The 72,089-nt window shown below is 40.7% G+C and overlaps 1 protein-coding gene, 1 long non-coding RNA gene and 1 pseudogene across 2 annotated transcripts; 1 reads left to right on the top strand and 2 right to left on the bottom strand.

Moving 5' to 3' along the window:
- Positions 1-50,704: 50,704 nt before the first annotated feature.
- Ptgs2 (prostaglandin-endoperoxide synthase 2) lies at positions 50,705-58,962 on the bottom strand. Its single transcript, NM_017232.4, has 10 exons — positions 58,767-58,962; positions 57,916-58,032; positions 57,650-57,793; positions 56,889-57,032; positions 56,160-56,341; positions 55,158-55,241; positions 54,786-55,032; positions 54,330-54,616; positions 53,794-53,941; positions 50,705-53,537 (listed from the first exon to the last, which is right to left on the bottom strand). The coding sequence occupies exons 1-10, from the start codon at positions 58,816-58,818 to the stop codon at positions 53,128-53,130; spliced, it is 1,815 nt and encodes a 604-aa protein (NP_058928.3). The 5' UTR covers positions 58,819-58,962; the 3' UTR covers positions 50,705-53,127.
- Positions 58,963-59,187: 225 nt separating this feature from the next.
- On the top strand, positions 59,188-62,896 carry Ptgs2os (prostaglandin-endoperoxide synthase 2, opposite strand). The gene is made up of 2 exons (NR_132640.1): positions 59,188-59,633; positions 62,604-62,896. It is a non-coding gene; the product is annotated as a prostaglandin-endoperoxide synthase 2, opposite strand (long non-coding RNA).
- A 4,651-nt stretch (positions 62,897-67,547) lies between these two features.
- On the bottom strand, positions 67,548-68,555 carry Tmem208-ps1 (transmembrane protein 208, pseudogene 1; annotated as a pseudogene).
- Between the last annotated feature and the right edge of the window lie 3,534 nt (positions 68,556-72,089).

The following is a 72,089-nucleotide window of genomic DNA, read 5'->3' as shown; positions in this document are numbered from 1 at the left end:
ATTGATGAAGCTAAGAAGTGCATGCTGACAGGAACCAGATATAGATCTCTCCTGAGAGACACAACCAGAGCATGTTAAATACAGAGGCGAATGCTAGCAGCAAACCACTGAACTGAGAATGGTACCCCTTGGAGGGAATTAGAGAAAGGATTGAAAGAGCTGAAGGGGCTTGGAACCCCATAAGAACAACAATGCCAACCAACCAGAACTTCCAGGGACTAAACCACTAGCCAAAGACTATACATGGACAGACCCAGGGCTCCAACTGCATATGTAGCAGAGAATAGCCTTGTTTGGGCACCATTGGAAGGGGAAGCCCTTGGTTCTGCCAAGGTTGGATCCCCAGTGCATGGGAATGTCGGGAGGTGGTGGTGGCAAGGGGGATTGATGGGGGGAACACATTTATGTGGGATGGGGAGGTGATAGAGGGCTTATGGACAGCAAACCAGGAAAGGGAATAACATTTGAAGTGTAAATAAAGAAATATATCCAATAAAAGAAAAAACCCATGGAACTAAAATAATAATAATAATAATAATAATAATAATAATAATAATAATAATTTAAAATAAAAAAAGAAGGATCACTGGCCTGTTACTAGATGGCTTACTCTATCTTCTGCAGGATGAGATTATTTCCAACCTGTGACACAGGCTTGGCTGTGGCTTGCTTTGACTAATGAATGTAAGCAGGCAGGAGAAGACTTAAAAATTATGGCATGCACCGTTAAATTCCTTCAAAGAGAATGCATGTCCTGAGTAGAGTCTGCTCCTTAATCCTAAATCCTGTGTACATATCTGTGGCAGATGACCCACAGTACTAAAAATGACATGAGGACATTTTTTTTTCTGGAGCTGAGGACCGAACCCAGGGCCTTGAACTTGCTAGGCAAGTGCTCTACCACTGAGCTAAATCCCCAACCCCAGGAGGACATTTTTAATGGTTGTCATTGCAAGACACAAAGATTCATGGCTTTATTGTCACATCACTAAAGCCGAATAATTACAATTTCCTGATGGACTAGAGTATTATTATTATTAAAAAGCACTCGAACAAGGAAGTAATGCATTTCAGAATGGTGTCTGATATTAATCACCTTAAGACATTCTGGATACATCTCTAATGTGGTTAAACGTCTCAACAGGCCTTTCTCTGCCATGATTCCTATCTCTGAACTATCGAAGCTTGTTTCACAATCTGGTAAAATGGCTTCACTCCAGTTTTTTTAATGGAGTTTTACTCCTATCCTTTCCTCTTAGATAGTGACGCTTCAACACGGTCATTTCCCTGGTGCCACAGTGCATTCATTTTCATATTTTTTTTGCTACTAAAGTTTTCAAATGATCTCTTTAAAGTATAGTGCTTCAGAGCCACCAGACTCTTAATCCCAATACAGAGGGAGAAGAAGCAGGTGATCTCTGAGTTCAGGGTAACCTGGTCTATGGAACAAGTTCTAGGGCAGCCTGGGTACACAGAGAAACCCTGTCCTGAAAAAAATAGTAATAATAATTAATAATGATGATGATGAATATAATAATAGTGATAATATGTGTCATGCTGATGCCCATTGAGAAGGGTAAGGCAGGAAGATTGGGTTTGAGGCCAGTCTATGCTGCAAGGAGACCCTGTCTCACAAACACAGTACCATGTAATGTGCAAATGGATTTGTACAAATTAGTGCATAAACATTCTTAGGCTTTTTTCTGTTTACTAAGGAAGGTCTCTATTTGAGCCCTCTGTGCAACATCAGGAGTCTGGGAAGAGGCTGAATAAATGACCTTACTAATTTTTAAATCATTGTTTGAGAAAAGATGTAAAATGAGAAGATAGACTACAAATTTCAGGACTGGCCACAACAAAGTGTGTGATACGTTACTGGAGAGTCATGGACAGAGATGATGGATGTGATCTGGGAGATTAGGAGACTTGTAGTCCTGCACATAAGGGTGATGGATTCTGGGAAAGGCACAATGTATATCTGGAATTTTCAAGGTATTGGAGATTGGGAAAGACTTGAGTTGATATAAAAGTTGTAGATCTAGGTCATTGACATCCTTAACATTTTTAGGAATGATATAAATAAAAAATCATATATATATATATATATATGATCTCCAGGGTGTTTCGATGTAGCCATGGCTATAATAGAACTCTCTACATTGACCAGACTAACCTTCTAACCTTGAACTTAAGGAGATTCTGCCTCTGTCTGTATATTTGCCTGCTGTTCTTTGAATAATACTCCATTTGGCTGAATCCTACAAGTGTTGTTTCAGTGTGCATTTACACATGTGTTAGCATCCTCTAGGGCCATCCCTAACCATTCATGATCCATATGCAGTCACTCCTCCCATTTCTAATTCTCCTTCATCTGTACCCCAATTCTGACTCCACTCCATCCTCGAGTATTACTCCATTTTACAAACTTACTTTCTATCTTAATGATGGAATTCATATGTAGGCCTTAGATGTGGTGTGATGAAGACGTTTGTGTAGAAGCCACAGTATAGTTTTTAAAGTTGTTTTATCTTCTTTTAAGATCTCATAATCTAAAACCATTTTTTAGTTTATTAAAGTTACCACAGCAAGATATTTACTTTTTCCTATTTCTTTCTGATTTTCTCACTCATTACCACCGATATTTCGTGTATGTGTGCAATTTGGAATTATTGGCCATAATAAAATAGCTAAGTTCTGGATTTTGTACTTGCTTTCTTTGATGCACTGACAGAGAGTTAGCTTGGGATTTAAAGATTAGTAGAATGTCAGTCCATCAAGATTAAATGTCAGGACTGGTAAATCCCATTTAATAGTGTAGAAATGCTTAAAATGAACCAACACTCTTCTCAAGTATATTTGCTAAGTGTGAAATACTCTTAAAGCACTACTAGTAGTACTAATGGTCAACCTTTTCTGTAAGCTCACCATTGAATATTTACTTGTCTTTGAAATATCCTAAGACATTGGGGACTGAACTAATCTGACTCCCCAGTTGGTTCTTGTTAGACCATGTCCTGGAGGCTGGCTACCTTTGGATGAGAACTGTTTGCTGAGCAGTCCCTCTTTGACATTCATTTGGTCTGCCTTCATGGCAGCCTAGGTGCTGTGAACACCTCACAGACATCTTGTAGAAGATACAGGGCAATAAAAATTGGTGATGGCTCTCTGGGCAACATTACAACCATGACTCTTTCAGACAGTTTGTGTCAGATTTTTTTGTTTGCCATGAGAAGCCACAGTGTTCCTACTGTCTACCAGGTCAGAACACTTCTCTGATGCAAGTAATCATCAATATTATGACTACTGCAAATGCAGTCTTTCTTCACATATAAGCCCCCTCCTGGCTATATAAACAGCATGCACAGCTCACTTCTTCAATGAGCTGGGAGACACCTTTCTGGGCTGCACTGTGTGTTACAATGAGTGGTCCAACGTAAGGCTTCTCTCAAGAGGTCTTGTCTATTATGCTTTGTACCTTTATCACGGGCACCATGGGCTGAGCTGGTAACATTAAGAGTAGATGTTAGAAGTGGCGTCAGCTGCTGCCTCCCTGATGGTGGTAGCAGACACAGTGATAGTAAGAGGTGCTGAAGCATCCCAGAGAGCAGCAGGAGACAGAGAGAACAGGACGCACATGCAGTGGAGACAAAGGCTGGTGGCAGAGCAAGGTCAATGCTGAAGGTTTTATGAGAGAGCCAGGGAGAAGATGCTGTAGCCAAATGTTACAAAAGAAATCCCAGAGAGTTTCCAAGTTTTGAGGGTCCTTGGGCCCAGGAGCTGTGACATTAGCTGTATACCGCCTATAACAACATAGGAACAGAAAATTCCAGCACTTGACCCAAGAACTACACCACTAGCAGGGACGCCTTCTTCTGCTTCTATCGCTTACTGGCTACTGCTTTGCAGCTGGAAGCCAAGGATTTCAATATATGCCAAGTACTTGAGTCATTTATTGTTAAAGTCTATAGTAAAAAGCCTCCTTGTTAAATATCAATAACCATCAACTGGCTTCTACAGCTTAGACTTTTAGCCTTAGAGCATTGAGCCCTGTCCTATCAGGGCTTGGAGCTTTAAGTCTTTGGCTAGTTCAACCCAAGGCCTTGGACATTCAAGGACTAAGGCTGCTGTGCTAGTTTTATGTAAATTTCACTCAACCTAGAGACATCTGAAACTTCAAAGGAACCTCAATTGAGAAAATGTCCCGGTAAGATCTGGGTATAGGGCATTTTCTTTCTTTCTATTTGTTTTTGAGGTTTGTTTGTTTGTTTTTGTTTGTTTGTTTGTTTTTGAGATAAGGTTTCTCTGTGTAGAAGTTGGCTGTCCTGGAACTCTGTAGACCAGGCTGGCCTCAAATTCACAGAGGTCCTCCTGCCTCTGCCTCCCTAGCGCTGTGATTAAAGTTGTTCACTACCACTGCTTGACTGGGCATTTTCTTACTTAATGATTCATGGGGGAATACGCAGCCCACTGTAAGTGGGGCCATCTCTGGGATGGTGGTCCTCGGTTCTATAAGAAAGCTAGCTGAGCATGTCAGGAAGAGTAGCCAGTAAGAAGCACCTCTCCATGGCCTCTACATTAGCTCGTGTCTCTAGATTCCAGCCCTGTTTGACTTCCTGTTCTGACTCCTCAAGGATGGACTACAGTGTAGATGTGTAAGTCAAATAAACACTTTCTTCCCCAACTTACTCGTTCATGGTGTTCATTATAAAGGTACAGATCCTGGCTAGGATAGGTGCCTACACAATTCTTACTGGTGATTTTTATCTAGGTAATGTTAAGGTGCCCCAGGTAGCTAACTGGTAATGGTAATTTGGTTTAAAATGTTAAAAATAAAATTATTCATTAACTTGTTATTAAGTAAATGACATTGATTACACCTAACTCATATATGAGTTTACATAGTCTAAAGTAAAGCAACAGTTCGTGAAAATTATAATGTACTTTTTCATTGTGACCCCGTTAAGGTCCACATGTCAGAAGGTCTTCAGACCTTCCTTTGTCCTGGGATGGTCCTCACATTCTCTGGTGAACCCCCTTATCTTTCTTCTGCCTTTTATAGACATCTTGGTGAAATTCTTGATGTTTCTCTTGCTTCTGTACCTTGGTTTTCAACTGAACATTGGCAATTCTCTTATCAGCTTGCCCGGTTTGACTTTGCAGCTCCTTCACAGAATGTTGTTTCTTAGTTCATTTCATAGCAACATGGAGATGTTCAAATAGAAACATACATTCTAGAGCAAATTAGGAGAATACTAGTTACACCTACTTCTGTGATTCTAGGTCTCTGGACTCAGATGTGGATGTTTGAGTTGATGAGGTCAGATCATTCACATTGCACTAGTCGTCTTACGTGGCTTATACAATTGTTCTGGAATGACTTTCTAGCTGCTACAGCTGAGCATTGTCTCTGTGATGAAAATGCTGCTGTTGTATAGTTATGATATAATTCTATTTTTAGTCCTACCCAGTTAGGGGCACAGGACAGCCTGTCCTTTTGGGGATGCTCACTGAAGCTGGTGTACAATTGCTATTTTAGGGCAACCTTGCCATCCGTCAGGCAGTCTGTTTATACTGCTTCTCTGTGCCCTCAGTGACAGAATCCAGGGCTGCTCAAGTTCTCCTGGAGCACACGTCAGGCCCCTTCCAGCTCTGTCTCTAAGTCTATCATCCAAAACACCACCCTGGACTTCTTCAGGGTAGTTCTTATTGCTCTTTGAATTTTAAAATTCTTACCTGTAATTTGCTGTGTACATAAATGACACCAAAAATGTGCAATGCAGGGAGTCAGGGAATGGTTAAATAATGAGATTTCATTTGAATATGATTATTATTTTGTGAACAATGGAGTTAGTTGATTATTTCAAACAATTTTAGGTGTTCTGAACAACTGGTTTGCTGTTGAGTTCCAAAAACAGTAATTTTACATAGTCTACCTTAAGTGTGTGTAGTTCAGTATGTGTTTTAGTGTCCAGAGTCTCTTCTCAAGGAGTGCCATATGCCTGGGTGACCTTTTAATGCCCAGATGAGACCATTTGAACTTTGCCTACAGAAACAGTGTGTCCTCACCTTAACTTTGCTTACAACATATTACCTAGTTATGAACAATAGAAAACAAATAGATTTTGCACACAAACACACACACACACACGTGTGTGTGTATACATACATACACGTGTGTGTGTGTGTGTGTGTGTGTGTGTGTTGATGCAGAGTCTTATTATATAGACCTGGTTGGCTCCAAATACAAAATCGGCTTGGATGAACTAGTGTGTGGCAAGGGAGAGATATTACTTGAGCAAGGAGCAACATAACAAAGACTGCATCTATTGCTATCATAAAGCTAAGTTTGTGACTTAAACAAATTTGGTTTATTTGTCTCTTCCACAAGTTTTGAAGGCAGGCAGTTCATAGCAAATTAGTTAGTATGGAGAAGTCACCAGAAAGCAAGATTCTACTGCCATGGCTTCCATATTGCACTCCAAGATATCTGTTCTCAATAGGGATCAGTAGGAAATGGAAAAACAGTAGGTTTCACACATTACTTCTGTCACATCCCTTAGGCCAACTGCAGTTACATGCTTACAAGTAATTAGGGGGGGGGGGGAAAGCTAAGAAGTATAATCTGGCCTTGAGGCTAGGTTCCAATCACGTTCCTACCTGTTTCAACATGATGGAGGGTATCCTGTGGCAAAGTAAGCTGTGTCAGCGCGGGCCTTTCTGTTTTCTTATAAACCACTACCTCCATCACTAGGTCGCCACCCTCATGAGCTCATCAGAGCAGAATTAGTCCTCAAAGGAACCCCTCCGAAACTATCTGAATATGAATTTAGGATTCAGCTTCCAGAAAGAAGAAATTGACAAGGCAGCCACAAAGGAATGGGCCTGTGATCCTGTGATCCTGTTCCAGATACCAGACACCCACAAGTGAGAAGTTACCATAAATGCTGCTACAGGGCTCATTTGTGTTCCTGGATAATGCTGATTCGGACACAGCCTACAGAGCACTGCAGAAAAGCAGCACCCTGCAAAGCCTTGGCTTATAGGGTGTGTGTGTGTGTGTGTGTGTGTGTGTGTGTGTGTGTGTGTGTGTGTGTAAGGACACCTTTTGTATTGTTGTCCTAAGGTGTTGCTGGCAAAGCATGAAATTCAATATGACTTACTAATGATTCCTCTGTAGGCAACAGAGACGGATATATTTCTGGGCTTGCCTAGTTGCTGGGAAGCAGTGTATATAGCTTGTGGCAATATAAGTCAGCTCCTTACGTGACACAGTCTCTGTCTGTGTTCCTGTCTCTTTCTGTTTATCTGTCTCTGCCCTCATGATCCCTGTGACTGACTCTCTCTCTCTCTCTCTCTCTCTCTCTCTCTCTCTCTCTCTCTCTGTGTGTGTGTGTGTGTGTGTGTGTGTGTGTGTGTGTGTGTGTGTCCATATTTCCTTTCTTTATTAGGGTACTCATCAGGTTAGAATGCCAACCCACTCTACTTCAGTATAGTCTCATACTATCTCATTATCTTCAAATACTCTGTTCCCCAATAAAGTCATACTGTGAGATACTAGGGGTTCATCCTTTTATATAGGAATCTGATACAGGAATTTGTTGGAAGGCAGAGTTAAATCTGCAGCAAACACTTGCCGATTGGAAGTGGACTGCCAGAAATGTAACAGAGTCATCCTGTAGACTAATACCAACCTCCTACAACTGTCAACAGAGATTAAAGATGAAAAAATATACAAAAATTAATATAAACCCTAGAATGAAAAGTGCTCAGTAAGCTGAGACCCCCAATTGTCATTGTAGCATAAAACCGAAACAATAGTGTTCCATTTACTTGTTAGTTGTAGTTTATGAAATCTCATATATGTTAAGTCCATATTAAAAGCAAGAATGTGATTAAGTATGCCTTTAACCCCAGCGCTCAGGATGCAAAGGGAGTTGGATCTCTATGAGTGTGAATGCTGCCTGCTCTGTAGAATGAGTTCCAGCATAGAGAAGTCTATGTAATAAGACCCTGTCTCAAAACAAAACAAAAGCAAAAAAGCAGAAATGTAAGGTAACTATTTGCTGAATGCATGAACTCACACTTTAACGAGGCAGAAAGGCATGCAGACAGTTATGGGTCAGGGAAACAATGGCAAGATGATTCACAGATTTTTGGAAGGACTGGAAGACCAAGGATGGCTTTATGAGTAGTGATAGCCAAGTGCTTGCCCACAGCAACATGCCATTGTGGTGGTAGAGAAAAGGCAGCACGGTGACGATGCTTCTCATCAGTGACTCATTTACTTGTTGGAAATGGGTAGTGAGTAGGCCATCTCTCCCAAAGCTATTGGGTTGTGCTTTTAGACGGACAGTTCTCAGTTCTATCAAGATAAATGACCAATTTCTCTCATTTAAAAAAATCAGAGTCCTGTCATTCCCCTCTCTATTACTCCTCAATTCCTCATTCCAGTATTTCATCAGGGAAACGAGGGGGAAAGGCAGTCTCTAAATAAGGAGGGGAAGGAGATACATACAGAAGAAGGAGAGAGCAGGGAAAAAATAGCAGTCAGGATGTTTGAAGAAGTGACAAGAAATCAGATTATTAACTGTCTATCTAAAACCAAAACCAAACAAAAACAAAACAAAACAAAACAAAAAACCTCTAATACATGGATGTCTGTGTATAAACATACATGTGTGGTTTAACTAAGTTTCCTAATCTGGGCTGACAATGTTCCCACCAAGAGCCAAAGACAACCCCAACACCAGGCATGAAAAGCCCTCTTCTGAGTTGGTCAGGGTTACCAAGAACTGTAAAACATTATAGGCTACTGTTGCTGCCCTTGGTTTTCTCTTCTGTGTCTGGTTCGAGCTTCTGAAACCTCAAAGTTCACCTCCAGTGACACTTTCTACAATGAGGCCACACCTCCTAATATAGTGGCACTTTCTCATAACTGAACATTCAAATGTGTGACTTTAGAGGGCTCATTCCTTTTTATACCACCACCATATATACACCTCAAAAGAAGAATTTAAAATATTTACAACAAAACTAGATGTTATAACAGTACTTGATAAGGATCCTTACGGAGTACACAAGGCTTAGAATTACATGATCTCTTTATATCTGTACAAAAAACCCAAGGTCTTCCTTTTTAAAGGGAAGTTTGTTTATGTGAACTCACAAATAGTAAATAAGGCTTTAGCTCTTGAAATATTAAAATAGTGGATTTATTAGTTATCATTGGCTCCATTTCTTGTGTACTTTAGGATAACTTTTCACCTTTCTGAAATTTATTTAGACCCACCATGTCAAATCACATTTGAGTAGATATGATAAAAGAATTACAGAATCTGAGCATGGTACAGCACATTTTTTTCTCTTCTCCAATGACTGTCATTGCCTAAGGAATGATTCCATTGGTTTGTGCTCTTGAGTGAAAAGGACTGCATTGGACAATGCAGAGTGAGAAGCAAACTCTGTGTATGTGTTAAATTGGAGACTAAACATCCTTAGTCTAAAATTCTGAAATCTGAAATGTTTCAAATTGTGAAACCATAAATGTGATGTTCTACACCAGACTTCATGTGATGGGGTCATAGTAAAAAACGAAGGCACATTAAAAGTATGGTGCTATATTAGTTACTTTTCTATTGCTGTTATGAGACATCATGGCCAAGACAACTTATTACAGAAAGAATTCATTGGGTGACTCTTAACTGTGTCAGAAGTAATTCCATGAGCACCATGACAGGGAACACAGAAGCAGACAGGTAGATACAGTGCTGGAGTAGTAACAGTTTACACTTTTATCTGAAAGTAGGAGGCAGAGAGCTAACAAAATGGAATAGGCCTTTGAATTCCCAAAGACCATCCTTATAACACATTTCCTTTTAAAAGGCCATATTTCCTAATCCTTCCCAAACAGTCCCATCAACTGGGCCCAAGCTTTCAAATACAGGAGGTGCTCTCACTCAAGCTCACAGGGGTGGTGGTGTTAGTGAGATGGGTAAAGATGCCTGTGAGGACCTAGACCAGGTTCCTCTAAGCCACCATCGAAAAAGAGAACCAACTTCTAAAAGTTGCCCCCCCTCCATATGCATGTTTCTTCGGAATTTCTCTCTTCCTCTCCCTTTTCCTCTTCCTTCCCCCTCCCTCTTTCTCTCACTATCTTTCTCCCTATTCCCCTCCTATTCCTCTGTCTCTCTGTCTCTGTCTCGTCTCTCTCTGTCTCTCTCTGTGTCTCTGTCTCTGTCTCTGTCTCTCTCTCTCTCTCTCTCTCTCTCTCTCTCTCTCTCTCTCTCTCTCTCTCATACATACACATTAAAATAAAAACCATGAGGGTAGCCATGGCAAGCTCCCACCTTTTTTAGCTGGGTGTGGTGACATACACCTTTGATGGCAGCACTAAGGAAGCTGAGGCTCCCTTAATTTTCAATTCAATGTGGGTTATAGAGTAAGTCCCAAGCCAGTCTAGGCTGCAGGGTGATATTAAGACCTACTAAGGACTCTCACATCAAAATCTTTCTCCTGATATTGCTGTCTCAAACCTCAGAGGAGTGATTTTTTTCTCTATTCATACTTTTGGCTTCTCAAGGAAAAAGTAATTTTCAATTAGTTTAGCTAAGCTATGTTTCACTGTTCCTCACTTTAACAAGCACATTTAAAAAAAAAACACTTGAACAAGCTTAGACTATGTGTCAATAACTGAGAGGGGTGGGAGCAGGTGAGAGACAGAAAGAGATACACACATATATACAGAGACACAGAAAGACAGACAGAGAGAGAGAGAGAGAGAGAGAGAGAGAGAGAGAGGAAAAGGGAGAGGGAGAGAGAGGAGGAGAGGGAGAGGGAAAGAGAGACAGAAGAAGGGAATGAAAAGTTCTGAGAGGTCCTTGATTTTTGTAAGCTCATATTGGAATTAAGTTCAATCATTTGAAAGAATTGTCATTTTAACTACATTTACATTGGTCCCCAAAACAGAAGATGGTATTTTTTTTTTACAAGAACTGAGCAGTGAGTTTAGATTTTTTCCAGTTCCCAAACTTCTTGCTGTGCCTTCTATGAAGTATTGGCAACACAGGTACTTTGGGAAGTGCATGTGGATGGAGGAAAGTGACAAGGAGTAAGATGATTAGAGATGAAAATATATTTATAGGACTGATGGACTGGAAAGACGGCTCAGCACATAACTCTTTGATTGGACTCCATTTCAGCTCCATTCTTCCAAAAGGTTCAGGTTTAACTCCCACCATCCATGTCTCAGCTGTCTGTAATTCCAGATCTGTGGAATCCAATGCCTTTTTCTGGTCTCAGAGAACACCAGGAACACAGACTTACATGCAGGCAAAATCCTCATACACATATTTTCTTTTCAATTACACAGCAAAAGAAAGAAAAGAAGAAAAGATTGATGTGAAAGACCTGTGCCGGATGGTATAGAGGAGATAAGCCAAGGCACCGTAAGAAAAGTGAGCAGAAAGAATAAGAAATATTCAAGAGAAAACAAAACAAACAAACAAAAACAAAACCAAGTGACCACTAAAGAGGCCACTGACTGCCTTGGTGGAGAATTCATTTCAGCCTTGCAAAGATTTTTGTTTTGTTTTGTGGTGCTTGGAGAGACAAAAGCCCTCAAAGAATAAAATTAAAATTATCACTTTATTTACTTATTTATTTATTTATTTTTATTAACTATATTTTTCTCTTCACATCCTGATCGCAACCCCTCCCCTCCTCCTAGTTTCTTCCTCACACAGCTCCTCCCTCTCACATTTTTCTATTCAGATGTAAACCATTTGGAACCCAGTGTGTGATGGATGCCTTCTAAGGACATCTGTTCACCTAGCGTCTAATGACTATGGCTTCTTACACAAATGACCAGTTTGAAGAAAAACAACCACAGTGTAAAAATGGCCATTCAACAGGACACCGCGTGAACCACCAGCCTCCTCAGATACTGACCCATAGAGGAATTCCATGATGATAAGACCAGGTTAACTCTTCCTTTTGCCTAACTCAAAAGAACTTCCAGCCTCCTAGCAGCGTGACTCCCTCTCCGGAAACTCTCCCTAGAAGCATGTAGTATGCTCCCTAGAAGCATGCTACAATAAATTCGCCTTGGCTATTCATGCACTTAATAGATTATTTTACTACGGGTGTCACCGGTCTTCCCAGAGGGCTCACACAGTCTATGTGAGAATTGAAACCACAGCTTCCAGCATATGCCAGGCAAACTCTCCATGGAGGGTTGTGTCATTGAGCACCATGCTTCCCAAACCACACCTTTTCAAGTATCATCCGTAGACAGACTTGAGAGTGACTCAACAATTGTGCAATGATAGTGATTCACTTCTCTTCAGTTTACATTTCTCTGGGATGCATTTTTCCAGTCCTGTACCTAGACTGCCAACTGGAGGGCAATAGCTCACGCATCTTTGATTTGTCCATATCGCTTTCTTGGTGACAGACTCTTTTACCTAAGGATGAGGGAACTGATTTATCTTGTTCAAGAAACATCTTAATACAGAAAACATTGAACTTAGAGGCTTTGCCTACCAATCTGATCTTTCCCAAGTGTCTGAAATTCATCTACTATATTGTAGAAGGAATTCATGGTTTCCTCCTTTGACAGCCTGAACATCTGACCTGTCCCTTCCCTCCTGTGCTTTCAGCTCTGAAACATCCTTGCCCCTCAATTTCTATTGCCAATGTTTGACAGCACACTAATTTTTACAATGGTCTTCCCTATCCCATGGCTCTGTTTCAGAATATACTCTTGAGTATGGCCATGCAAATGCTTAGAACCCCAGCATTGTGAGAGGACAGAGCCAGAGAGATCACTGGGTCTTGTTAGCCACCTGCTTACTCAGTGAGAGATTCTGGCTCAAGAGAAGAACGTGGAAATTGATAGAGCATGATACCCCCTGTGGCTTCTCTTCGTAAGTATAAGTACACATATACCATCTATAACACACACACACACACACACACACACACACACACACACACACACACAAATAAAATTTTCCCCTCAAATTAACTATCACTAATTTGTCCTTCAGAATCATTAATTTCAAACTCCCTACTATGATTTTGTGTGTGTGTTTGTGTGTGTGTGTTTGTGTGTGTGTGTGTGTGTGTGTACACATGTGTGTGTGCATCTTAAATGTCATTCTCCTTACGACTACCATGATATAAATTTGGAAGTTTTCTTTGTAGCTTTTATGCAGAAAAATTTGTCAAGTCCCCAACCATGCCACTCTGTGCTGTGCCTCCATGTATGGACAGCTTCTCTCTCTCCCTACCTCATCTTACATACCCTGCTCATCCACCTGGTTCTCTTAGTCATGCTTCGACAACTTTTCCACCTTCCCTGTGATTCCCTCCCTGATGACTGACTTTCTCCTCTTCTCTCCTTTCATAATACTTTATCGGCATTGTGGTGATTATGCTATTGTATAACAATTATCTGCCGATTATATCTTATGAGGATAAATAGTGGGAGCCTGAGCCAGTTTTATCTCCCATTTATAATAGGAAACTAGTCTAAGACTGTCTGAGCACCTATGATGATTAAGATTGATTGTCTACTAGATAGGATTTATAATCACTATAGAGACAGATCTCACAGCAAGTCTATGGAACATTATCCAGTTGAGATGGACCACGGATGGCACCAGTCCATAGATTGGGGTACTGTACTGAATAAAAAGGAGAAAGGGAACTGAGTATAACCTCCCCCTCCTCTCTGCTTCCTGACTGTGCATATGCTTTAACCAGCAGCTTCAAGTTCCTCACCGTGGTGCACTGTAAGACAAAATAAAACCTTCCTTCCTTAAGTTGCTCTGGTCAGGTACTTTGTCCTAGCAAAAGGACAAGGAACTAAGATAATTTTCAGGGGACCTATCGTTATGTCATGAGCATCTGTTACAGAAGAACCTACCTTCTATATTGTGGATTTCGTACATTTGGAAAAGTTTGTACTAAATAGTTCTATAGACATTTGTAATAAACATAGCCTTTGTGGCAATGTTGACAGTGGTGGAGGTCAGACAACGTACCTAAGGAATATCTCCCTACCTTTCCTCAACCGTGATGCATATATGAGAACATTTTTGTTTTCTGACATAGGGTTTTATTGTAGTCCATCCTGACCTTGAACTCAATATGTAGTTGATGATGGCCTTTAACTTCTGATCCTCATGTCTGTACCTCCCTAGTATTGTGGTTACAAGATATGCGTGACCACCCTGAGTTATATGTGGTGCTGGAGATCCAACCCAGGGCTTCATCCCCACCCGATCAAAACACTCATGAAATAAAATATTTAAAAGAAAAAAAGAAAGGAAAATTAAGAAATTAAGAATTAAGAAAGGAAAAAATTGAAATGTAGCTGATATTTCTAGAAATCTGCAAATTCCTCACAAAGTAGGTGCCAGAGAGAAGTGTCAGCAGCTCAGAGTACTTACCGCGCTTGCTGAGGACATAACATGGCTTCTCAGCATCTGCACTGGGGAGGGGAGGCTTCCAAGCATCTGTAATTTCAATTCCAAGGATATCAGATACCTGAAGACTCTTCTGGTATCTGCATCCATGTACCCATACTATCTGACCTCACACACATACACGTAAGTCAAAAGTAAAATAAAATAAGGTACACTTTTATACTCTGGACCAGAACAGAACTGTTTATAATCATCATTGTCTTCAAACTAAAAACCAGTGCCAAAACTATGGCAGGGTGCTTGCTAATATGCAGAAAAGATGTGGATTTAATCCCCAACACCAATTAAAACTGGACCTATTGACTTACACCAGTAATCCCAACACTAGGGAGATGTGGGCAGGAGAATCAGGTTAAAGTCATCCAGAAATACACACTGAGCTTAAGAACAGCCTGAACTAGATGAGACTCTTTAAAAAAATTTTTAAATACTATTTAAAACAAACTGGTGAACCTTCAAGAATAGAATAATAAGCTAGAATAGAAATAAGCTCTGAGTGATGGGTTTCCAGGTCCTTGTTGCAGACATTCGCATGCTCCCATGTTCCCAGTGCTGGTTACTACTGCACACTGACTGCCTTTGTTCAGTGATGTAATGGAGCTATCAACTCATTTTTGCTTGTAAGCATAATGTTTTTGTACACTGTGTAAATGTTATCCTTGTGTTATTCAAGTGTCCTCATATCTTGTTTCAATCCAGACAGGGCATTGTAACGTGTAGGTCAAGACTCTCCTCTCTTAAGCTTCTACAAACTATTCTTACCATCTATTCTCTGCCTTGTCATTAAATACTGATCACCTAATGACTGGGGAAAAGACAGAAAGAATGGAAACTTCCACCAGCCAGAGCAAGGAGAGAAGGGGAGGGGATTCAGATTAGCCACCAGAAGGAGAGGGTCTGAGAATATACCATGGAAAGAAACATCTGAAGCAGAGAGACTGGAACAATAGTTAATTGTAAGTGTCATGGGGATAGGAGGTAGCCAGACTAGCCTAGTGGGCTAAGGTAGATCATTTAACTACTCAGCTATTGAGGTGTAGCTTAAAATAAATCTTGGTTTCTCTGTGTGGCTATTGAGGACTAGGAAAGGTAAAGAAATACAGTCACTGGGTTATTACTGCTTACATTTATATTGTAAAAGAATTCATTTTACAATTGGCTAGTTTGAATACATTATTGCCCATTACAGTAAATGTTCATGTGGAGAAATAATTGTGAAAGATACTGGAAAATATATAATTAACCATGTCTGTTCATCATTTTCATGAATGTCTACTATTCTTTTAGTTTTTAATCAACCAAGGCAACATTTGGCTACATTTTATATTTCAAGGCTTCTAATGTCCACAACTTGAAGTTTTATCTGCATAAAAGATGTCTAAGATGAACATTATAAAACAGAAAGGACAAAGGGAGAAGAGAAAATGAGAATTATCTGTGTCTTTATCTAGTCGAACTTAAAACTTTGCCTTAGAGCTTCCTAACATACAGGGAACAAGAAATGCTATTCTGGGGCTTTTTACCCTTACTACCACAGTACAGATGGAACACGGTAATTGTTTAAAGGCTGTGGGAGAAAAGAGAACACCTAGTTGGCTGACCAATTCTGAGCTTCAGTTTGTCACTGGGCTGATAGGATAGAGGTTTGTGAACGCTCAGTAGTCGGGAACCATGACACCATGAGAAGAAAAGTGTATTATTATATAGTTCATTTTACCAGGAACGACAAAGATGTCTCTTGGTTGTTTTGAGGGATTGGAGATATTTCTAGGTCTTTAATTAATTAATTAATTATTTTACTGATTTGGGGATTGAATGCATTGTGTGGCAAGTACTTTACCTGCTGATCCATCTTCCCAGCCCTCTTCTAGGTCTAATTTAAAAAAAAAAAAACACCACACTTACACATTGTTCATAAATAAGTGTACATTTCAGACGGGGAACTAATATTTGCATAGTTACCCAGTTTGATGACAGTTGATATAACCATTTGCCAGTGAGGGCTTTGTTTGTGTGCTTGTTTGGATTTCAGTGTTTCTAGGCAGAGTCTCATCCTCAGTGGCAGGTTGCAGCATCACCCAGTGCTCCAGAGGAATTCTTGGAGTCAGCCACATAGGATTTCCCTCCTTGATTCCTAACGTAATATTTCCTCAGGTTGCATAAGACCAGCCACTTCTTGGGATAAAGTGCTGATTGTGTGAGGGCGTGCACCCTACTAGTTGCCTTGCCTATACAGACTCTGAATGGCCGGGAAGGGCAGGGCACTACACTTGGGTGCCTGCAGGAAAAGGAGACCATATTTCATGAGATTCTTTTTTTTTTCATAATGCACTTATATGTCCATTTCCAAGTTATACGAGTTGTAACAGGCAGTATTTTGAAAACAGGCCCATGGGTATCATCAGCTACTAAGATACAGAGGGCAAGTGTGCTGAGAGCGTCTTTTCCTACCTGGCCTGATGAGGGACATGGGAAGAAGCTTTTCAAAGAACAGTGACACCAACTCCTGTTGCCATGCAGGAATGTACAACAGTAAACATCCTCTGCACCCTGAGGGCTGTTCCTTAAAGGATGTGGGCCTGGAGTGCGCACAACAACCACTCCATCTGACTGCTGCCGTGAGAAGTAGAGGTGCTGGCGTGAGCCCAGGAGACTCGTGTGAGCAGCTAACTTGGCTGGAAGCTCAGGGAACCCAGCTGTAATCACTGATAGTGTGATTTTTTTTCTAATATCTTAAAAAGCGAGTTGTTGGGTGACTTAGAAAACCGTCCTCGTTCATGTAGAATATGTTCTGCTTTTGTAAATAATGGCTAAATGAATAAATGCATGAAATTGATGCTCACAGGTTAAAGGGAGTCATGGCTCTCCCTAGTTTCTTATACTAGACTCTTCAGCCCAACTACCTCAGAATCAAAATTCCTCTAAAGAAGCAATTAATACAAAACATGGTCACCAGGTTGGGTCCTAGTCCAATATGAGTGGCCTCCTCATAGAAAGAGATTGGGAAACAGATGTTCTGTGAGCTCAGCCGAAAAGTCATATAAGGACTTAGCAAGAGGGTACCTTCAGCAAGTCACAAACATCTGCCAACACCCTTACCTTGGGATCTTATAGAAGTATAACATTTCTCTTTTGCTGTTTTTGAAGCTGCCCAGCTAATCATATTTTGTTACAATAACTACTAAACACATGGCATGAAATTTTAGAAATTGCCCACTAAGAATTTTCTGCATTTTCAGTCTCTATGTTCAATATAACTGCTTTAGAGTCTCAATTGTAAACTTCTCTTAAGATGGTCTAAGTTCTATATCTCGTCAGCTTATATTAGAACATCCTCCTGGCTGATCATTGGTCCCTTCAAAAGAGTGTTTAAAGGGTTTTCTCATCTGCATAATGTATGGATAAACACAGTGTTCTGTCCCCAGGGACCTCCATCTCCCAGTCTTTAACCTGATTTTTCATAAAGGAAAAGAACATAAACTCAGCAAAACATGTGGCTCATGTTGTAATCCCAACGTCATGGGTTGAGACAGGAAGAGTGCTATGAGGATACTCTGGATTACATCATGAGTTCTAGATCAGCATGGGCAAGAGAGAGAGAGAGAGAGAGAGAGAGAGAGAGAGAGAGAGAGAGAGAGAAAGAGAGAGAGAGAGAGAATCTAAAATCTGCTTATCAAAGCTTTTCCAATTAATTTGCATCAAGAATCTAGAAGAATTTTATTGGTGATGAAAGATCCCCGAAGAGAGACCCTTTCTAAAGTCACGGGAAATCGCGGACCCCAGACACAGAGAGACCATTTTGGATGTAATAAGCAAAGGCGAGGTTTATTACGGAGATCTATTATGGGGATCTCCGGGTCGACACGTATCCTGCGCAGGAGACAGAGGTGTCGACCCCGAAGCTCAAAAGTCAGGGGTTTATATAGGGAAGGCTAGGGGGGTTGCCGCGGTTACACACAATTGGCTAATTTCTGGCGCGGCTATAAGTGATTGGCTCATGTAAACATGGCAGTGGGATTACAGCACAGCAGGAGAGTACGTATTGACTGGAGCGTACAGGATTTTAGAAGCTAGGGGCGTATCAGGGTTTGAAGGACATCTGGTTAAGGTGTGACTCTGAGTAAGCTGGGGGAGGTGCCTTTCTGCCAGATGGTTTGGGTCAGTCCTGATAACTCGGGCTGGTTCCTGCATTCCTTTTCTTTATCTCTATGGTCTGTTAGTCCTAGCGGCAGGGCGGGGCTGCCTGGACTTGCTTTTCACAATGTTTAGGCCTGAGTCTGTGAATTTTGAAACTTACTCTTTTAATTTCATATTTTTAAGCCTTAAATCTGTATAATTTTCCTTTCAGTGAGAACATTTCATCATTGGGGTATTTTTGTTATCAATTCTGCAAGTGTGGCATGTGACTGCTGACAACAAACAATTCCCTGATTATTAATAGACATTTACACTAGTAATTCATATGATGCCAAGTACTACTTCCCACTTTTTGTTTTGTTTTATTTTGGTTTTTGAAATAGGGTTTCTCTGTGTAGACCTAGCTGTCCTGGAACTTGCTCTGTAGACCAGCGTGCCCTCAAACTCAGAGATCCCCTTGCCTCTGCCTCCCAAGTGCTAGGATTAAATGCCTGTTTCCATTGCCTGGCTACTGCCCACTTTTGAAGACCGCTGAGCCTTACACTTTTGACATCATTTTGGTCTTTCTTTTCTTTTGGCAAGAACAAATATGCCTATCTTTCTGGCTTTCCCTTCTCCAATCTTTAACAATGCCCAAGTAATTTACATTAAACAAGCACCCTTACTGACATAATCAAACCATAGCCTTTATTGTTAAAAGTATACTCTATGTTATGTAACTCAGTTTATGGAGTACTTGCCTATCATGTCTGAGGCCCTGGCTTTGATCCACTGCATGATTTAGACCAAGTGTGATGGGGCATACCTGGATGTCCAGCACTCAAAAGTAGAGGCAAGAGGACCAGTAATTTTCCTTGGTCACACAGAGAGTTCAAGGCCAGTATGGGTTATAATATAACCTACTGTGATGGTTTGTATATGCTTGTCCCAGGGAGTGGCACTATTAGGTGTGACCTTGTTGGAGGAAGTGTATCACTGTGGGAGTGGGCTTAAAGACTCTTCTCCTAGATGCCCGAGAATGTTCAGTCCGTTCCTTGCTTCCTTCAGATAAAGATGTAGAACTCTCAGCTCCTCCTGCACCATGCCTGCCTAGATGCTGCCATGCTCCACCTTGATGATAATGGACTGAATCTCTGAACCTGGCCAGCCCCAATTAAATTTTGTCCTTTATAAAACTTGCTTTGGTAATGGTGTCTGTTCACAGCAATAAAACACTAAAACAGAAGTTGGTACCAGGAGACAGGTATTGCTTTGTTAGGCCTGACCATACTTTTGTTTGGAAGAATGTGGATTTTGGGACTTTGGATTTGGAGCACAGTGGGATGCTTTAAATAGGGCTTAATGGGCTATCTTAGTAGGAATGCGGAAGATTTTGTTACTGAGAGTAATTTGAACTGTTCCATCCCGGCCCACAATTGTTCAGAGAAGAAGGATGTGTGGCCTAGAGACTGTTTTTGTTGTATTTTGGGGAAAAATGTGGCTGCTTTCTGCCATTGTCCAAAGAGTGTGCCTGAGGTTAAGGTGAAGAGATTTAGATTAATTGCTTTGAAAAAGGAAGTCTCAAAACAGCCTGGTAATTTCTGTTGTGTCATTACTAAAGTTCATGCTTATGAAGAGCATTTTAATGAAAAATAGGAAGCTGAGAAAGGAAAAATACAAAATATATGGTTCGAGTATTAAAGTGACCCCAGGAAGTGAAATGGAACTGAATCCTGTGTTCAAAGGATATTAAATTGAATTAAGGGAGTAAAGACCTTGAGACAAGACCCCATGTAGCTAAATTAGCTCCAGGCAACTTAGTACAAATCTTTAATCCTGGGAGACAGGCTTGGACATCTCTAAATTCAAGGTCAATCTACAGAGCAAGATCCAGGACAACCAAGCTTAGGTAGTGAAGGAGTTAGAAAAGAGAAAGCTAATGATAATGTAATAGAACAAGGAGGCCATGTTCCAGCTCCTGCAAGCAGGAAAACTCAGCTGCTTCGGCCATGTGTCTCTGGCTTTATATTCAAGAGGAGAAGGAGACTACTGGGACAACTGAAGCTGGTTACCTGGAGCTAAGAACTTAGTGGTGATTAAGAAGAGACCAGGATCACTGAAGTGAAATCTTCTGGAAAGAGCAGAAAAAAGCTGTGTTCCAGAGATAGCCAAGGCTGTACCTCATGCTGCAGCTGTACTTGGTAATGTGTAAGAATTACCCTTGTGGTACTAATTTTGAAAGGGTCATGAAGAATAGCTGAGACTTGGGGTTGTGAGAGGCCATGGAAGGCCATAGGTGAAGGTACAGCCTCAGTTGCAGTTGACAATCCAGGACTGAAGGGGTCAGGCAAAGGATATGAAGCTTGGCAACATGAAGGGAGCCTATTTGAGGCTATTGGCGAAGCCTAGTTGCAACGGAAGACCCCTGTGTGTTGGAGATGCCAGTACCATAGAATGCTCACCAAGAACAGCAGCAACAGTGTAGTGGATCAACCTAAGTTAAACTGCTACAGAGGGCAGAGCTGGAGAAGTGAAGCCAGCCCTTTGGAGGATCACATGTGGATCCCAAACATTGAAACAAGCTGTAACATTGAAGCTGCCTTGGAGACCCAAAGATATTAAGATGCCAGAGGGGTTGGTTAGCTATCTGCTGAGGAAAGCTGCTACAGGGAGTGTAACCAGCTCAGGAGAAAGAAGTTTGTTGTAGTCAACAAAGTTGAAAAAGGAGTTGAAGCTCTGAAGACCGCTTTGATATCAGACATGGAGATGGCAGAGTTTGGAGTTTATCTAGCTGGTTGCCTGTCTTAATTCATGGATTACAGTTAAGTGATTGGATGGATGCAGAAGACACTTTGAAATTTGGACTTTTAACATTGTTGATACTGCTATAGACTATGGGGACTTTGGAAGTTGGACTAAATGTACTTTTTTATTATGCTATGTTTAGGTATGGCCTCCATAGACTCATGTGTTTGAACAAGCCTATGGAGGCCAGGGAGTTGAATGTGATGGTTTACATATGCATGGCTCAGGGAGTAGCACTATTGGAAGGTGTGACCTTGTTGGAGGAAGTGTGTCACTGTGAGGGTGGGCTTGGAGACCCTCTTCCTAGCTGCCTAAGGATGCTCTGTCTGTTCCTGGGTTCCTTCAGATGAAGATGTAGAACTCAGCTCCTCCTGCACCACACCTGCTTGAATACTTTCATGCTCTGCCTTGATGATAATGGACTGAATTTCTGAAGCTGTAAGCCAGCCCCAATTAAATATCCTTTATAAAACTTGCACTGGTAATGGTGTCTTTTCACAGCAATAAAGCACTAAGACATCTACATTCTAAAAAATGTCTTTAAGTCTAAAATGTAGGTTTAGAATAAGCTGCTTCTCAGTGGATATGGATGGAGACCTCTCATTTCCTCATTTGTTTTCTCCTGAAACTTCAGAGACTTGGAAGTTGAGCAATGATGGTTCTAAAACTCTCATGATTCTTTTTGACGTATTTTAGTTATTTGGGGTTTTTCTAAATGTCTGGGTTATACTTGTCGAGCATTACTAGTAGATAGAAAAAGAGATTACTATTGGCTAATATTTCCAAGCCAAAGCTGGCTTGGATATTACACTAAGTTTTTAACTGATTGATACAGTTGGGTCTCAACTTTTTTACTCTTCTCTGTAGGTCAGAGTCTGAGACTTAGCCAACTATCTTTCTCATTCTCCTTTGCCATCTAATTACTTAATAAGGTCCGTCAATGAAAAGCATGAGAGAAGGCTTAGATGTACAAGGAAGGACAAGAGTTTATTTATTTGTTTAATTCCCATTTTACTTATCACTTCAGTAGCAGGAATGAAGAGACCTGTGGCTTCAGTTCCCAGCTTTTTTTTTCCTCTTTCACATCTGTACTGTGCTGGTTAAGAAAACCCATTAATTGCCAGCCTTTATCCCACTGTGTGGTTGCAATCATAGTTATTCTGCTGCATGGATCGACAAGGCTGTATTCCCTGGATCTCGCAGACATCTGCATATCCCAACTCATCTGTAATTTATGCCTTCATCCTGAGGAGCTTCCACAGCTTAGAGTGGTTGGTCTAAGCACTATATCCGCTGAGCACTTGAGGCTAGCTCTCACACCTTTGCTTTTGATTCACAACATTAGAGGAAAGTTAATCTCCTTTTTGCTCTTCCGGCCTTTCAATATTCCCATGAAAGTTTCCTGAGCCAATCAGTTTTTCATTGAAATGCCTAATGTAGGAGCAAGATTAGACTCTCAGTTACCTAGGCAAAAGACTAATCCTTAATTATTGAAGCCAGAGATTGAGTAGAATTGGTCAAATGAGGGATATAGGCCAACCTCTGTAGTTAAATATATAGTCTTTTACTAAAAGAGACATAGGTAGGGAGGATTACCCTAGTAGACAGTCATGAAAGGAAGGAATATAAGCCACAGTTATTACAGTAAAACCTTTATGATTTTTTTTCATGCCATCCTAGTCTATTTTTACTGCTACAACAGGCCTGGGAGTGTATATTTAATACTGAAAACAAATGAATGTAGGTTCTAGAACCTCTGAAATCTGGGATCTTGTGGCCGTGATGTAGCAACTGAGGTATAATGGGTACTATGGTTTGAAAGAAGTCTGTCTTGCTCAACATATGCTGAAATGTCCCCAATGTAAAGGTGTTGGGGAGTGGGGCCTTTAAGAGGTATTCAGAGCTTGACATGGTAGTTTATACCTGTAATCCAAGCACTTAACAGAGTGAGGCAGGAGAATTGTCATGAGTTTAAGACCAGCCTGGTTTACATATCAAGCACTATGGTAGTCTTAGCTAAAGTTAGACCCCAACCTGGGGTGGTGACACATGTTTGCAACCCCAGCCTTTAGGAGGTGGAGGAAGAAGGTTGGAAGGTCAAAGTCATTCTCCATTACATAGTGAATTTGAAGGCATCCTGGGATACATGAGGTTGTGTCTTGAAACAAATCATACTAAACAGAACAACAGAACACATGCTTCTGAATTTATTCTAGCATGGAAATAGTCATTTGTCTTATTTCCACATTTAGATTTGTAAAAATCAGTCATAAAAGAGTCATTTCCATGCACAGAGCACAGAGTCAAAGAGGTGTGGTCCTGACACAGCAGTGACTGACTAGGCCCTGCTAACTTGTAAGAAAAAGGAAGGTTATGATAGCTATGACATCATCTTTCCTGTTTCAGAACCTCAGGAAAGGTGATGTTCTGCGTATTTATGCATCATTTTTTTTCACAGCCTTTCTTCCTTTCCATTATGTTAAAAAAAAAAGTCTTGACAGGACCACTCTTTTTGCCCCATACCCAACTTCTTTGGCTCCCTTTCCTCACAGGCACCCAAATCTTAACTACATTTAGGATTAAGGCAAGGATCCAGTGTGACCTGACTATAGATATCTTGGTTGTAACCACCATTTTGCCTGCTATGTGACTCAGGCATACATATGGGGTGTCCTCTGCGACACACCAGCTGCTTAAGACAGTCACCTGGGAAGTTGGTGTGCGGCTCAGTGGGAGAGTATGTGCTAAGCTTGTGTGAAACCCTGGATTCAACTCACAGCCCCCTTCCACCACTACCAAAAAAGGAAAAACAAATACAAATTTGGACATTTGGACATGTTGCAATGGCTACTGTTGATTGGGATGTTGTTTTCTCTAACACTGGACATGTTTATAGCTTTTACAGAAAGAGTAGATACAGTTTATCTTAATTAGTGTTCCCATTGCTGTGAATAGACTCAATGACCAAGGCAACTCTTATAAAGGACAGCATTTAATTGGGGCTGGCTTACAGGTTCAGAGGTTCAGTCCATTATCATCAAAGTGGAGCATGGCAGCATCCAGGCAGGCGTGGTGTAAGAGGAGCTGAGAGTTCACCATCTTTATCTGAAGCAAGCCAGGAACAGACTGGGCATCCTCAGGCAGCTACAAAGAGGTACAACTTTGGCCCTTCCAGAACACAGTTTTTGTTTTTATTAATTGATTGATTGATTGATTGTGCTCTTAGAAAACACTTCCCAGATTTCACCAAAGTGATACTGGTTTCTTCTTAATCACTGTTAATTTCTTAACTCCAGCTAACCAGCATCAATTGTCCCAGTAGTCCTTTCTATTCTTGACTCTAAAGCCAGAGGCACATAGGTAATGCTGTCAAGTTCTGCTGCTTGCTAGGGCTGGAATATGACCTCCTTGTTCTATTGTATTATGACCAGCTCTCTGTTTTGCAATTTGTTCAATGCCTAAACTTAGCTGTCCTGAAACTTGCTCTGTAGATTGACCTTGAACTCAGAGAACTGCATAACTCTTGCCTGAATATTGAGATTAAAGGCATGTACTACCATGACTGGACTTAAACTTTCCTTTACCTAGAACTTGCTCTGTCCCAGATTGTTGTTGAACTCAGAGATTTGCTTGCCTTTGTATCCTGGGATTAAAGGTGTGTACTACCAAACCTGGGCCTAAGCTTCTAATAACCACTGTTCCTCAAGATTGAGGTCAAAAGTCTGTGTCTTCCAGCCTCAAAATATGGATCACAGAGATGTCCTCCATTTCTGGATTGTAGTTGAATCCAGATTAAAAGGCCAAATGAAAACAATAGCCAGGTAATAATACTTAACATTACCTAAGCATTCCTTGTTCAACTCCAAACACAAACAATAAGGTTAGCTGGGTGGGATCTTGCCACAATGTTATCACTCCCTTAATCTATTTCTCTCTTTTAGCACAGGATTCAGTTCCATTCTACTTCTTAGTGTACCTTTATTACTTGAACTAAACATTTTCTATTTTTCTTTTCTAAGATTGCTACACTTGATCCAAGCTCTTCATGGGGGCAAATTTTATGCTAGGCTTTTCTGAGACTTCCTTTGTCAATGCAATTAATCTCATTCTCTTCACCTTAGACTTAGTCTCAGGCTGACTTTTCTGACAAGGGCAAAAAACAGCTACATTCTTCACCAAAATAAGACAAAACAGTCTCTAAGCCACATACTAACATTCTTCTCATCTGAAATCTCTTGAACCAGGCTCCCGCAGTTAAAAATTACCCTCAGCATCAATGTCTTTCATATTCCTACTAGGATGGCCCTTTAAGCCCTCACTTAAAGCATCTTACCACTTTCCAAATTCAAAGCACCCAAATCCACATTCCTCCAAACAGAAACCTGGCCAGACCTATCACAGCAATACTCCTGTCCCTGGTACCAACATCTGTCTTAGGGATTCCATGGCTGTGAAGGGACACTATAACCAAGACAATTCTTCTAAAGGACAATTTGTTTTTATTAAATGTATTATTTATTCACTTTACAACCCCTTATCAGCCCTTCTTCTCTTCCCAGTAACCCCCTCCCCCAAGTACTCCTCCAATTCCCCAACTCGAAAGAGAAGGGGAACTCCTTGCTCTGGGTGCCTTTATCCTAAGAGCAATCTTTCCAGCAACAGTGTATTATTTTAATCAAAAGGCAATTGAGGAGAGTCTAATAGAAGCTTCCTATCATCCTTTTAATGACCAACACAGGGAATAAATCACTAAAGGTCTTTTCTCCCAGCTGTATTACGATAATCAGCAAAGTGATTAACATGCCACCATCACAGACAAATTAGTATGCACCGTGGCAACTGTAGCACTGCACTATGACCATTTTAGATAACCCTTGATATCTTGAGTCAGGCTTGTTAAGTAGTTAGCTTTAGAGAAAATGTTTTTGTTTTAGAGAAATGGTTGTTTTAGTTGACATTTTTATTATTGTCATTTTTGTTTTAATAGATTTTAAAAAACAATTTTAGCTTTCTGAAAAATTGAGGAGAAGGTACAGAGATATAATATGGTTATCTCTTCAAGTTTTTAAATTAAAAGTTTCAGTGTGGTATGTTTTTAAAAGCAATTGGGGGAAACTTAAAGATGTGTAGTTGAATTAACAACATTACACCAGTGCCACTATCTAGGTTTCAATAATGTTATATATTTGCATAGGAGGCCTCTATTCTGATACTGAGTTCACGGGTATCTATATACTGTTTTATGAGCTATGAATCTGAGGTTATGTAACATAAAAATATTTTAAAAACTAATTTGAGAATAATTAGGATTATGCCTAGAATAATACAATTTTTACTTATTTTCAGTCTCTTATCCAAAAACTAACCCGTTTAGCTTTTGAGATCACACCTGTGTAGGTTATTCAAGGTGATTTGCCTGTAGGCTTTTCATATTTGCATCCTGCTGTTGTAGGGGTAGAGAATGGTGAGGATAGATATTTTGGGCACCAGTGATTGGCTCTCAGTAGACCACTGAATTTGCCTTGCTCTTGCTTCTTCTCTGACCCTTCTAGACTGATTTCAACTGTTTTGGTTTTTTTACCACCTCTGCAGAATTTCTGTTCTGGAAGTTCCATTTGTCAGTGATGTGCCATGACTAACCTTGCACTGACCACCAGCCCGCCTGGATCTGAGGTGACTTCATTATTGCTTCATCTCTAGCAGGCTGGATAAAGGGTCTTGGCCTGGCTTGGCCATCTGACTGTGCTATTTGCATACTGTTCCCATCCTAAGTGATATTTCCTTGTAGAGCCCTCGCCTGCCACTCAAGATTTATTCCTTCTTTTGTTTCCCCTCAGATCACAGACATGTTCTACCATGGTGCTAACAAGTTCATAATTATATGTTCCCTTAGTCGTTAAATGCCCAGCTCCTCTCTTGTCTCAGCTCAATTAGGACAGAGACTAATGTGATGCTGTTTCCTTCCCTGAGTGGAGAGCAAGCTATAGGCATCTGGGAGAAGAACACTGTGAGTCAGAGGGAGTCCAGGGCAAAGCATAGATAGGGAAGGGCTGTGAAGAACAGTGGGGACGGTGACTTCAGGGCAGAGCAGACATATAATGACTTTGCTTTTCTTGGGTGTGGACTTGATAAACCTCTGCAGCATTTTGAGCATACAAACATGATCTGACTGGTTTAAAAGGTATTTCCGTTTTCTTGAGTCTCTCTGTGTAAACAGTTGAAGAAAGAAAAGAAGGGTGTTATCCATCAACTCCCTAAAATCTCATTGTAGTTTCTCTCTGTTTCATGTTTTATTGGTATTTTTCCATTGGTTTTATTAGTTATCCGATTTGAAAAGGGAAGAGGAAAAAGTATAGTGAATTTTAAAATACATGAGCCACATTCATACAAACCTATGTACCTATCAACCCCAAATACCTGTGCTATGTGTTGCCCCAACTCTACTTCTGGAGTTTAAACCTGAATTACAGTAGAACAGAATAAACAATATTATGGTGATACATGTAATCCCAGGAATTGGGAGCCAAAGCAAGAGGATGACAAGTTCTAGGCACCATGTGCTGGAGAGCCATACCCTGTCTCCAAAAGCCAACTAACCAACAAACAAAAGAGTGGAATAAGAAAAGGATTAAAAGATACATACATACATACATACATACATACATACATACATACATACTACATACATACAGACTGAGCAGGCTGTATGTGTGTATTTTAATATCTGTATTTAGAAATATATATAGCATGTGTGTATGTGTGTGTGTTTGTGTGTGTGCGTGTGTGTAGGTAACAATAATTACTAAAAAGAAGTCATGAATATGAAAGAAAGCAAGGAGAGGTTATATGGGAGGGTGTGGGAGGGTATGGCAGGAGGAAAAGTTAGGGAAAGGTAAATATATATATATATATATATATATATATATATATATATACATATATCTCAAAAACTGAAAGGAATAATTTTTTAAAAGAGTAAGAAGAAAAGGTTGCCAAAGAAAGTGGGTATAGCATGGCTACCCCAGGGCTGGGATGGGCATAGGAACCTGGCCTGTCAGTGTGACTCATCCATTTCTACAGTTTCAGTAATGGAGCCAACATTAACATATGGTCCCAGGGAGGTCCACCAGAGCTTTCCTTTTGGATCTGTTATTAAAACCAGAGCAGTGCATTCTTTTTTGGTCCTGGAGATGCAAGCATGTAATCAGGAAATGCCATCAACTATCTTTTCTTCCACAAGAGAAAGTCAGTTCACGATGGGGAATATTAATAATTTGGGCATAGCAATCTTCCTTCTTAGTCATCTCAGGAATGCTTTGTAATATAACCCACAGCAGGGGTGGAAAAAGGAAATGCATGCTTGTTTTGCATAAACCCATCCGTATATTACTATTAGCCCTAAGGTAGCCAAGGGAGTAGAATCTTTCTGTCAGCAATAAAGTTTTCTAAATAAGATTGGCCTTTAACCCAAGGCTTTTTTTGTGCGTTGACAGGGAACGGACCCCATTCCAGCCTGAAGATTTCCTCTATTCTTTTTGTCTCCAACTCCACCCCCCTCCCGCGCCCCAGGAAAGTCCACAAACATCAAGACCTTTTCACAAATACAACACTACACTGAGAGCATGAAATGCACACCTGTAATTCTGGCACCCAGGAGATGGAGACAATTGGATCCAGAATCTTAGGGCAGCCTGAGAATGAAACGCAATGAAAAACCAACAAAACAAACTTAGAAACGACAAGACGGAAGAGAGACCAGACTATAATTTACAAGAATCAAAATGGTGGATGGATTCAGCATGCATGATTTACTCTTTGTCATACTTCTATCCAAAGTCTCTGGAGAATTTCCATGGCTTTTAGGAAGAATCCATTCATCCATAAGTCCTGTGGTGCTCTGGGTGACTCAGCATATAGCTTCCTCTGGGAGGTCACTGTAGTTCCTTTTGTCCTGCTCACTCACATTCTAACCATCTGGCTTCCTTACTGATGCCCCAAGCATTTCGGAGGCAGGGAAGTAGGGTGGAGACTGAGGCTCACCAGGCTTACACAAAGTACGGGAATAGAAAGAAGCTGAAGTGCTCAGGAATGTCTGAAGGTGACCCAGAACTTATTACAATACTAGAACACATCGTGGGTGGATATTTAAGAGCTATTAGTAAAGTAAATGATATAGCCACCCCCCCCAAACTTACACAATGTGACATAAAAGCTCCAATTACTTACAGTGGGGCCTGCAGAGCTGTTAAATTCTCTACTCTAGCCTACTCTGCCCACCATCCCACCTAGACGTGTACTTTCTTTTTTCTTTCTTTTGTTTGGTATAAGTCTATGTGTATATGCGTGTTCATGTGTGATGGTACAGGTCTGCACATTGGACGTGGTTACACATGCACATGTTTGTATAGGGGGCAGAGGTCAATCTCAGGTACCATTCCTTGGGAATTGTCTTCCTTATTTTTTGAGACACGGTCTGTCATCTGGCCTAGAACTTACCAATTAGGCTAAGTCAACCCTTGTGATCTGTATGTGCCCACCTCCATAGCACTGGGATTACAAGCATGTTCTACTATGATCTGCCTTTTCATGTGAGACCTAAAAATTGAACTTAGGTCCTTGTTGTTGCACCATAGCACTTTACTGACTGAGGTGTCACCTAGCCCAGTAGTGTACATTCTTTTAACAAATTGTTCCTGCTTTTGATACCACTCATGTGTCTCTGTTCAATTCCTTGTTCTGGGACACAAAAACCTAGAACTGCTCCAGGCCTCCAACTCAATCTCTACTCCAGGATGTTTGCTTTTTTTCTTTTTTCTTCCTTCTTTTCCATTTTTCCTTTTCTCCCACCCTCCCCTCTCTTTTTCTCAATCTATTCCTTGATTACTATTTTCTCCCTTTCTCCTTCTCCCTTTTCCTTCCTTCACTACTTCCTTCCTTTCTTCATTCCTTCCTTCCTTCCTTCCTTCTGTCTTTCCTTCTCCCTCCCCTCTCTTCCCTCCCTTCCTCTCCCCCTCTCTCTTTTGGTCCCTGCTCTCCTTTTCTCTGGTTTTATTTGGACAGGATCTCATCCACCTGAAGTTAGCCCTGAATGCTTAATGTAGTCAAGGTTCAATATTCCTGTCTCCACCTCCCACTTAGTGACATTAGAGGCACATGCAGACATTTTAGGTTGATGTGCAACGTGGATCCAACGTAGGACTGCGTGATGTTAGGCAAGCTCTCTATCCACTGAGCTATATCCTCAGCTCTATTTTGTTTTGTATTGATACACATTTCTTTTAGGCGTCCACAGGATTCTCTTTTCTTTTATGTCTCTGCTGCTCAGCTTGTCTATCTTCAACCTTTCAGAACTACATTGACTTCCCTAAAGAAAATGACCTACACGAACCTCTATGGTGTTTTCTGTAAAGCAGTTACCACCATCTTCATTTAGGGACTGTCTGTCTCTCCCCACTGGAATGTAAGCTATATTAAACCATACGTGTGTTGTGTGTGTATATATTCTTGACTTAGAGACCTCACAGAGTCCCTAGTAACCCTGGTGAATGGTAATGTATGTATGAATGCATGCATGTATGTATACCATGTGTATGCCTGTTGCCTACAGAGTTCAGAAGAGAGTATCACATTTTCTGGAACTGAAGTTACAGACAGACCTGCCAAGTAGGTGTGCTGGGAATTAAACCCCGGTCCTCTGGAAGAGCAGCAAGTGCTCTTAACTACTAAGCCATCTTCCTAGTTTGCTTTGAATCCTTTATTTATATTAGTTTCACTAAACAGTTCCATTTTCTAAATTCAGTTATGTATACATATGTACAAAGTACTATAACTACTGATTAGTAGATAAATGTGATAAAATCTCTTTATTGATCAAGTGAAGGATAGAATTGAGAGAAACAAAGTATAGAAAGAATAACAAGGGAATTTTTTATTGTTTTACTTCTTGCTTGTGATACAAAGTCTCTCAGGTTGATAGTATCCTCAAACTTATTCTGTATACGAGGTGATCTTGAACTTCAGCCTTCTTGCCTCCGCCTGTAGGGTCAAAGACATGTGCCATGACTGCCTGAAATTCATAATTTTAATGATAAAAGACTGACCAGGCAAGTGGAAATGAACAGTGGCATATATCAACAAACATTTAGGTATTCGTATCAGAAAGGTAGTGAATTAGTGAAAAAGGAACAGGCAAATGTGAATGTAACCTTTATTCTTCACATTCAGTTGTTGTCTGAGAGGCTTATTTCTGAGTAAGCTCCCCGTTTCTAGCTCTTTCTGAACTTGGGCTGGCCTGTTCAACTCAACTGTTCTGGCTGAAGTACCTCTCCAAGCTGACTGATTCAATCTGGCTTCACTCAGCTTCTCACTGAATTGCTCCACTTGACCTCAAACTAACTCCGGTAATATGTTCTAATCTTCCGGTTCCTTTTTTCCCCCTGGTTTCAACTGCCTCTGCTGACCTGCACTGAACCCCATGAACTCAGGAACAAACTCCACTGCATCTCACTGCACTCACTGCACTGAATCCCAACAGACTGACACAACTCCACTGCACCAAACTCAACTAACTGAGCAGAACTCATTGAGTATCTTTCCCTGTGCTGCTCTTAAATAGCGTTTCTCACCTCTACTGTTTTCGTGAGAGTTGGCCATATCCTATGTGTGACTCATTCTGTTACATCTGTCTCTGTCTGATTCATCAGTTTTCCCTCAACTAGATGCCACTTTTAAACATAGCTGTCTCCTTCTACAAACTAGCCTTGCATACATTGTTTCAGATTAAAGGTATGTACTAAAGGCATATCTATATTCCAACCAGAGTAGTCACATTGATGGATTAAAATTCCTCTATGGGCAAAGGTGACTCCAGATTTCTAGATAGAGGTGAATAATTTATAATGATACCATCAATTCACAGATAATAACAGAAGGGTAATTACCAGTTAAGTAGGGAAATATCTACATAGACTGGCTGAATGGGGCTGGAGACAGGATCCACAGAGTTGTGCTTATCCACTCATGATCTGAATCTATAAACATGAACAAAGGAAACCTTCACTGTCCCTGAAAAAGAAGCTCTGGTGTCCCCAGTCCTCTTTTGGTGTTATGTCTCTGATGGCATCATCAGGTTTCTCCACCTTTTGAGTAGGAAGATATACAGAGATAACGTTTCAAAGTCTAATAGGATCTTTCTGAAAAAGTACACAAAGTTTGACTGTCTGACTTTGTGTGTGTGTGTGTGTGTGTGTGTGTGTGTGTGTGTGTGTGTGTGTGTAAGTAGGGATAAAACACAGGACTTTGAACATAGTAAACACATGTTATATCTTCCCCTCACTGTCATATATATTCTAGAATAATAAAGTCTGTTCCCTGTCGCGCCCACCTCGCCCGGCAAGGAAGACGCAACACGGTCGGATTCTTCTCAACAGCCTTTATTGCAGGACCACCTCATTGCTGATACGGGGACCTCGAGCGGCAAAAGGGCTCGCCTTATATACACAGCAGGCTGAGACTATGCTAATTGTCCTTCAGGGATTGGCGGAGCATGAATCCCTCATTAGCATATTAATGTGAAGACCAGCCTAAATCTCAAGGATAAAGGCTGAGGAAGCAAAAGGCAGAAGAAGTAAGTTGACCACCACCCATGTGTGGTCCAGGTTTGTCAGTTCCACATGCATCAGCCGGGCTCAGCAGAGGTCATGCAGTGGAGACACGGGTGTTTACTACTTGGTCTTTTCTTCCTGTGCTGTAAATACATGGGAGACAATCCCATGACTTTATGGCAATAATCTTAATTGTATCCAATATGTTCCCTACAGTTCCCTGTATAAATCCCTGTATAAATCACTATTTAAACTCCTTCCATGTTCAATGTTTTCATTTAAATTAGTTTTATTTTCCTAGACACCTGCCCATCATCCTACCTTAGGATCAGGTTTTTGGTTCAAATTAAATACTTACATGATTATTTTATAATTACCAGAGCTAAGTAATGTAGAATGATTAAGTAGCCTTTTTTGTTTAACTTTTCCAACTTTTCCTTCAGCTAAAATTATTTCTTTCATTTGCAGTATTTTAGAAATATAATTCCTTACAATTGTTCTAGTGTGCCTAATAAAGTATTAATATTGAAACACATGTTTATTAATAAACTGATAACATTAATATTATGTTTCGAAATCTCAAAAGTATCCTATACTAATCCCTCAATTACACACACACACACACACACACACACACACACACACACTCCCTTAGGGTTCTGCTGAGTCACTCTCTGGGTCTTTCATCCTCATCATCACTGTGAACTTTCTTCACTGTGTACTATGAAATAAATGGTTTAACAAGACCACTGTGTGCTTTAGCTTTATATCCTTATGTTACCATAGCAATCCCCTCAAGGGTTTCTTTAGCTTCACTTCGATTTTTAATACTTGTGCAATCTGAGAAAGTTGTTCCAGGCTTACACTTGAGAAGCAAGTGAGCTGTCAACTTCACTGAAGAAAGTATTTTCTAGGAGTCTAGGTTCATGGTTACCCTAATTCACTGTTTCTGAGAACAGTATTTCATTCTTTAGATAACTTATTCTTCATCTTTGCTCTGTTGGGTTCTTTTCTTTATCCAGAAATTCTGTAGCATTATTGTGTCTGTTTTTATTTTAATTTATTTCTAGGCTGAAATATATTAACCTTTTGTACAACATGACAGCAATTTAAACAACATTTAAATCCAACAAATGTTCCTTATGTCTTTGCTGTTTTGTTTTTCTATATTGTCTGCATATTAAAGATTGTACTTGGCTTTGTCCATTTTTTTAATGTTTTTGTTCCTCCCTCCTTTCTCAAATTTTAAGGGTACATTTCTATGACTTGCTGTCTATTCCTTTGAGGCCAGGTCTCTCCCTGAACCACTCCACTTTCTTATTAAGCTGACTTACTTGATACCTCTGTGTCTTAAGTCATACACCCAATTAGCTGGATCAATGAATTCAAGGTGAAAGAAGATGACAATATGTGGGAGCACCTTTGAGATATGGCAAGCAACCTTTTAACTCTAAGAAACTTTAAGCAATCTCCTACTGACTTGCAGGAAGTTTACGATTATTTACACCCCTCCCATGTCTACCCTAGATCTTGCTGACACATTTCCTGATTTGATAAAGTTCTCTTGGAAGGCAAGAAAGCACCGGCAAGATTAGTCAGATACATTCGGAGGCAGTTACTTAAGAACTCATTTTATTTATGATCCTTTATAAACATTTTTACTCCTACCTTTTACCTTAATCATTCACGCCCCCTCCACCTCCTGAAAAGACAGTTATGGTATAAACAAACTTGGCTCTCCTTGGGTGGTTTGGGTTGTGATCTGTACCAACAATTATTGGGGATTCCAAGACAGGGTTTTCTTTTCCTTTCATAACAGCAGGAAAAGTCATAAACATAGTTCCTTCTAGTTCTGAAACCCAGTTATTTTCTGAGTCCCCTAGTGCTTTTTATTTATTCAGGCCTTTTATTTTCATGTTTTACTTTTATAAGTCTACATACCAAGTTTGTGCCTGTTAACTGAGGCCACCAAAAGAGGGTGTTAGATCCTCTGGGACTGGAGTTAGACTATTTTGATCTACTATATGGATGTTGGGAATCGAACCCAGATTCCCTGAAAGAGGAGAAATTGCTCTTGACCACTGAGCCAACTCTCCAGCCCTCACTCAAACTTTTACAAACACTCCCTTATCTAATGGGATCCAAGAATCCATATGGTTTAAGTGACTTCGATTAACTGTGTGAAGCCAGGGAAACACCAAGAGGATACCATTTGCTAACGTTTAAGTCTTTCAGTTCTGCTGACTTATATGTGTGTATTAAGCGAATAAAGATGGAGACTTTTTTTCATGTAATACATACAAACACACAAACACACTTCCTTTCATGAGACAGGGTCTCAACAGGAAGACTGGGCTGACCTTGAACTCATGATCCTTTTGCTTCTACTACGTACTGTGGAGTTACAGGCAAGTGTCACCAGATCCAATCATACGATTATTTCAATAGCAAACTTCAGCCTCTGAAGATTAGAGTTGATATTTCTTTGTCCCTTCAGTATTGCAATATTAATTTTCTCCTTTAGAAAATATGATCTTGAAGTTTCTTTCTTTCTTTCTTTCTTTCTTTCTTTCTTTCTTTCTTTCTCCCTTCCTTTCTTTCTTTCTTTCTTTCTTTCTTTCTTTCTTTCTTTCTTTCTTTCCTTCTTTCTTTCTTTCTTTTGAAACAGGGTCTCCTATCGACCTCGAACTCACTATATGCAACAGGCTGGCCTTGAGTTTACAAAGATCTGCCTGCCTCTGCCTTTGCCTCTTGGGCATTGGGGTTAAAGGCCTAATAGTTGGACTTCTTAATAGATTCAGAGGATCAGGGCAATTGAGTTGTATTAAACTTGTGCCTAAGAAAATAATACCTAGTAGATCAGACAGAGTTCTGGTCTACCTCAGAGCTGTGTAAATAATATTGTGGACAGACACACAGTTTATTGGCTTATTCCCTTTTTATCTTAGCACCACCAGTTAACCAACTGGTTTAACTGGCCATACCCTAAACAGCAGCTGGAGTCTTAAGGGCTCTATCAGCCAGAGCATGGCAAACGTGTCTGGCATGTCTGGCGTTTTCCCTCCCTTCTCCCTTACTAACTATTAGATTACATTCCTAAAGCTAGCTCTCAAAGTTGATTCCCTTATTTGGCTCTTCACTCATTCCTGAGAAAAAACACCAAGGTCCAGCAATCAGAATTCATTCCTTGGCCACACTGGCTAACCTGTCCAATCAGAACTTACCAACTCACCCCAGTACATTCTTCCCCCTTTCTGCTTAAAAACCACACCCGCAGAAATACCTGCTGGCTGCCTTTGTCCAATCTAAAGGCAGTTCCCACCCTTACTGTTCCTCCTGGATGCATCCTGTACCAACTAGAGACCCCCCTCCCAAGACACCAAGCATCCATAAGCCTGAGACAAACCACCACGTCAAACTGTGCTATTCTTGCTCCATGTTGGATTACTTTAGTAGAAATTTAAAATTATGTGAATGATTTTAATTATGTGAATGATCCTCAACTGTTTTACAAGGTCTTGCCCTATAGCTCAGGCTCGTCTAAAACTATGGATCCTTCTTCCTACAGTTTCAAATGCTGGGATTGTATGTGTGCTTCTCCTTGCTGGATCTCACTTTCTTTCTCTTGTCCCCCACCCTGAGGTCATCACACATTTGTTTAATCTAGCCCACTTTATAGGAAACATTCTGAAAAATTATTGTGTATGAGTAGGGTTAGTTCAACTTTAGTTTTTTTTTCTTTTTAATTTTAGTTTCTTTTAGATTTTTCCTATATTTATTTTTATTATTATTGAAATTTATTGATTATAACTCTAATAACAACCAATCTCCTGGAGCATGTTGGGTATTTTGTAATAAATAGTAAGAAATAATATAAAACTTGTGTTTACTTCCTGGCATACCCTCCCATTTGGAACCTTGAGAATGCTGGGTGGTGACCAGCAGATGAGGGCTCCCAAAGAGAGGCTAGGGACTTTCAGTCTCATTTCTTAGCCTTTGGGAAGTGAAGAAGGGTTGTTTTGGGTTAATCAGCAATGGCCAAGGATGTAATTAGTCAGTGTCGTGAAGCCTCCTTAAATCCCTAATAGAACAGGGCTTATAGATCTTCTAGATTTCTGGAAACTACCAATTCCATAGAGTTAGAATTCATCAAGACCCTTGCAAATTTCTCCTATGCCTGTCTTATCTGGCTGTGCAAGACAGCAAGAATAGTGGCTCACCAGACAGGTGCCTTGACTCTTTCCTCAACAGAGGACCAAATCAAAGGAAACCAGCAAGCAACCAACAAAACGCTAAACTGTGAGCATCATTAGAGTTTCTTCAGTGGAGGGTTTGAGGCAGTCAGCTACACCTCAGAAGGGATTCAACAGAGAGGTCGAAAACAAAATGGGTGAAAGAAAGCCTGACAGAGCTACCCAGTGTCCTCTAGCAGACATGTGGACCTTATGCGTGTGAAACTGAGCTATGGTAGTGCACAGTGCTTTGTGCTCCGACTTCTGTTTCCAGCTCAACAACAGGACAAATCGTTCTGTATTTCCTGGTTGTGAAGGCATAGGTGGATAAGCATACCTGAAATTTCAGCACTTGGAAGGTCTGACAAGAATTATCAGGAATTCAGTTTCATCTTTATCTACACAGTGAGTTTGAGGCAAATCCCTGTTCCTGTTGCTACTGATTTCCCTTCAGTGCTGGAGAATCCAATCTGCCTTTGGTTCACAACAACAAAATAATGCATATATACATACATATGCACACACACAGCAAAGAAAGAGTATCATCAAATATTCAAATACCATGAAATAAATATATTTTCACAGATAAAATACACAATTGTTGCCTTGGAATGCTTTACCTTCCAAATTACCCAGATACCTTGAAACTTGCTGTTATTTCACGGTACTGTGTCAAAGTGGTACATGGCACATTCTGTTCAAATTTGTAAGGAAAGTTTTATATGCATCCATAGTTAACCCTGTCCTCATTCTTCCTGAACTAGGAGTCAATAACAGGTATACAGCACTGGCCAGATACAATCTGTGTCAGTCTTGTGTCAATGTCCTGAATGCTGGGCTTACAAGACTATACCACCATGATCCTTTCACTGGTGGCACACACCTTCAATGCTAGCACTTGTCAGACAGAAGCAAGTGGATCTCTGTGAGTTCAAAGGCCAGCATCGTCTTCAAAGCAAGTTCCAGAACAGTCAGGGTTATACACAGAAGCCCTGACTCAAAAAAGAAAAAGAATATATTGCCATGTCTAGCACCTCTTATGATCTTCAAAAATTTTTAATAGTTTTAACTAGAGAACACTCCATGTAATTTACGGATTTATATTTATGCCTCTATTTACAATTGAGAGTGTGAAAATTATGTTGTTTCATGAAACTAGACATTATAAAATCATCAATGTCTTACCCTATAAAAATACAATAACAAGAGTCATCAGGCATGGTGACATATGTCTTTAATCCTAGCACTCATAAGCAGGCAATCTCTGTCAGTTTGAGGACGCTTTGATCCACACAGTGAGTTCCAGGACAGTCAGGGTTACCAGATAGTGGAGCTCTACCTCAAAACAAAACAAAACAAAACAAAACAAAACAAAACAAATGTAATGATAGAAATAGCTCACATGTATAATCTCAAACTTGGGAGACTGAAGCAGGAGGATTTCTAGTTCTAGGACATTAACAACCCCATCACCATTGTGTGTGTGTGTGTGTGTGTGTGTGTGAGAGAGAGAGAGAGAGAGAGAGAGAGAGAGAGAGAGAGAGAGAGAGAGAGAGTTTTAGCTCAAGTTACACAGTAACTATAGATTATGTACAAAGTATACATATTCTGGCTTACTGCTGGTCTTAGAAAGTTAGGTAACTTAAAGGGAATACTCTAGAATGAATGTACCAGAGACCTGGGAGTTGAGAGACTCTCAGGACTCAAAGGGAGGGACCTTGGATGAAGTGCTCTACAGTGGGGAGAAGGAACTTGTAGAGTCCACCTCCAGTGGAGAGACAGCAGAAGTTGGTAGCAGGGACTGGCTATTACCTTGATAGGCCTGACCACGCTTTTGTTCGGAAGAATGTGGATTTGCGGAGTTTGGATTTGGAAAGCTCTTGGATGCTTTAAATGTGGCTTAATGGGCCATCATAGTAGGAATGTGAAGACTTTGTTACTGAGAGCAATTTGAACTATTCAGACCTGGTCCAAGATGGTTCAGTGAAGAGAATTTCAGTATGTAGCATAGAGACTGTTTTTGTGGTATTTGGGGGAAAAAAGTGGCTGCTTTTTGCCATTGTCCAAAGAGTGTGCCTGGGGTTAAGGTGAAGAGATTTAGATTAATTGCTTTGAAAAAAGGAAGTCTCAAAACAGCCTGGTGTAAATCCTGCTGTGTGGTTACTAAAATTCACTCTTATGAAGAAGAGCATTTTAATGAAAAAAGGCAAGTTGAGAAAGGAAAAATCCAAAATATATGGTTTGAGAATTAAAGGAACACCAGGAAGTGGAATGGAGCTGAATCCTGTGTTCCAGGATATTAAATTGAATTAAGGATCTTACCTTGGGGTAAAATCCCACCCAGCTAAGTCAGCTCCAGGCAACTTAGTACAAACCTTTACTCCCAGGAGACAAAGACAAGCAGATCTCTGAGTTCAAGAGCAGCCTGGAGCAGGGCAAGTTCTAGGTGAAGAAAAACTTAAAGCTGAGTGTGGTGGTCGACACCTTTAGTCCCAAGAGACAGGCATCCAGATCTTTAAATTCAAGGTCAATCTACAGAGCAAGATCCAAGAGAGCCAAGCTTAGGTAGTGAAGGAGTTAGAAAAGAGAAAGCTAATGATAATGTAATAGAACAAGGAGGCCATGTTCCAGCTCCTGCAAGCAGCAGAACTCAGCAGCTTCAGCCATGTGTCTCTGGCTTTATATTCAAGAAGAGAAGGAGACAATTGATTCTGGTTAGCTGGAGTTAAGAAAGAGTTCAACATCACTGAGGTAAAATCTTCTGGGAAGTGTTTTTTGAGAACTGTGTTCCAGAGATGTTGTACCCCGTGCTGTGGCTGGACTTGGTAATGTGTAAGAGTCACCCAGGTGGTACTGGTTTTGAAGGCATGAAGGGGTCATGAAGAGCAGCTGAGGCCCGGCACTGTGAGAGGCCATGGAAGGGCATTGGTGAAGGCGCACCCTAAATTGCAATTGATGAACCAGGACTGAAGGGGTCAGGCAAAGGAGTTGAGGCTTGGCACCATGAAGAAAGCCTAGGAGAGGCTATTGGTGAAGCCTAGATGCAACGGAAGACCCCAGTGTACTGGAGATGCCAGTGCCATGGGATGATCACCAAGAATAACAGCAGCAGTGGAGTGTGGATCAACCTGAAGTTAAACTGCTACAGAGGGCAGAGCTGGAGAAGTGAAGCCAGCCCTTCCGAGGATCACGTGTGGATCCCAGACATTGAAACAAGCTGTAACATTGAAGCTGCCTTGGAGACCCAAAGATGTTAAAGACATGGGCTATCTGCTGAGGAAAGCTGCTAACAGGGAGTGGAACCAGCTCAAGAGAAAGAAGTTTGTTGCAGTCAACAAAGATGAAAAAGGAGTTGAAGCTCTGAAGAGCACTTTGATATCAGACACGGAGATGCAGAATTTGGAGTTTATCCAGCTGGTTGCCTGTCTTAATTCGGGGATTACAGTTAAGTGATTGGCTAGATCTCAGAAGAGACTGAATTTTGGACTTTTAACATTGTTTTAACTATAGATTAAGGGGGCTTTGGAAGTTGAACTAAATGCACTTTTTTTACTATGCTAAGTTTAGGTATGGCCTCCATTGACTCATATGTTTAAACAAGCCTATGGAGGCCAGGGAGTGGAATGTAATGGTTTGCATATGCTTGGCCCAGGAAGTGGCACTATTAGAAGGTGTGGCCTTGTTCGAGGAAGTGTGTCACTGTGGGGGTGGGCTTGGAGACCCTCTGTTTAGCTGCCTGGGGATGCTCAGTTTGTTCCTGGCTTCCTTCAGGGGAAAATATAGAACTCAGCTTCTCCTGCACCATGTCTCCCTGGATGCTATGTTGTTGCCATGCTCCCACCTTGATGATGATGGACTGAACCTCTGAAGCTGTAAGCCAGCCCCAATTAAATGTTGTCCCTTATAAAACTTACATTGGTCATGGTGTCTGTTCACAGCAATAAGACCCTAACTAAGACAGAAGTCAAGTGGAGGGATGGGGTTTCCATCCCACAGTCAAAAGTTTTGATCCAGAATTGTTCCTGTCTGAAGGGACTGCAGGAACAAAAAATGAAGAAGAGCTTGAGAAAAAGGAGGTCCAGCAGCAAGCCCAAATTGGGATCTAGATCAAGGGAAGGTCCAAAGGCCTGACACTGTCACTGATGCTGTGGTGCGCTTGCAGACAGGAGCCTAGTATGGTGCCCTCTGAGAGGCTCAACCAACAGCTGAAGGAGGCAGATCCAGATACTAGCACCCAACCAATGGACAGAACTTGTGATTGAATTGGGGAAGAAGCTGAGGAAGAGGGGGACCCCATAGGGTCACTAGCAATCTCAAGTGACCTGGATCCCTGAGATCTCTCAGACACTGAGAGATCCACCAACCAGGCAGCACACACCAGCTGATGTGTGGCCCCCAACACATATACAGCAGAGGAAGACTGGATCTGGCCTCAGTGAGAGAAGAAGCACCTAGCCCGAGAGAGTGACTTAAGGCTTCTTGGAGACTGGGGGTGTGGGGTATAGGTTGGGGAGCAGTTGGAGAGGGAGGAAGATGGGGGGTGGTAAAGACTGGACTGTAAAAAGGATTAAAGAATAAAAAAAAAGGAAACTAAATGTTCAAAAAAATGTTTGTTTATCATTTCACAATTCAAACAGAGAAAATGGATGTTTGTAGCCCTAGCTGACCTGGAATTCACAGAGCCCTGCCTGCCTCTGCTTTCCACACGCTAAGATTTAAGGCGTGCATCACCATGCCCAGCTGGGGGGAAAAAAAAAAGGAATCTTAAGATGCTTATCAATGTTTCTAGAAACGAAATCATTCCCCAAGAAAATGTTTATCTTATACGTTTCATCTAGTCCATACATTAAAAGTAAACTTTTTTTCAGGTTGTCAAGTAATTTCAGACACTGGGTGTCTTCCGCTAGCCCTGAGTTTAGAACGCTCCTGTGGTGCTTCAGCTTTTTTTCCCAAATGCTGAGGGATGATAGTGACTCACATGACTGTATTTAGAACACGGTGTGATAGCAATACCTTGAAAGGCATTTAAAATGACGGGATCTCCTTCCCTAAGCGGTCTTTCCTAACCTATGCCTCTTTCCTAAGGTACAAGAACATTAAGAAATACTAAAGGGCTCCAAAGCTATGCTATGTGTTCTGTATCGAGGAATTCTCCTGCAGAGAAAGCAGAGGTCCGTTGGTTTTAGTCTCCCTCCCCAGGTTGAACAAATCTACGCTCCTGCTGTGTGTTCTCATCTCCTCCTCTCTCTGGGGAAAGCGACTAAATGAACCAGTTCTCTCTAGAGTCCCTGTGAGAAGGCTTTCGGTTAGGTCAGTTACTTCCATACATGCCCAGATAGTCATGACACAGATTAGAACGTTCACAGGAATTCTAGGACATAAGCATCCGGTCTACACAACTCCAACACTGTGAACTTTATAAAATAAAACCAAAGCAAGACAAAATGATATGCCCCGTGTAATAGCACAGGCCTGTGATATTAGTGCCTGGAAAGTAGAGGCTGGAGAGGCCACCATAGCATGTCACAAAACAAACAAACAAACAAACAAAACGAAACGAAACGAAAGAAAAAACAAAACCAAACAAACAAAAGACAAAACCAACACAGCGGCAAAAAGTAGGGAAAATCAACACAACACCACCGCTGCCATCACCAGCATCACCATCAGAATAAAGTTAGGGATGGTTGAGTTCTCATTCGTGTCACATATTTTTACTAAAACCTTTCAGGTGACTTGAAAATGTGAGTTTATGGTAAAAAATCATATTTTAGTGACTTCTCAGTTGAAACCTTTTTCTCTGTCTATGACATTCTTAATGTCTGCACAGACATAATTTTCCTTTCTCCATTACTGCTGACTGCCTTCCAGCGCTGGTGAATCCCCTGCCTTAGCTCCCTAAAGCAGACCGTGTTTAAAGGCCCTGGAATGAGGTTCCACTAGGATATTTGAGTTGTTTGTCCGAATAGGTACCTTTTAGCAGAGTCTCACAGCCTGTAACACTAAAAGGCTGGTGGAGTTCTGTGGCTCATTCCTAAAATATAAACTAATACCAACAAAAGAAAGCGGTGTGGGCAGGGAGGGGCTCTCCACAAAGTCAAGGACTACCAAAGCCTGTGTGTGGCTCAGCGGTAATAAAGGCAGCTGCTAGCAAGCTCGAGCACCTGAGTTTGATCCCTGGAAAACACAAGATGAACTCCAAGTTGTCCTCTGACCGCCACAACACAATGTCATCTGTGTACGCTCGCACACACAACATCGTTGTTTTTTAGTGTCTATTTGCCCTGAGTTATAGTTTGAAAAAAAAAAAAAGTGAACATCTGCCTCTGACTGGACAAAAACCCTTGGGATTTCAGACATTGTCACAGCTGCATGCCTCTACTTTAATTTTCATTTACTTGTTTAGTGTGTGCAAATATTAGCCAGCATTCAATTCACTTAAGAAACTGAGTTGAAAGAAAATTTCTAACAGTTGTCTCTATGCGTGGAGCAAGAATCACTTTCCTAATCAAAGAAAAAGAAATTATTATTTTCATGTTTTTTTTTTTTTTGATGCATCTCATACCCCAGACTAGCCTCCAATGACCTATGTAGCTGAGGACAACCTTGAGCCTCTTATCCTCCCACCTCCACCCACCTGGAAAATGTGTAGGCCTCTTGGATCCCCCGTCTGTGCCACCACAGCAAATTTCGAGCTCTAAGCTGAGGGTGGGATGCAGGGCTTCCTACAAGCTAAGCAGACACCACCAGCCTAGCTCCATCTAAGTTCCCTATTTTACCTTTTAGAGATGAGGAATGTGGGTGTTTTATTTACCACAAGGCTAGACGTGGGAATAGCCAGGGCAAACCAGGCTGTCTATCTGCAAAGTCTGAGTGCTGAGAAGCCAGGCCACCGCCATGGCTTGATAATCTGACTTTTAGCAATAGGAAATCTGCAGGATTTAATGATGTCAGAATCGGCCTGGAGACCCACCATGGCCACGGAATCACTATGTCTCTCTAGTGATTTCAGATAGTATCCCAAATTGCTAAACATATATGCAATTTCTGTTCGAAATTAACCTATGATTTTGAATTTATTTTCAGAGTGTTTATGGCATACATCACTTTGTAAATGAAGGAAGAGAATTTTTATATTTCGGGTTATGAGCCTAGCCTTTAACAGCTGAACCATCTCTCCAGCCCAAGAATTTTTTTTTTTACAAAAGAATATGCACGCCATTTCATCCAGTTTGAAACTCCCCCAAATGGAAAATTTTATATAAGTATACTTTATTTATTTATTTTTAAGTCAGAGTCCAGCTGGCCTCAAAACAAAATCAAAAGAACAAAAATCCTCGCCCCTGCCTCTGCGGGCACCACCCGCAGCGGACTGGATTGTTCCTTTCTTTCAAGCAGGGTTTCCTCCAAATTAAAGAGCATTTCAATGCCTCAGCAGTGAAGAGTATCACTTACTGTAGATAAATTGAGTCTAAATAAAATACGACGTGATAATGGTTAGAGAAATTTTGCATTTTAAAGAGGTTTCAGGGTGTGGGTGAAAGTAACATTCTTGCCCCATGTGTCACCACCACCCTTTTTACTGCTTAAGGAGCAAGAATGTTTACCCGTAGGCCCCTTTTCTGAGTCTCTTTCAGAATCCTAAATCAGTGCAAGACACTCCCTCAGGAGCATACCCTGCCCTGTGTTTGTGAATGTAGTCATCATGAACACTGTTTTGGGTAACAGCCAGGGAAAAGTCACGCAATAATGCTACCACATCACCTACTGGGAACAATAGGGACCGTGAAAGGCAAGGGAACTCCATCCCTACAGAGAGGCCCATGTGATGGGAGGTCCTGAGGTAGAAAGGTGGGGATGGAGGCCCCAGTACAAAGGAAGCCGGACACCTTGGCTGCTTTTGTTTCTTATCGTCTAAGAAAGAAACCAGCTGGGGTGTGAACAACTGTAGGTGGCTTGTTCTGTGTTCTTAATTTTGTGAGATCGTGACTGTTTTTTTTCTTGAGCACTTCCTGGAATTTTGGCTTCTATGTAATTTGAGCATTTACTTTTGAGAGCACAGGTCCGCGGACCTCTCCAGTGACTTGTACACTGCTTAGAATAGTGCTTGGGTATCATAACTCACGACTGCAATCTAAGCACTTGGAAGGGTGAGGCAGAAGGATTGCCTTGGAGGCTGGCCTAGGCTACATAGTAAGCTTCAAAAGTATGCTATCAAAACCATGTCTCAGACAATAAACCACAAGAGCTGGTGTGTTGGTTCAGAGAATGTAGAGGTCTGAATTAAAATGGCTCCCATAGGCCCGTAAGGAGTGGCACTATTAGGAGATGCCATTTTGGAGGATATGTGTCATGGGGGTAGGCTTTGGGGTTTCAAATGTTCAATCTAGGCCAGTATCTCTGTCTTCCCGCTGCCTGACTACCCAGATGTAGAACTCTCAGCTTCTCAAGTACCACATCGGTCTGTGCCCCAGCCATGCTCCCACCTTGATGATAATGCACTGAACCTCTGAATCTGTAAGCCAGCACCCCAATTAAATGTCTCCTTATAAAAGTTGCTGTGGTCATAGTGTCTCTTCACAGAAATAAAACCCTAACTATGACAGTGGTCAGAGCAAACATCTGACAACTTGAATCTATTTCCAGAACCCATATGGTAGAATGGGAAAGAGAGTCAAGTCTGGCAAGTTTTAAAAACACACACACACACACACACACACACACACACACACACACACACACACACACAATCAAATGTAAACTTAAAATAATTAAAATGTAAATATAAAAATGTTTAGTAGAAATTGCAAATTTTAACACAAAACTTTAATATGAAAAATTAAATTCAGATAGTCACAACAAATATAGTAAAACCCAATATGATCTCTCTTGAATTCTTATTGAGTTTAATGAGGGGTGGGTCTTTCTAAAATGATTCTTACTTCTGGATTAAATAGCGGAGTGATTTACAGAACTTTTACTAGTCATCTTAGGCTCTTTTCTTTACCTTTAGCCTTTGGCTATTAAGTTCTGCAAAAGTCAGTGTTTCTGGGAGAGGGAAGAAAAGCTCTTTAAAGACGTCATGTGGGAGAAAGGGGCTCAGTGGATCTGTGGGGCATGAAAGCAAACAAAAGGAGGGAGAAGCAATCATTCTGAGTCCTTAATAGTATATTTGAATTCACTTTGCAGGGGGACAGTCATAATTAAAAGTGGTTTTCTGTTTGTTTTTGGTGTTTTTTTGTTGTTCTTTAATTAAAAACTGCAGTGGGTCGAAGAAATGGCTCAGCAGTTAAGAGTGCTCGATGCTCAATCATGAGGCCCGGGGTTCAGATCCCAATTCCAGGATCATGCTGCTAGCATCTGAGGGCACCTGCACTCAGACAAACACATGGGTACACATAATTAAAAATATTAAGAATAAGTACTAGGAAAAAAAAACTCTATATTGGTGGCACATACCTGTAATCCTAGCACTTTACTGTTTATTTTTTTTTCTTTTTTCTTTTTTTTTTTTCCAGAGCTGGGGACTGAACCCAGGGCCTTGCACTTGCTAGGCAAGCACTCTACCACTGAGCTAAATCCCCAACCAATCCTAGCACTTTAAACGCAAGGCAGGAGGAAGAGAACAAAGTAGACACACACACACACACACACACACACACACACACACACACACACACACACTCTCACACACACACACACACACTCAAATAAAACTAAATGATGCTAGAAAGATGGCTCAGTGCTTTTGCAGAGTACCCATGTTTACTTCTTAGCATCCTTGTTGGGAGGTTTATAACTCTAAGTCTAAGGGATCTGGTACCTTGTTCTGTCCTCTCTGGCCACCTTTCACTCACATTCACTCACCCAAACACATAAACCAAACCAATAAAAACAAATAAAATACATAAATAAACACCCTCCTCAAATAGAAATGGACATAGTGATAGTCCCTGCACTCAGGAGGAAGAGACTGAGGCAAGAAGATTTCTGTGAATCTAAGACTAGCCTGGGCAACATAATAAATGTCAGGCAAGCAAGGGCTAGCCCAAAAGACATTTTCTCAAACAAAGAAACAATCCACTTACAATTTTGAAAAAAACAAAAAACCAAAAAACAAAAAATTGTTCCTTCACAAGATGCTACAAAGAAGGGAGGCTAGAAGGACTGCAATTCACACCTCCCTAAATGCTGACAGCCTCATAACTATAGTACATCCAACCCAAGAAACTGATGATGGTATAACCCACTTTCAGCCACCCACTATGTTATGAAATATATTTATTATGTTAATGCATTTTGATGTTGTTAGTATTAGAAGAAAAGGGCAGATTTCCCAGAGAGAAGATCTCAGCTGGCAAAGATGTTACTATTTCTTCAGGAATCACTACACTACACATTGTTTCTTTTTACAAAGTCTCTCCTTATACATCTTTTATGTGTTTTAAATCACTTTTAAATATACTTAGTATTCTGCAAGCTATGAATAACTCAGACAAGGTTATTTTTCCCTCATAGGCATGGATGTCTAGAGTGGGAACACAGGAAGCACACTAAACATAATAGTATCAGATAAGATTGCTCTGAGAGCTGTGAAGAACATCCAATAACCTGAGGAGTGACGTCTGAGAGAAGTTCTCTTAGTTCAGGTGGTTAGAGGAAGACTTTCTGAGGAGGAGAAACATGAGCTGAGATTGACTGTTGAGAAGGCGGACCCATGTGAAAATCTTCAGAAAAGATCGGAAGAGTGTCATCATCTTGAGATTTATTGCTAATAAGCAAATCACAAGAAGCCAATGTGACAGATATAGGAAATGAGAGTGTGTCTGTGGTTTGGATGTGGCTTGTTAGCAAACTCATGTTGAAGTGTAATTGGCCCTAAACATTATTGCAAGCTGTCTGTCTAGGTACTTCAGGGGTTTCCGGATCACAGGGACTCTACCTTGAAGAAGGGATTAGTGTACTCCACCAATCTACCATGACTTAGCAAGACAGCCATGTCCCTCCTCTTCCCACAGCCAGTTTGCCCATTTTCCTTGTGTCACTTGAAGCAAATGGGGCAGAAACACTCTACAGAGGCCTCGTAGCTTTGGGCCACCCAGCTTCCAGATTCACGAGCAAATTATTCAGTCTCAAGCACTCTGTCACAACAACAGAAAATGAAATATGGCAGGAGGAAGAGTAGATTAGCTAAGTGAGGTAGGCAGGGGGTAGATGGCTGAGTCCCTAAAGCATAGAGTAAGAAGCTTATAAGCATTGCAGCGTAAGAAGTCACTAGAAGATTTCAGACACAGGAGGGCCATGACAAGATTGATATTTAAAGCACACAAACTCTCATGACCATAAGAAGAATGTTTTGAACAAAAGGAATAGAAGGATTGCCCATTTAAAGTCTGTTACGCTGACTAGATTGATACTGGTGGGGTTGGGAAGGAAATTGACAGAATTCTGATTTGTCTTTGGAATGCTGTCAACAAGATTATACCTAGGGAAGTTATGGAAGAAAAGGCAAAGCTTTTGCTTAAAGCTAGAAGATGCTGATTATCTAATTAATATTAGATAATTACTGTTTGGTCTAGTTGGAGAATGAATGATTGCATTTGTAAATTTGAGAGGATAGTTGCTAATTGCAGATTAGAAGTTAATCCTGAAAATATAAACTTTGGGAGTGATTATTGTCTGAACTTAAGAGTCTGAGTTAAATTAACATCACAAATATTGTCGTATGTTAATGTATAGATATAGCAGAGGAAGGGAGTACTCTGTGCAGATGAGAAATACCAGGAGAAATACCAAACTGTGTGCCATGGTGTGTGTGTGTGTGTGTGTGTGTGTGTGTGTGTGTGTGTGTGTGCACACCCACGCCCTTGGGCTGAAGTCAGGCACTGGAGCATTATTTGTAATACCTGCACTTGGGAAGCTGAGGCAGTTGATGGTTAGCCTGGGTTACAATGGTGAGGTTCCCATCTTGAAAAAGAACAAGGCAAACAACATAAAAATAAATATGCAGTTGGCCATGACATAGTGCAAGCCCTTAGTCCCAATACTCGGAGGTAGAGGCAGGTGATATCTGTGAGAGTGCAGTCTGGTCATCTTCGCTGTATGCAACCAAGGCTATACAGTGAGACCCTCCCTGTATTTTACAGAAAAGGCAGGACAGAAGAAAAAATAGTTATCAAGAGAATGAATGAAAACGTGGAATCTCAGCTAGAGGCAGAGAGAAGTAAGAGATGCTGGGGTACTAGATAATGACATGTTGACGTTGGTGGACCAGCAGTGGGCTCTGCAGTGCACACTTAAGTCGGATGCTCAGGCTTGGTAGGTTCACTGAAATGTTGGGAAGTCAAGGCGCATGCTGAAAATCAAGGGCTTCGAGGTAGTTCAGCAAGTAATAGGGATGAGGTCAAGATGTCAGACTAGAGGGATATTGTGGGGAAAGGTACCAGTGGTTTAGAGAATGCCAACCACCAGAAAGATGTGCAAAGGTGTGAAATATGTGAACTGTGGAACTATAGAAATTACCTGGGTGCCAAAAATTGGGAGACAAAAGAAGCCATGTATAATGTTCTAACAGTTTGCCCATCCGAGTATAATGTTTTTGTTTGAACTTCTATCTGTTTTGTTTGTTCACTAGTTTTTTTTTTTTTTTTTGTATTTTGTTTAATTTTGTTTTCATTTTACTAGGAAGCCCTGGCTGACCGGACTACACAGAAAAGGCTGGCCTGAAGCCCACAGAGATCCACTGGCCTCTGTCTTTTGAGTGCTGGGATTAAAGGCATGCACTAGCATGCTGGACTTACTTCTATTTTCTTTCTCCTCTCTCCTCTCCTTTTCTTTTCCTTTCCTTCCCTTTTCTATCCTTTTTCTTTTGAACTTCCTTTTCATGTTTTCTACTTCCTGTGTAACATAAATCTTAGCCTTTGTCTTTTCGACAATAATTAAAGTGTATTTATATTGTGTGTGTGTGTGTGTGTGTGTGTGTGTGTGTGTGTGTGTAGCTCAGAAGACAACTCATAAGTGTCGGTTCTCTCCTTTCACCATATGGATTTTGGGGATTGACCTGAAGTCATCAGGTTTGGAGGAAAGCACCTATCCACCCTGAGCCAACTTTCTTGCCCAGTGTGCCTTTTGCATATTAATTGTATTTAATCCTTCTAGCTTAGGCAGAGAAACCAAGCCTGTTGTCTCTGAGGCACACAGAACACATTTTAATAGTTCTTCAGCAACTGAGGCAATGAGTAGTGAGTGACTCTTGTTAGAGTCCATAGGAGCAAGAGCAGAGCCACTTCATTCAGGGACAGCCTAGATTTTTCTTATTCAGTGTTGACGATAGAACCTGGGGCCTCCTAAATGTTAGGCAACTGCTCTACCATTAAGGTACAGCTCACTCTTAGTGTAGATGGAAGAAGAAAAGATAATGGTTTTAGGTTCATGAATCAGAGATATCAATGCCATGATGTAAAGACACAATCAAACTTTATTTTCAGAAGTTTTCAATTTCTTAAATAAGTATAAAAATAAACAAACATTTGTTCTAAGATTTTTTTTTACATAAGTTAATTTAAATACAAATTTCTCTGAGGCACGGCAGCAGTCACATACTTAACCTGAATTCCCAGGTTCAGTCAGCAGGTTGATGTTCACAACAATCATGTTGGCTTTTTTTTTTTTTTTTTAATCAATGATGTTAACAATTTTTATACGTGTTTTTCTAAAGTTGATTATTTTCTGATCTTAAACTTTTAAAGCATATAATCTTGAAAATGTTTTATAATTTTTTGTAATAAAATATATTTCTTCATAAGACATACTTCTCAGTTATTTACATACATATCAATATTATTTGTAATCAGTTCTCGATGCACAAATTCTAATGCCTATTGTGCTTTGGATATGTTTTTCAAAAAATTAAGTTCTAACTAATAAAATACCTACGGGGCCTTCAAAATGTCTAAAATGTCAATCTGTATAACGTGTGTAGGTGAGTCAATATTGGCTCTACGCAGTTTGCTATATGAGTAAATTCCAATGGCCTAAGTTCTAACTTTAAACTTTTCAATCAAATACACTAGTTTTCTTGAAATTTATCCATGACCATTAATCTCATCATTTTGTTTGATTGTTCGCACAGTAGTACAGGGAGGTAATCATTAAAAAAAAGGTACATCAATTCTGACATAATGCAAAAAAGAAACACTTGTAGTAGGCTTAAACATAGTTTATAACAACAATGTCTGAAAGACATAACTATCTTCAGTAAATTCAGTAATATACAGTACCTCAGCTGATAATGAGATGTAGAGAATGATTGTCATTATTGTTTTATATTTATTTCTATTGCCCAGAACTACCCACTAACTGACTCTGTTTTTAAATAAGAAAGCAATTCTTCAGGACAAGAATGTAACTTTCTTGTCAGGAACCCCCTCCAATTCTAGCATCTTGGTAGGGCCCTTCCATATAATTACAAATGAAAAATACATTTAATTTTTTTGCCTTTTGTCTAAAGTAACTTCTTCCTCCGAAGGGGAGCTACACAGTAGTCCTGAGCTGAGGTTTTTCCTGAATGTAAAACTTCAAGTAGAGAAAATATTAATGGAGGTTAAAGAAAGAATACTAAGAGCCTGGAACACAGCTACAAAAACAGATCAATCAGCAGTTTCTCAGAGCAAAATGACTACAAGAAACAGAGTAAGGAGAGCATCATGCTGGCATCCAGGCTGAACTCACACATTGCATGGGGCCTACTGCACTTCTGGTACCGTGAGCTGGAAGACATTTCAAAGTTTTGAAGAAGCCCACTGATACCTTTTGCATTGAGAGATGGGCTGTTGTGTCATACTGTGCAACAGAAAAACTCTTTAAAAGTCCAGCCTGGCAAGTCACAGCCAGCACCACAGGAGGATCTGAAAGTCTCCTTCAAAAGTTTAACCCTCGATGCGGTCTTTAGCTTGGAACCCTTCTTTGTTCTTGGTTATTTTGTTTGTGGACTCTTTTGTTGCTATGATAGGTTTTGCTGGCTACCACTCACACACAAGCTTTAAAGCTTTTCCATCGTTTAGGACAGAACATCACGGGCTCCGCCACCTTCCTACGCCAGCAATCTGACGTACAAGGAAGGTCTGATTGTCATAGTAGCTTTTCACTACTCCTGAGAAAAGAAAGATCCCTGACATGGTATCTTAACCATCAGTCATAATAGTTTTCCCCAGTTTTAGAGATTTGTGTTTATGGTAGCTGCTTAATCTGTGTGGGTACAAATTTGACAGCTCAAGAAAGTAAGGGCTTTCGAAAGTGATTCCAACTCCTGATTTAGACATTGCAAATCATTTGTTTCAAAAGATTGCTTTTAAAAAATAAAAAGACAGTTGCCGGTATCTGCCTTCATGCTCATTTAAAACTGGACTTGTACCCCTTTGCTTTGATGAGATAAAGATATGCAAGATTTAAAAACAATTCCACATCGGTTGCTCCTAACATAGTAAGGATGACACAGTCATAACCAACAATGCAGCATTTCCCTCCTTGTAACAGCATTTAAATATTCACATTTCCCTCCTTGTAACAGCATTTAAATATTCATACACCTTTCATTTGTTCTTATTAAGCTAGTCATGAGCTGACATTCAAGTATAAAGATATCAAAATTCATTTCCCTTCTCACTGGCTTATGCCGAAAAATGAAAGTGTTCTTTTTTTCCCTTTCATTTTCGGATAACACATATTTAAAGTACAAACACAGGAATCTTCACAAATGGAACATTGTTCAAGAATATTGCCTTCTGTTATAGAAGATGTTAAGTGAAAAAAAGCATTCTGTATAAATATTAAATAATTAAATTAAATTGTTCATATAAATAAATAAATATGGTCAGTAGACTCTTACAGCTCAGTTGAACGCCTTTTGATTAGTACTGTAGGGTTAATGTCATCTAGTCTGGAGTGGGAGGCACTTGCGTTGATGGTGGCTGTCTTGGTAGGCTGCGGGTCTTGCACATTGAAAGAGGCAAAGGGACACCCTTTCACATTATTGCAGATGAGAGACTGAATTGAGGCAGTGTTGATGATCCTAAAACCCACTTCTCCTCCGAAGGTGCTAGGTTTCCAGTATTGAGGAGAACAGATGGGATTACCCATAAGGCCTTTCAAGGAGAATGGAGCTCCAAGTTCTACCATGGTCTCCCCAAAGATAGCATCTGGACGAGGCTTTTCCACCAGCAGGGCGGGATACAGTTCCATGGCATCGATGTCATGGTAGAGGGCTTTCAACTCTGCAGCCATTTCTTTCTCTCCTGGAAGGTACAGACAATATGGCTATATCAAACTGGGAATTGCCGACAATAGCCCTGGATGACGAGTATACATTCACTAGCCGACCCCCATTCCTGCTCCCCTTTCTCAATAAACTCAATCCTTTTCTGTTTCCAGAAGAAGACGAAAAAGAGGAAGAGGAGGAAGACAGTTTATTCCTTCACTAAATTCCCTCTCACCTTCTCTTTTCTCATTTAATCCTTGGTCATTTTAGAAATTTCAGCAACCGTTTCTCACCTGTAAGTTCTTCAAACGATGTGTAAGGTTTCAGGGAGAAGCGTTTGCGGTACTCATTGAGAGACTGGTATTTCATCTCTCTGCTCTGGTCAATGGAGGCCTTTGCCACTGCTTGTACAGCGATTGGAACATTCCTTCCCCCAGCAACCTGAGAAAGGTGAATAATAAAATGAGATTCTTATGCATATTCTTGTGATCCTACAACTTGACGTCATCACTTCTAATCTGTAATGAATGGGCCTTTTACGATTATTAAAAAAAAATAAGCTAATAGACAAGTCTGAATATTTACTTCTGTAATCTATAAGGTGACTGAAAGCTTTAAAAAATATTAGTTTTAAGATAGACAGGTGTCGCTATTTGCTGGATAATTTTAGTTGAACTCTATAACCTTTCAAAACCTTCCATGCATCATGTTTCAAGAACCAGTAGAACACCTGACTATTCTTTTAGTAAAGGAAAAAAAAATTGTCTCTATGACAAAAGTCCTAAAGCTACTGACCAGCCGGTTCTTGCTTTTCAGGAACAATGCTTACCCGGCCAGCAATCTGTCTGGTGAATGACTCAACAAAGTGAGCAAGTCCGTGTTCAAGGAGGATGGAGTTGTTGTAGAGAAACTGTTTGAAAGTGTACTCCTGGTCTTCAATGTTGAAGGTGTCCGGCAGCAGCGGATGCCAGTGATAGAGTGTGTTGAATTCAGAGGCAATGCGGTTCTGATACTGGAACTGCTGGTTGAAAAGCAGCTCTGGGTCGAACTTGAGTTTGAAGTGGTAACCGCTCAGGTGTTGCACGTAGTCTTCGATCACTATCTTGATCGTCTCTCCTGTTGCACAACAGAGAGAATTTATTTCCCTCACAACCAACGGTAAGTATGTCCCCACATCACATTCCCTCTCCCTATTCACGAGAAGGAGTCAAAACATAGCAAATGCAAGAAATGAGTTCTTCCTCTTGGCGAGGGAGATGGCCTTACTCATTTCTCTCTTGCTCACCTATCAGTATGAGCCTGCTGGTTTGGAACAGTCGCTCGTCATCCCACTCAGGATGCTCCTGTTTGAGTATATCACACACTCTGTTGTGCTCCCGAAGCCAGATGGTAGCATACATCATCAGACCCGGCACCAGACCAAAGACTTCCTGCCCCACAGCGAACCGCAGGTGCTCAGGGACGTGGGGAGGGTAGATCATGTCTACCTGAGTGTCTTTGACTGTGGGAGGATACACCTCTCCACCGATGACCTAAATCACAAGAATAGTAATAGCAGAGTTTAAAAAAGAAGAAGTAGAAGAAGAAAAAAGCCACAATAGTTTTAAAATGTAAGTCTAAACAGCAGGTGATAATTTTTAAACTGTAAGGAAAATACCTGATATTTCAATTTTCCATCCTGGAAAAGTCGAAGTTTATGTTGTCTGTCTAGAGTTTCACCGTAAACATGATTTAAGTCCACCTAGAAAATTGATAATGGGAAAATTTCAACTTAATGATTTCTTACTATCATTTCTTATTAAATTTTGATGATTTAGTTGAACTTAAAATTCAACAAGTGATTTTTTAAAAGATTTATTTTATTTTTATATGTATGAGAATTTGCCTGTATGTATGTACATATGTACATATGTACATATGTATGTATGTATGTATGTATACCATGTGCATGCCTGGTACCCTAAAATGTCAGAAGAAGGCATCAAATTCCCTAGAACTGACTAGAGTTATACAGATGGTTGTGAACTATCATGTGGGTGGGTGTTAGAAACTTCAGCTGGGTCTTCTGCAAAAGCAACAAGTGTTCTAAAACACCAATACAGCAAGCTCAACAAATGCCTTTTTTCATAGCCACAAAATTCTAAAATAATTTGTCTACCAGAGCTACAAGCCTGTATATTTCTTTATGTTGAATGATATTAGTCTCCTGTATTAAATATGCTTCATGCTTCATTATAGCCATGATAGTTATTTTATATTACTTAAAGCAGCACAATCAGGGGATTTTTTTGGGGGGGTGTGGGGGGAGACTGGGTCTCTATCTTAATAGCAGAGTCCGATGCCTGGTGCCTGGCAAACATATTTCTAAGGTTCACTTCCCAATGCCACCGATGATTAATTATTTATTTATTTACAGAAGATATAGCCTTTACATAGACCAAACTTTTAGACTAAAAATGTAAGGGACAATTACATTAAAATATTTCTGTGTGTGTCTGCTTATTTTTACTAAACCAGCAAATGAAAATGGAACACTCTGTTATGGTTTTAGTAGACATGACATTTGGCTTAAAAAAAAAAATGGGTGTGATTTGTTTGGCATGGCAAGATGTCAGCATTTCCTAAGGATTTGCTTTAAATCTGAGTTAAGCCTACTTACTCCATGGCCCAGTCCTCGGGTGAACCCAGGTCCTCGCTTCTGATCTGTCTTGAAAAACTGATGAGTGAAGTGCTGGGCAAAGAATGCGAACATCATATTTGTGCCTTGGGGATCCGGGATGAACTCTCTCCTCAGAAGAACCTTTTCCAGAACTTCTTTTGAATCAGGAAGTTCCTTATTTCCTAGAACAAGAAAACTCTAAAGTAAATATGTATCCATTTACATATTTGTTCAAACAAACAGCTGTCTAATTCCTGAGAGCATCCATCTTAAAAACATGAACTCCAAGAGGATCACAGCACGGAAACAATGGCTGTGCTTTGAGGCACAGTGTCATGCTTGTACCCCAGGCTGGACTAAACTCACTCTCTATCCCAGAATGGTCTTGAATTATTGGTTAACCTTTACCTTAGAGGTTACAGACAACAAGCTAACTTACTAAGGGTATAAATTCATGTTTTAAGATATGGGGGTGAGTTATTGAATAGTTTTATCAATAACTAACATGAATTCTATTTAGCATAAGATGCTAATGTTGAGACATTATATCAAAATGGAGATTTACTTTCACATAATAGATCCGCACTTTTAATACGCCTCTGTGGACAGCCATACTAAAGACAAAACTATTTTACAGTTTTTAAATAAAAGGACAATCCAGGGTCAACTTTTCTAGGTACACACCCAACCGTCAGTACACTTGCAACGTCTCTATTTCTTTGTACTCACCTTTCACACCCATGGGAGTTGGGCAGTCATCAGCCACAGGAGGAAGGGCCCTGGTGTAGTAGGAGAGGTTGGAGAAAGCTTCCCAACTTTTGTAACCGTAGTGCACATTGTAAGTTGGTGGGCTGTCAATCAAATGTGATCTGGCTGAAATTTTAAAGAAAAAAATTATTGAACCTCATGTGAAAAAAACCAACAAGGGGATATCAATTATCCATTGTACAATGGATCAAGTACAGAGATTGGGTTTCATTCAGACAAAGATACCCTGCTTTACAATGACTAAACTTTAAAAGGCACTGGGAAAATGCATCTTCAATAAAGTTTAAGATTTACACAGGACATTATGCTCCAGTAGTCTTGACTTTTCAGGTACTACCCACTTCCTGTTCCATAGCTGATGACAGATACAGTTGGGCATGGCCCTCAGAACGATAGACAGCTATTTTCTCTTCTGACCCCCAAAGAAAACCCTAATGAACCATTTGTTTAAAGGGTGCTTTGTGTTCAGAACAATTCCTGCAAGCCACGGATAGTCAATGAACAAGTGAACCACACTTCCTCCACAGGAATGAGGGGCAGGAGTCATAACCAAGATACAGACTACAGGTTTACATGACAGTGGTTTAGACATATCAGGGGTGGGGGCAGGGTAGGAAAGTATACTTCAAGGCGTTTTGAAAAGGTCGGAGAGATTTCTTTGGGTCGGGCTTCTAGTGCATAGTTTTGTTCGATGCTGGAGAACAAGGGAGGTTTGTACTCACACGTCAACACGTATCTCATGATTGAATTCCGAAGGAAGGGAATGTTGTTCACAATGTTCCAGACTCCCTTGAAGTGGGTCAGGATGTAGTGTACTGTGTTTGGGGTGGGCTTCAGCAGTAATTTGATTCTTGTCAGAAACTCAGCTGGAGAGAGACAAAGCGGGAGGAAGAGCTGAGTAGGCGCCTCCCATAGGACATAAATCTACAAAATTATGGTGACCTTATGTGTCCCCATTCCAAAGGAATATACCCCAAGAAAAACTTACGCGTAGTACAGTTTTCACCGTAGAATCCAGTCCGGGTACAGTCACATTTATATTGGTCAAATCCTATGCTCATACATTCACCACGGTTTTGACATGGGTTGGAACAGCAAGGATTTGCTATATTAAAAAGACAAGACAGCCTGTCAGTCACTCTTGACTCATCTTAAAGATTTAATTGTGTCACTATGGGTCAACTTTACAATGGTAAGTTTGACAAATACACAGGTAGTCCTAGAAAAAAAAAGTTTTATTTTAACTAATTCTGTCTTATGAAATGGTTGTAATGTAGAAATAACAACTTTCTATTCTTAAGCAAGAAAAGCTGAGGACCTAACTTCCTGGCTCACATTATCGACATTTTCAAAATAACTTGGATATTCAGACTAGAATTGTTAAGTTAGCCCTTTGAAAATTAAAAAGTACATTTGTCAAAATTTAGTGTAAGGAATATAAAAGTAAAATAGTCAAGTTTTAAGATTTTGAATATTTTTTTAGAATGTCTTCTGGATTTTCCTGTGGGAAGAAGAGCCTCCAACATGTATTTAAAGCAATCACTCCTGTTCGGTTGCCCACACACGTGCTTTTCACAAGTATTGATCAAATTCTGTCTTACCATAACGACAACCATTACGACTATTTCATTTTAGCAAATGAAAGTGGTTCTCTGCTCAGTTGAGTAATGGCTCATAACCTGAAAGCGGTGGCAAAACCCCTGCCATCCTTGCAGTTCCTTTGGATTTTAGCGGCTCAGGCGCTTTGCCAATACACAGCCCATCCCATACTCCTAGAAAGGGGTCTGAGCCAGAGGAGTCCCTCCAGGGGTGCTTCGGGGCGCGAAGCCACTCACTCACCTGCATGGCTGAGCGCCAGGGCAGCGCAGAGCAGCACAGCTCGGAAGAGCATCGCAGAGGTGGCAGCGGTGGTGGCAGCAGTTGTGGCAGCGTTGGTGGCAGTGAAGCTGGCGGGGGAGCTGGCAGGACACAGAGCTGAGTTCCTTCGTAGGCAGGGTCTTCGTACTCCTGAAGCTCTCCGCTCAGTTTGACAACTGGCCGCTAACCCGGAGAACCTTGCTTTTAAATCTTAGTAAAGTGGACTCCACGTGACTTCGTGACTGTGTCTTTCCGCCTCGGCTTTCCCCACCCCCCCACCCCCCCAGCTTTCCCCCATCTCCGCTTCCAATTGCATAATACCCATAGGGGCAGGCTTTACTCACGCAAATGAGCCCAGAGAAGCCAGGAAGCTTCCCTCGGCTGCCCAAAGTGGTGCCAAGAGAGCTGCACCGCCCTCTGCATCCTTCCAGGCGCCCTGTGGTTCGCTGTGCCTGCTCCAAGACTGGCTCTCTTTGAGGTCTCGGGTTTCCTCCCAGTCCCGCATCCACTGGGGGGCCGGAGGAGCAAGAGAATGTCACAGCTTCCCCTCCCGGGATCCGAGATCCTAACTAAGGGAATCCCCTTGCCTCTCCCCACTGGGGCGCAGTCTGACGTGCTTGCTGCTCTGAGCACGCACACAGTTACCGGTGTATTTAATTTATTCTATTTTTAATGAAATGAGAGGGCTGCTGTCAGGGTGACATCTGCATTGGTGGAGTTAGAGTGAAGTCTTTCACCGAACTGTCCTCCAGGCTCCGCAGTCCTAGCAAGCCCCAGGCACTCGCCTTTCCCAGAGACAGATGCCGAGCTCCACGTCGGAATGCTAAGTGTCCACCGCATTGCTTTAAGGTATTTTCCTCCCTGCTGTTACATAGCTTTTATCATTTTGATCAACAACTCTTTCACAGGACAAATCACTAAAAGGAATTTGTTTTAAAATGTACCTTTTAAAGACTTATTTTTGTCCACGTTTACGTTTACAAGAAGATATGCTATGGCAACAGATCAAAAGATAATACTTTTTTCCCGATAACTGGCCTTATTCTCGCTAACCTTAAAAAAAATCCACTTCTTTCTGAAACATTGCTTGATAATAAAAATTAATTGCCTAGAGAGGTGATTTTTTTTTGACTGTTGAATAACTTCCCACTGTGTTTGGTGTTGGCCCGGGAGGGGGATCTGAGGATGGAATAGTGAAAAACCGAGTAAAACAAGAAAATGAGGAAACTAAAACATTCAATTAAACCGTACGTTCTTGGCATGAATGGAGAAAAAAAAAAGACACAAAATCTGAAATTAAACTGTATTCTCAGGAAAGTTAAGTCAGGAAACTGGTTTGAAGCAGTCTGGGCAACACAGCTAGAGCCCTGCTCAAAAGAAAACAAACCAGAGCAAAACAAAACAAAACAAAATGTAAGAAGAGAAGGTCCAACATGGGGGAATCGACCATGAGAAACAGCCCTTCGGAAACTACCGAATTCCTTACTCCTCGGAGGTCTCCCAGAAAATAAGAACGCTCATGGAATTTTTTTAACTGTTTGCTTCATGTGCATGCTAGTTTGATTCTACATGAGACATAGTGACTAAAATTCCATGTCACCAAGGGCCTTTGTTCTAGTCATGTTTAATCATTCCGTGTATGGCACTCCCAACCCCTGACAGGGAGTCCTATGCCATCTCAACTGAGTGCACAGACTGTTTTCTTTTGGGGAATCCTTTTAAGTAGTTCTTGTTTTCTGTTTTATTTTGAGTGAGTGAATTGCATGGGCTCAAACTGTAAGTTTATTAAAGCTCCTGATACTAACTTCGGCTAGGAGCCATGTAAAAATCCACACTCTTGTCAAGGTACTCAAATCATATAATGAAATCTTCAATGGAATTTGAACAACCCCATCCTCTTCTGATAGTAATTGTATGCCTATTATGCAGAGACGTATATTCTGATGTTTTAAAAGAGATTATGACAAAAGGGGGATGGGGTGGGGGGTCGGAAATGGGTGGTAGTGTTGGCCCTTAGTCCCAGCACTGAGGGAGAAGAGGGAGCTTAGGCAGATCTCTAGACCTCCCTGCTCTACAGAGCAAGTCTCAGGAGAGCCAGCTGTACACAGGAAAGTCCTTTCTCACAAAAAGAAAAAGAAAAAAGAAAAGAAAAGAAAACATTGGGAATTCAAAGAAAGAGGGAAAAGCAAGGCATAGGGAATAATTACCTTCAGACTCCTTGAAATTTAAAGACATTAAACACAATCACAGAGGAAATTCAATTAACATATCTGCATGGTTCAGTTGGTTGATTTAATCTGTAACTTCAAATGTGAGGTGAAGAGGGCTCCCTATACTACCGAGTTACACAAGAACTCAAGAAGAAACTTAGACCTTGAGGACAAGAGCAATTTTGAAAGGCAGTCCAAATAAGGACATAAGGATGTAAGGGGAAATGGTCCTGTAATTGACTGCTTTTGAGAAGTCTGAATCCCAGAGCACAGTATGTCGGCACCTTTGAGTGCTGATGACAAGGGAATATTAATTGTCCCAAACTAAATCAAGATGGTTCAACCTCTCTATATGACAAAGCGCGATGATAAAGATGCTCCTCTGTAGGATTCTTTACTCTTTAGCTGTGGCTATGAACTGTGCAGACTGTTGGTGTTTCTCTGTACTTTTGGGCACACGTAAGTGCCTGCTGTGTACAAAATACACTTCGTTAGTATGTGAAAGTTTCCTTGAGAAGCTAAAAAAGGAAAATGAGGAAACGCATTAACATCTTCGAGAACATTCTGCTGAGTTTTACCGCCCTCTTCTGCTGCTTGAATTTCCAGCAATGATTTTTCTCCTAAGATGCTAGGTAGATGGTTAGGTAAATTTTGGTTCTAATTTTATCAGGTTCTTATATAATCAAACCTGCAGTGCTGATATTAAGTTTAAAGTCCATGCACATACTGGAAATAAATGATGTTCATTGTCTTTGTTTGGGGTCTGTTTTTTTGTTTTGTTTTGTTTTGTTTTTTGTTGTTGTTTTTGTTTTTGTTTTTTTTTTTTCTTTTTCTTTTCCCTGGCATGGGGTTTTTCTGTGTAGTTCCGGCCATTCTGGAACTCACTTTGTAGATGTAACTGGCCTCAAACTCAGAAATTCTCCTGCCTCTGCCTGTGGCATGCTGGGATTAAAGACGAGTGCCACCTCCATCTGGCTAATAAATGACATATTCCTTAATTCAAGTAATGTCCCATTCATAATAAGTCAATAAAGAGTTAGGTTAAAAGTAAAAGGAAAGATACATTGTGTTGATATTAATGAAGGAAAACTAGAATAGTTTTGTTTTTAGAGAGCACCCTTCAGAGCAAAGAAAGAAGTAACTAAGAGGAGCAGTGCATTTGATAGAAGAGTCTTCAAGGGGGCTAGGGATCCTTCTGTACCATGTATAACAATGGAGCCTTGATACACATGGAGGCAAATCAATAAACCTGCAGGGAGAAAGAGATGTTGGGTGCTTCAGTACTCCTAATCTGAGATGGGCCACGAAGCAGATAGCTGACATGATTGTAAGTCAGCTAGGCATGATCAACTTCCAAGGCCGTTTCATTTAAGGACAGCAACAGAAACTCTCTTCTAAGTTTCATGGAACACATACTCCAACCACATTCTAGGCCATAAAAACACACATGCAAAAAAAAAATGTCTTCAACCTGCCCTAGATATACACTGAACTTGAAGCTAATGCCATAACTGGTAAGGAAGTAGGCACATTTCCAGGAACACCAAAACAAGACAATTTCTCCATTTGTTGCTGTTTTTTAAAAGATTGTTTGTTTGTTTGTCTGTAGGATCATGCAAAGGGTGTCATGGTGCCCAACTTATTACTTGAACGCTGGGATCTAACTCCCTTCTTTACGAAGAGCAAGCTTTCATGACTACAGAGCCACCACCCAGACCCACTCCCTTGCTGCTGCTTTTAAACTGTATACCAGCCAGATGTGATGCTGCATATGTGTAATCCAAGCCCTTGGGAGTTGAGGCAGGATAATCAGGAGTCCAGTAATTCACAACTCATAACAAGTTCAAGGCCAGCCTGTTCAAATGCTATCTTGTCTCAAAAATAAATAAACAATAAATAAATGTGGGTGTGAGTTTTTTTCTTAGTTATAGAATAAGAGAGATAGAAATAAAACCATCTTAATAGATATTTGCTCTTTTTTATGGGACATCCTTAAGAATCATCAGCAAAGTCTTCCTGAAACTAGATGAGTAGATGTGGAGGAATTTTAATCTAGCAACATGGCTGTTCTGACAAGGGCTAACATCCAAAGATCTTCTATGTCTGTGTGATCTAACTAAATGTAGACATGCCCTTAGTACATGCCTTTTAATCCCTTTGACTGGAATACAGTCACACCTTTAATCCCAAACAATGATAGTAATGTTAGTTTGTAGAAGGAAGCAGCCATGTTTGAAAATGACATCTACTTGAGAGGCAGACAAAGTGAAGAATCAGAGAAGGATTTGACAGAAAGAATGTGAGATAAGATGTGCCCAACTCTCAGGAGGGCAGCTCAGGAAAGAGAGGTGATTTAGGAGGTGAGTGGGGAAGGACAGTTCAATGACTGCAATTCAGTGGTGCAGTGGAGTCCAGGCAGTGCAGTTCCTGCAGTGCAGTGGAGTTCCAAGCAGTTTGTGAGCCAGAGAATGAGAAGGACCAGAAGATTAGAACAAACTGCCAGAGATAGTTTAGGCCGAACAGAGTAATTCAGTGAAAAGCTGAGAGAAGCCTGTTTGAATCAGTCAGCTTGAAGTGGAGTTTGAGTCAGAACAGCTGAGGTGAACCAGCCAGCCATTGTTCAGAAAGAACTAGAAATGGTGAGTTTATTCAGCTGTAAGTCACGGAGATGACAGTAGTATTGCTTTGGCTGGCATCTCCTTCAGGGAACTGGCTTAGCAGACATTGAAGGAATAATTTCCTCAAAGGTTTCACAGTCTGTTGACACCCTCTAAGGCTGGTACTTACATTTTCTTTGTAATTTAGTCAACTTTATAATGAGGGTTTCAGCTCGATTTCTACACCTTGAGCTCTGTGGGTGCTAGAGAGAATATTCTCTTCCAGCCAATAGTTAGAAACTTTTAGACTGTCTATTTGGAGCCTGTCAGTTTTATCATTGAGTTTATTGTTGCCCTTCACTGTATTCTGAGATACTACAAGCTCATTAATTTTATTAAAGTTCATTCTTTCCGATTGTCAATTTATCCGGAGACAATAAGAGCAGTCAACCAGCATCATTATTTTCCCACAAATTGCCAACTTTTTGTATACACAAAATCACAAATTCCATTGCCTTTCACAGTTGGTAAATCAGGACAAGCAACTGCATTTGTCCAGATAAGGTTGTAAAATAGTTCATGCTATGGGCTTCCAATATTCCCCAAGCTTCTAGAAGAGGCTTCAGTAACTATAGCACACATTGGCAAATTGTATAGCATCCAGATATTAAAAAAAAATTTATCCTTATACTTCTGTTGCCAAAATCTGTATTAGTAAGGGTTTTGTAGAGAAACATACTGATAGAATCACTTTATTTATTTATTTATTTATTTATTTATTTATCTATCTATCTATCTATCATCTATCTATCTATCTATCTATCTATCTATCTATCTATCTATCTATCTAGGGAATTTATTAGAATGGCTTACAGACTGTGGTCCTGTTAGTCCTCCAACAGCTGTCAGATAATAGAAAATCCAAGAACCCCCCAATTGCTCAATCCATAAGACGGGATGTCTCAGCTGCTCTTTAGTATACACAGGAATTCTGAAGAAGTAGGCTGTAACGCCAATGAAGGAATGGATTTGGCAGCCAGAACAGGAGCATGGGGAAGTGGGGAGGAAGAGAAATCTTCCTTTTTCCATGTCTTTGTATAGGCGGCTATCAGAAAGTGTGGCCCTGGTAAAAGCTAGATCTTCCTACCTTTTAGAGATTCAGATTAAAAGTGTGTGTTTCCACTTTTAACTGCTATTTAAGAGGGAAAACAAAAACAAAAACAAAACCTCTCACACCTGTACCCAGCTGCTTGCCTTTAGTTAATTCCAGATGTAGTCAAATTGACAACCAAGAACAGCTATCACAAGTATGATGAGAATTTTTAATCAAGAATTTGATCCATTAAAGAAATGTAATAATCTGGACTACAATGAAATTAAGACTTTCAGCTTTACAAAGGATGTTAGAACAAGAAGACAAACGGCGAGAAAATATTTGCAGAAAGCATCAGTTGTTATCCAAAAAAAGTAAAACCTCTTAAAAGTCAAATAGCCCTATCAACAAATGAGACAAAAACTTGAACAGACACTTGGACAAATAATACACATATGCATGCATATACACATGTATATGTACACACATATGTATATATGTATAAATTTGTATACACACACATACTCACACACACTCTGGCATCTGTAATACCAGAACTCAGGAGGCTGAGGCTAGGGAAGTACTGTGAGTTTCAGACCAGCTTGAACATACCAGTGATCTCAGGGCCAGACTGAGCTAGTTAAAGGGACCTTGTCTTAAAATGAATAAACAAACACAAAAGATAAACAATTAAATAAAATGAAACACGGCATCTATAAGAACACCCCACACCCAGTGTAGTTACAACAGCAAAGCTTGCAGAACAAAGGGAGCCCTCCCTCACTGCTTGTGTGAATGAAGAATGGTTCAGCATATGGGAGAGACTTGCAGCTGATGCATTTTCTTTACACAAAAGTAAGCAGACCCTTACTGTGCTTGGGCAGCCATGTGGCTGGGTATTTACCAAAAGAACAAGCCATGCCCAGATGTTTACAGTTTCATTCTTCATTGCCCTGTCTTGGCAACAGCCAAGGCATCCTTGAGAAGTGGAACCGTTAGACTATGGTCCTGGGGTATTAGTCCACCTAACAGGAAATGAGATCTCATTCTTGAAAAGAGAATGAAGAATCCAAATGCACATTAATTACTAAGTGAATGTGGATGCAAAATGGTTCTTCCCCTATAGGGGAAAAGGGATCGTTTATTCTGAGTCCAATATTAGTGACCTGACCCTAGATGAACAGGGGTTTAGGCTACCCTTGAATAGCCTGTACTGTGCAGGCAAGAAACTATTACTTTTAGAACAAAGAGAGCCATAAATCTAGGTTCTTATCTAATTGTGAGGGCCCAAAGGTAGGTGGCTTAGGCAAGGCAAGGGAAACTAACTATAGGTTTTAGACATGACCTAGTGATACTCCTAACTTTGGGATTGGTGGAAACTGGGGGTCTGCTAAGGACACATCTGAACAGGTTTTATATGACAGTCAAAGGGATGTCAGGGTGGTGCCCAGAAAGGATGAACAATGAATGACTATTAAAGGGACTGAAAGTGGCCCAGATAACCTGTGAGAGTCTAACTGCAATTTCTAATCTGCCTTCATCCTTGTAGAATCAAACACAACATGGTGCCTCTGTCCCTTCCAACCCCCCTTGAGAACTTCAGACACCAATATGAGGCAGTAGGATTTCAACATACGACTGGGGAGAAGTCATCCCATAGTTGATAAATGGTGTTTTCAGCTGTAGAATAAACCTTGGCATGTACAATAGATTTGGGTCCCATTGTGTGTGTTTATTGACGACAACACTAGAAGCACTCAGGCGGAAGCAGTTGCTATGAGGCTGCAGGCGAGTAGGTACTGAGAGGATCTAGCTACTCTTTATTTCTAGACTCCAAAGAAGCTTTCTTTTAAAATGAACTTCAACCTGTAAACGATGGCTTCTGACTGGCTGTTCTCTGTTATTGATCCCATCTCTGCATCTGCACTGCTGTAAGGAAATGCTTTTGCTAAGCATGTTTGCTGGGTCCTCCCAATCGCTGGAGAAAATCTTCAAGGTTTGGAATGCAGTGGTTTTAAACAGCGTCAGCTGCTAAGGGCTCTGAGCACAGATGGGAAGTCTATTTCCTTTTCAGCCAGAGCCTCACTTTGCCCTAAGGGCAGACGCTTGAGGAACCTATTCCTTCCAGCCCTCTTACATCCACAAAGAACTTGCAGAATCTCTTCTGTCTGATCACTCAAATCTCAAAAGCGTCTAGTTTTCCCCAGGATTTTTTTTCATCCAGCCATACTAAAGACTCAACGTATACTCTTTACAAAAGCAAAGCAAAGCAAAACAAAACAATGTATGTCCAAATTGGTGGGGTTTTGTGGGAGATAGAAAAGGATCCTGGTCTCATCTTTGTGAGTGTGGGGGGAGGGACATTTTTACACATCCAATCAACATAACTAAAAGACAAATTAAACAAAGGGGCAAGCAATTAAATAATGTTATGGGGTACCTGAAGGAAAAAAAAAACACTCCCGAGAGAGTCTTCAATAAGTCGAATGGAGCCTTTATTAACTGCTGGCAGGACTGTCCAAATAGATTAGCAGGACAAATGCAATTTTATAGAAAGACTGTTCTGGACATCTGCAACACGCAAGCCTTGTTTGTAGAAGTGGAGTGATAACAGTTAAATGTCTGGCAGTCAGTCTTTAGTTCTGCATCACAGCATATGGAATGTAGGGCTCGTTCAGAGAGGCCAGTTTTACCCAAGATAGTTTTAGCACTTGAAATACTCTTAGGAGTGACTTTATGAGATGGCATAACTATAGTTTAATGGCCTACCACATTAAGACTTGTAAAACGAATAAAAATAAACATATCGGTCTGTAAATATGTGTTGAGGGATGAGTTCTCTTTCACACTAAAAATGGGCCGGCTAGATGGTGAAGGTGCTTTCCACCAGCCTGGTGACTTGAGCTTGATTCCACAAGGAGGAAGTGCAAAAACCAACTCTCACAAGTTGCACACACATACATACTCATAACTGTACACACAAAGAAATGTAAAACAAATATATACATTTAGTTGCTGAGAATGCCTAATTCGTTTTACTTTCCCTTTTAAATCACATTCTAAACAATTCATCTAGTAATCCTATGCTTGGGCTGCTTTTGGCCCCTGTATCCATTTCACTTGATCCAGGTATGGGGCCATGCGGCATAACAGAGCCAACCATCACCCAGCAGCCTAGAGCCGTAATAATGATGTGTCTAACTACTTCATCTGCCACAGCTCCTGTTGACTCCTTTCTCATTGTGCTCTGGTGCTGGGTCTCTACTGTCATGGTGAACTCAATGAGAGGTAAAGGGCTCAGTCTGGAGATGGAGATGGAGACAGAGGTGGAGACGAGGAAATGGCAGAGTACCTGAATGGCGGCTGTCAAGAAGACAACATCCTTTAGGTGCTGCTGTTCCCTGTACCATCTTGAGATCCAGGCCACCAGCCATCAAGTATCTATCCTCAGGGAAAGGTGCTTGAGCCATTGACCTCATTGAGAGGTAAATGGACCCATATACTGACATACTAAAGTACAGTGACAACCAGGCCCCAAATGAGGCAGATGAGTAGAAGAAAACCAAGGTTGCAAGGTCATAAATGGCAAGATCCACAGGTAAAACCTCAGCGTTGCTTCTTCCTCTTCCAATATATACTTCTTCTCTCTTGTACACACTTTGCCCTGGACACCAAAGAGCTAAACAAATACTCAGCCATGTGACGAGGGCAAGTAACCAGAATTGTGGTTAGTAGACACCAAAATGCACCTTTGCACATCTGGGTCCTTAAAATAACTCTCACATAAATCTTGGGGTCGCTGGTTATTAGGGGGAAAACGTACCTTCTTCAGAGATATTGCCAAGATTTTAATCTTGGATAGCCAGAACATGCCTATCCAATGATTTCATTTTGGTGCCGCATGCATACTTGCAAATACTGATTCTGTCTGTCTGTCTGTCTGTCTGTCTGTCTGTCTGTCTGTCTATCTATTATCTATCTATCTATCTATCTATCTATCTATCTATCTATCTATCTATCCTTCTCTCATATACTACATCCTGATGCATTTACCCTCCTTCCTCTCTTCCCACATCATCTCCCCCACCCCCAGGCCCCGACCTCATCTCTTACCCCAAATCTACTTCTCTGTTTCCCTTTAAAAATGAGCAGGCCTGCCGGGCATGTCACCCACCCATGGCCTAATGAGCTACAATAAGACCTGGTACATATCCTCATAGCATCGAGGCTGAAGAAGGCAACCCAGTAGGAGGAAAAGGGTCCCCAAAAACAGGCAAAAGAGTCAGAGATACCCCTTCGCTCCCACTAGAGCACCAAGCTACGCTTTTAACTTTTTTTTTTTTTTTTCTGAGCTGGGGACCGAACCCAGGGCCTTGTGCTTGCTAGGCAAGTGCTCTACCACTGAGCTAAATCCCCAACCCCCAAGCTACGCTTTTAAATTCAGGTTCTTCCATTGACATTTAAGTAAAAGCTGGCTGTGCAAATCAGCTGTTTTCACTTATAAGCGCTGAATGTCATTTATTTTAGCATTGAATGGAAAAAGTTTATTTAGACAAGATGTCAAACACCCACTTTTAAGTTTCTTATCAAATATTTTCACATAAGAAATAATTTTGAAGCCTGCTGTGCTGCCGTATGTCTGGCGTCCCAGCCCTTAGGGGTTGGAGGAGGCAGGAAGATAAAGAATTCACAGTCATTCTCAACTACATAACTAGTTCCAGGACAGCCTGGGCTAAAGGAGACCCTGGCTCAAAAACCAAAACAGCAATCAACAACAACAACAAAAGAATTCTAAAAACTAAAAGTTATAAAAATAACTTAATAGGCACATTTAATACATTTAATTTTGAAGCTATGTGGAGATAAAAGCATATTTATTTCCCAAATTCAATCTAAAGTAATCTTCATTCATTCAGCTAACTCTTTTGGACAGTTTATATTTCCCTGTTAAGTGCTGTTATTGTGAAGGGTGTAGAGCATGGCTCCTGGTCTGTCTGTCGAGGTCAGTGGACAACCTCTGTGAAATGGAGTCAGCTCTCTTTTCACTTTTGTGTCGTTTTTGAGAATTGAACTCAGGTTGTCATGATTTACAGCAAGTTTTTCTACTGGCTGAGCCATCATGCTGGACTCCTGTGTGTGTGAGTGTGTGTGTGTGTGTAAATGTATATATATATGTATATGGGTGTGTCTGTGTATATCTGTGTGTGTGTATATGTGTATGTATGTGTGTGTGTCTGTGTGTATATGTGTGCGTATATGTATTATGAGTATATATGTGTGTATGTGTGTGTATGTATGTGTATTTGTGTGTATGTATGTATGAGTATGTGCATGTATATGTGTATATGTGTGTATGTATATGTGCATGTATATGTGTATATGTGTCTATATGTGTGTCTGTGTGCATATGTGTGCATGTATGTATATGCGTGTGTATCTGTGTATATATATGTGTGTATGTATATGCGTGAATGTGTGTATGTGTATGTTTTAGTTAGAATTTTACTGCTATGAATAGATACCATGACCAAGGCAAGTCTCATAAATAACAACATTTAATTGGGGCTGGCTTACAGGCTCAGAGATTCAGTCCATTGTCATCAAGGTGGGAGCATGGCAGCATCCAGGCGGGCATGGTGCAGGAGGAGCTGAGAATTCTACATCTTCACCCAGGAAGCCAGGAACACACTGGGCATCCTCAGGCGGCTAGGAGGAGGGTCTCCAAGCCCACCCCCACAGTGACACCCTTCCTCCAACAAGGCCACACCTTTTAATAGTGCCACTCTCTGGGAGCAGCATACACAAACCGTCACAGTGTATGGATATGTGTGTATGTATGTGTATGTGTATGTATGTATGTATGTATGTATACATGTGTGTATGTGTATATGTGTGTCTGTGTATATACATGTGTGTATGTGTGTATGCGTGTGTGCCATATGCATGGTATATGTGTGCAGGTGCTAGTACTCATGAGTGTGCATGATATAGGGGAGGACACGAGGAATCCTGCTTTACTTCTCTGCACCTTATCCCCTTGAGGCAGAGTCTCTCAGTCAAGCTAATTTAACAACCTATGTTGTAAAATATTATTTTTTTTATACTGTTTAACAGGAAGAGGTCCGGAGGGAGAAAGGGAAAGAGGGAGGGACAGAACATTTAAATGTACAAGCATTTAAACCCCATTTTCTTTTAGCATGGCCACTCTTACACCAATAATTGTTAGTACAGGAAAAATGATTCGTATCAAATGTTTACTGAAGTCCAGTAGCCAAAGACAGCAACACTGCAGTGCCTTTGTGGCCACTGTTTTCTTCACTGGGTTACGTCACTGATGACTAGCATCTGGTGAAGGAGGTGATATTAGGGAGACTAATGGAACCTTCTCTCAGACAGGATTAAGGCCACACCCCTAGTGAACTACAGATAGGAAGCTTCGGCACTTCTGTCTTTTGCCTTCACTATCTGGTAGTAGGAACCTGTGTGGTTAGTATGCTCTGTGTTCAAGTTCTGCTAATGTCTTATTGCTTGGTCTGGGAAAAATTGTTCTAAGTGTTCTGTGTTCCAGTCCTCTGATTTTTAGTGGGAATGACATAGGACAGCACAGGTGAGACAACAGAACAGTTCTAGCTGTGTAAACTTCCTGTAACTGTCAGGTGTTAAGTATATTTAGGTGTTAAACATGAAAAATATTTTACATTTTCATATCTAACTCCTGTGTGAAATAACCCTATACATTTAATTTTCTTAAGGGGAAGGCTGACCACATATTTTCCATTTTTACTTATTTACTTCTTTATTTTTTTCGTGGTAATGAGAACCAAACATAGGACTCTCACATACTAGAGAGCACTCTACCATTGAATTATCTCCAACCATCACCATGTGTGTGTTAATGTCCTTCATATTACTGATTTGGGAGTCAGAATAGGTTTCTCTATATGAAATATCTATACACTAAATATTCGAGTGCATATTACTTGTACAATGTTAGGTAGCAAAGATTTTGATGCTTAAACCCTATCCTATAAAGAACTTGTACTCATCTTCCTTCCTCAGCCATTGAGTGCTGGTATAGCAAAGAGGAATCTTTTTAAGAAAAGAGATATGAAATCTCAAATTAAGCCAAAGAATGCATTTATATTTTGAATATAAATAATGCTCAGTGCCTAGAGGTACTTTTCACCAAACCTGATTTGATACCCGTATGGTTGAAACAGAGAACTGACTCCTACTCTAGGGTGAGCTTGAGTACACACACACACACACACACACACAGAGAGAGAGAGAGAGAGAGAGAGAGAGAGAGAGAGAGAGAGAGAGAGAGAGAGAGGTTTACAAGGTCAAAGTGAGGTGAGGTGCACTTTAATCACAACTCTTGGGAGGCAAAGCAGGGAGATCTCAG

This window comes from Rattus norvegicus, chromosome 13, assembly GCF_036323735.1.
Source record: "Rattus norvegicus strain BN/NHsdMcwi chromosome 13, GRCr8, whole genome shotgun sequence".
Taxonomy (NCBI): Eukaryota; Metazoa; Chordata; class Mammalia; order Rodentia; family Muridae; genus Rattus; species Rattus norvegicus.
Note: the sequence above shows the minus strand (reverse complement) of the source record. Positions and strands in the feature narration are given on the sequence as shown.

Coding starts and splice junctions, on each gene's coding strand:
- Ptgs2 (NM_017232.4), bottom strand. CDS start 58,818: ATGCTCTTCCGAGCTGTGCTGCTCTGCGCTGCCCTGGCGCTCAGCCAT. Junction 57,033..57,649: donor CATGAGATACGTGTTGACGT/GTGAGTACAAAC, acceptor TTAAAATTTCAG/CCAGATCACATTTGATTGAC. Junction 53,942..54,329: donor CCAGACAGATTGCTGGCCGG/GTAAGCATTGTT, acceptor CACCTTTCTCAG/GTTGCTGGGGGAAGGAATGT.